This window comes from Typopeltis vanoorti, chromosome 23 (assembly GCF_054136105.1).
Source record: "Typopeltis vanoorti isolate ZY-2024b chromosome 23, IOZ_Tvanoo_1.0, whole genome shotgun sequence".
NCBI lineage: Eukaryota > Metazoa > Arthropoda > Arachnida > Uropygi > Thelyphonidae > Typopeltis > Typopeltis vanoorti.
Genome location: NC_143571.1, coordinates 26,485,868 through 26,537,878, shown reverse-complemented (window position 1 = coordinate 26,537,878; position 52,011 = coordinate 26,485,868). Strand labels below are relative to the sequence as shown.

Here is a 52,011-nt window from a genome sequence, read left to right as displayed (position 1 = left end):
TCCTTGCAGACATGTATAATGCTATGCATTAAGGGAAGGGCCACTACCCAGACCGGTTTTGACCTTTATTGAGGTCTCGTCAGTGAGAGCCAGAGGTGGTGATACCGAGGTGGAAGCAATGGAGAAGTCATCTTTACCTATACGAGTTGCCAAAAGGTGTATTACCTTATTATTAAATTACTCTGAATTTAGAGAAAGATGTTGGAAGTTTTTCCCACTTGGATAGACTATAATAAATTTAGTTTAATCCTTTATCCAAGTGTAAGCAAACAAAGTTTGTTCCTGAAGTATCTTCAGGACTGAGGCACCTCGTGGTAAAGGTAGACTATAATAAATTCAGTTTAATCCTTTATCCAAGTGTAAGCAAACAAAGTGGGAAAAAAACTTCCAACATCTTTCTCTAAATCCAGATAATTTAATAATAAGGTGAGACATCTTTTGGCAACTCGTAAAGATAAAAATGACTTCTCCATTGCTTTCACCTTGGTATCACCATCTCTAGGTCTGGCTCCCACTGATGAGACCTCAATAAAGGTGTCATCAGTGGGAGCTAATGCAGGTGTTCCCCAGGCTCTGTCACCTCATCCACCTTCCTCATTCATAAACAACCTTTAACACACTCCATTTCTCCTACTCATGTGACATATTAAACTTTGCCATGTTAAAACATCTTAATCAAGATCTCTTGCAGCTGGTGCCTAAACACTGATCTCCATACTATTCTTCATGACCAATGATGAAAACGATGTCCACGATGCTTCTGAAACACAATTCGTTTTTTTTTTCTTGCATAAACACCTTAGCTTCCCCCCCCCACACACCACCACCACCCCTACCACCTCTGATAACACTAAGCTCAGCAGTCAAGACCAGATCTTTCTCACTTATTTATTTATTTGGACTGACACTTATTTTTAACCTTCAGCAGCTAGCAGAAAATTACTTCTATAGAATCTCACCAGCTTACAATATCATGGCTTTTTTTTTTTTCGCAAAATATTACCTTTCAACTAATAATGCCACAAAATCCCAAATTTTCCGATTCTTGGAATACTGCTCTGACATCTGGGGGTAGTATACCTAGAACTTCTTGATGCTGTTCAGAAGAGGACAGTTTAGTTGACTTTCTCCAGCCACTGCCTTGCAGCCAGTCAGTTTTTACATTTTCTTTCTGTAATACTTCCATAAGTAGAAATGCAGTAAGTTATTGATACATTCAGCAGAACTGGCATCTGTCAATTCTCTTCCTCCTAAAAATGTAAGAAAATTATTAAAAACTGTCCAACACCTATTTTATCTACCAACTCACTAAACCTCCTACTTTTTTTTCCTGCTTCATCTATCTATCTCTGTTCTCTGGAAGGAATCTGTTGATTCTTAAAAAAAGAATCAATATAATATATTATGCCACTTGAAATCTCATCACTCCAAAGTGCATAACTTTACACTTCGTAACATTAAACTGACAGCCATTTTCGTTTGCCTAAATTTCCAGCCTATTCAAATCATTTTGTGTAAGTGCTGGATATTAGTAGCATCCCTGATTACTACCTATCTTTGCATCATCGGCAAGCACTGAACCCTGAAGTACACCACTGGTCACCTTAAATCTGGCAGATAAGGTCATTGTTCTTCTGGGTGTATTAAATAGAGCTGTTGACTAGATATTTGTTATACAAGGGTGGCCTGAAAAGTTCTTGGCCTTAACCACTATTGGCAAGATTTTCTTTTTCTAAGTTGGTACATCTGTCATAAGCGTCTATGTGAAATTGCAAGTCATTCTATCAAGTATTAGTTTTATACAGCTGTCTGAAGCAAAAGTGTTGTCTGTATCCCTTGAAATGGATAAAATTGAGTATTGTGCAGTTATAAAATTCTTTGTAGAAGAAGAAGGTTTAAAGCCAAAAGAAATTCATTTGAAGTTAATAAAAGTTTATGGCCACTCTTCTCCTTCGTTTTTGACAATTAGGAAATGGGCTGCCGAGTTTAAATGGCTGTACCAGCCTTGAAGATGATCCATGTGAAGGACGTCCAAAAAGTATAACAATACCAGAAATCTAATTTAATAAGCTGAAAGGCTATTTTACCGGTGAATATGTTAATAGAAAGGGGGATGGTAAATCCCTTTATGTTTTTATAGCCAGGTACGAAACTATGATCGAAATCCATAGTTTCATGCCAAAAAACTATCAGCGAGCCCAAGTGTAAATGATCACTTGGGTAGTACATCACCAAGACACTCCTTGCTTCACCTTTGCATGGAGTGTCCTGGTGATGTACTATCAGGACACTCCATTTAATATTATGAGAGAATATTAAAGTTCAGCTCCTAAGAGATGTATATATATTGTTTTACATTATGAGAAGAGGCCACTACCCAGACCGGTTTCAACTTTTTTTGAGGTCTCATCATTGAGTAGGTAGACCTGGAATATCAATGTTTTAAGTGAACACGAACTTACATACCTCTACTATCGAATTGCCGAATTACTCCTATATTTATTATTTTTTTTTTTTTCGGCATGAAACTATGGATTTCGATCTGAGTTTCGTACACGGCTATAAAAACATAAAGGGATTTACCATCCACCTTTCTACTAACATATTTGTCGGTAAAATAGCCTTTCGGCTTATTAAATTAGTAATTAGCAATAAATATAGGAGTACACCACTTTGGCAATTCGATAGTAGAGGTATGTAAGTTCGTGTTCACTTAAAACCTTGATATTCCAGGTCTATCTACTCACTGATGAGACCTCAAAAAAGGTTGAAACCGGTCTGGGTAGTGACCTCTTCTCATAATGTAAAACAATAAATATGATATATACACATCTCTTAGGAGCTGGGTTTTACATTATGAGAGAATATTAAAGTTAGTGATTAAAGCCAGCTCCTAAGAGATGTATATATATTATATATATATAATATATATACATCTCTTAGGAGCTGGGTTTTACATTATGAGAGAATATTAAAGTTAGTGACGGAGCTTGCTCCACCTTTGCATGGAGTTGCCCTGGTGTCGTACTACCCAAGTGATCATTTACACTTGGGCTCACCGATAGTTTTTTCAGCATGAAACTCTATGGATTTCGATCCGAGTTTCGTACCCAGCTATAAAAACATAAAGGGATTTACCATCCCCCTTTCTAATACCAGAAATCATTGATCAAGTGCACGATGTGGTATTGGATGATCGGCGAGTCAAAGTGCGTGAAATTGAATTGTTGGAACATCCATCCTATTCCCTAGATTTGGTTCCCTCTGACTTCTATCTTCCCAAAACTAAAACTCTTTCTCACTAGTCAGCGTTTATCTTCGAATCAAGAAGTAATTGCAGTTGTAGAGAGGTATTTTGCAGATCTCACTGAGAACCACTACAAGGATGGGGTAATGGTACTGGAGCATCGCTGGAATAAATATATTAATCTTAAGCTAAGATTATGTTGAAAAATAAAAATAATTTTGAAATTATAAATTTGTTTTTCATTGTTAGGCCGAGAACTTTTCAGACCACTATTATGTGCACTTTATGATAGAATTGTGTTAAATTTTGATTTAAACTGGACTTTTGATATAAAAGACCATCCAATAATAAATAACTCTTAGATTCATTTTATCCATGCATATATAATACTCATGAGCCAAAACATTATGAACCCACCATACACTTTTTGATATCTGTCTGTCAACCATCCACTGATCCAAGTCAAGAGTTTATTTCCATTTCTGCATTCCGCAGTTTATGCAACAGCCTTTCATGTGGTATCCTATCAAATGCCGTAGCAAAATCCAATATTATCATATGTTAAAATAAAAATAAAAAAGTAATTTTTCATTTCATGTTACTCTTTGCAGCTCTGCATCACCAGCAAATAACTATTTCCATTCAAAAACTATCAAAATTATTAATAAAAGAATAAACTGAAAGGTTTTTGCATTTAAATAGTGACAAAACATAGTCTTCTGCATGTGGCATCTCTCCAGTCCATCTTGAGAGGAACATTGCTGTGCAATTCTGTTGTCCAATGTCAACACCAAATGAGATATTTGTAGATGATCTTGTATATAAGGAAAATGTATTTTATGATGCCCGAGAAAAAAATTAGTGGTGCAATATTTCAAACAATACATGGACTGATGTCAACAATGCAGAAACTAGTCAGACAAGAACTGATCACTTTGGACACTACTGCCATTCAAAGTAAGAAGCATACATTTATAACAACCATTTGCCATCACTATTGCATGATAACAGCAGAGTACGATGCCATCTCAGCATTATCATATACATAGTCAGCTGTCTAAAATGTACAAAGAGAACACATTGAATTACCGTATTTGCTGGCGTATAAGATGCATCCCCCCTTTTTTTTGTACACGTTTTTTAGGGAAAAAACTTTATCACTGAATATTATAATGAATTTACAGTATTTCAAATATAAAGTAATAAGTAAGTCTACTTTCAACAAATACCTAATCTAACTAGGAAAGAGTACCCGCCTTTTAATCTTCTTCGTCAAAACCCAGAAATGTATCGTAGGTTATGTTCGCTGTGAGTTGCATTTTTTTTAGATTCTCTTCCTGATTCTGCCAAGTTCTTATCATTTTCTCAGTTGGGGGTGGCCCAAAATGCCTCTCTGCAGCTCTGTTTCCATGTTCTTTAGCATATGCAATCACACATAGCTTGTATGCAATATTGTAGCAATGCCGACGTTTTTCAGCCATAATTTGCCAAGAAATTTAGAGAAAATTTAACGGCATTTATCACCGTTCACAACAACAATTGGAAAGTTTAAACAAACAATATCCCGGAAAATGTTGTGTATCCGAATAGAAACTCTAAAATGAACAGAAGATGGACAAATGTTCCTTCTGATGTACATAAAGTTCCCGACTTGCAGGTATTTTGAGAAAGATAAATAATTGCCGGAGCAATACTAACTCAAAATCTATGCTCCGCAATGGACTGTTTCAAATGAATAATTCCTGAAACAATTATAAATGTGATGGTGTGTGAAAGTAATAGAAAAGCCAGAGATCGTTATTATTATTATTATTATTATTACGGGCGACTCCAGGGAGTCCTTAGACTCATCGAGGGAGGCCCTAAACATCATGTCCACACAACTATACGACATTCTCACAGTATCTATCATATCTTGCCTTGAACTCACTCACCGTCATAGCACCCACAACAGACTCTGGCAGCTTATTCCACTCATTTACCACTTGAAAAGTAAAGACCCCAGCTCTAACACCCCTGCTAACCACACTCTTGCCCAGCTTCCATAGGTGTCCCCTAGTTCTCTCACCACCAGTCCTGATCTCAAAAATATCCTCGGAATTAATCGTATAGAAACCCTTTAGCAATCGCAATCATATCTGCCCTTTTCCGCCTATCAACTAATTTCGGCAACCCACAAATCTTCAGCCTGTTCTCATATGGTTCATTCCATAGACCTGCTATCATCTTAGTCACTCGCCTCTGGATCCTCTCTACCTCCTCCCCATCAAGAAGGAACCTAGGTGACCAAATCTGGGCACAGTAGTCAAGATGAGGTCTTATCAAGGCTCGGTACAGAGGTACAATAACTTGCTTGTCTCTGCTCGTCAAGGTATTTTTCAACAACCAAGTGAGTTGATGAGCTGATTTAGCTACTTTTGCAATGTGCCCCCTAAACTTCATCTCCCTATCCACCAACACTCCCAAGTCCCTGGCCTCATCAATCTCCTGGAGTACACTTCCACTAATGTGGTATACTGCTGCTAATCTTTTCACCCCAAAATGCATAACCTTACATTTTGTCGCATTAAATTGACATCCATTCTCCTTAGCCCAGAACTCCAATCTATCCAAGTCGTCCTGCAAGATTTTGACATCTTCTGCATTCACTATTGCCCTACCCAACTTTGCATCATCAGCGAAGAAATGAACTGTTCCTCTTAGATCCTTCCCTATATCGTTAATGAACAAATTAAACAGCAGTGGTCCAAGAGCAGAACCCTGTGGCACACCACTAGTCACAGGCTGTCTTTTGGACTCTACTCCTGAATAAACTACTCTTTGATATCTCTCCATCAACCACCCACCTATCCATCTCACCAACCCTATATCGATTCCCATATGTTGTAATTTACGGATTAGAATTCCATGTGGTATCCTGTCAAATGCCTTTTCCAGGTCCAGCAGTATCACTGTAAACCCATTACCCTTATCCAGTTCAGCCGTCACCGTGTTGTTTGATCAAGTTACTGAGGCATGATCTACCCTTCACAAAGCCATGCTGTCCCCCGTACAGTATCTCATTTTCATCAATCCATTCGTGTATTTTTCCCTTGACTACTTTCTCCAAGACCTTGACAACGACATCTGATATGCATCGGTTGGTAATTTGCAACGATAGTCTTGGATCCTCCTTTATGCAATGGAACTATTTTCCCCCTCCTTCCACACCTTTGGGACTAAACCAGACCCGAGACTCAGATTAAATAACATGGTCAAGGGCATTGATAATTCTTTAGCCACTTCACACAAGACCCGTGCCGGTATACTATCCAATCCCACAGATGTATTCACATTAAGGTTCTGTAATAGACTATTCACCTCCATTTCATTCGTCACAATTCCCATATAAACTAATGGTTTCTTCATTTCTTCAATGTCACCACCTGGATGATATACTTTTGCAAAGTGCTCGCTCAGTAACTCCACTATATCGACCTCCTTACCATCGTCATTCCTTAAAATCATTCTGCTGTGTACAGTTTTTTTCTTGCTTGCAGCATATTGAAAGAACTGTTTGGGATTCTCTTTAGCTTGCATAGCTAGTTTCCTTTCATAATCCGCTTTTGCTTTTTTTACCACACTCGTTACCCTTCTGGCCTGCACTTTATATCGTTCGTGTGCCTGTAGATCACCTCTTTCTTTAAATTCCATCCACAGTTGTTTCTTTTTTTGCAGCTCAAGCTTAATTGTGTTATTCATCCATTTAACCCCTACTTGTTTTACTATTCGGACCCTAGGTATACAATCAGCCATAACCTCCTGTAAATGCTCCTTGACCACTTCCCATGCTCTATCGACATCCAGCCCTTGCAGTTGTACATGCCATGGCACTGATCCAAGCAATCTCCTAAGCTTGTCATACTTGCCAGCATGGTAATTCCACATATACCCTGTCTTAATCGAAAATTCCACACCTTTAGCCACCTCCCAGGTTGACCGTATGATCACTCTCACCAATAGGTGGCAACATGGTCATATTCATTACAGTCAAATTCTCAGATGCTATTACCAGGTCAAGCTCTCACACCCCTAGTATTTTCAATTACATGCTGTCTCATATAGTTATCCCTTAATAATTGAATAAAATCCATTTCCTTCCTCACATGTGTCCTCTCCTCCTTCCAATCAATGTTACCATAGTTGAAATCACCCATAATAATTACCCTCCTTCCACTCATTTCATCAATTTGTTTATGCATACTATCTCCACCATCTATTCCATCACCTGGTCTATAGCAGCACCCAACTGTATGTTTTATTCTGCCAGTCTCAATCTCACAGCAAATAGCCTCAAATGAGCTCTTTTCACTATCCTGCAATACAACTTCAATTCTCCTTGGTTGCAGTTCATCAGCTATCATCAATAACACCCCTCCCCCCATTTTATTCTCTCTGTCCCTCCTAAACACACTATAACCTACACATTCTATCCCACTAACTATATCATCTTCCGTCAGCCATGTTTCACTAATGCCAATAACCTGTGGCCAGGAAGAGCCAATCAAGGCCAAAAATTCTTCCTTCTTGTTCCTAATACTCCTGGCATTAGTATACATGAAATGCAGCGATCCCTTTGTCCCACCCCTATCTTGATGCGTTATTCTAACTATCTCATTCCGATTTTTTGTCCTTAGTACTGGCTCGGGTACATTATATACATTCTTACACTCAACTGTCTCACTGATGTCTGCATATCCACCCCTCCCCCACCTCCTTGGTAGTTCTAGTTTCCCTGGTTCTGCACATCCATTTTCCCTTTATTCAGCAACACTTTTTCCAGTCTCCACACACCAAATCCATTCAAATGCAGGCCATCCATACTGAGGATGCATACTATGCATCCAGAAATCCACAGCAATACAAACAACCTCATATTTGGTATGATACTGATGCTGATGAAATGTATACTATGATTGGCATATATTAGAATTGATATTCTAATATATGCTGGAAGTTTTATGCCAAAGTTTTTTCTTTACATTTTGCCCTGAAAATGCATGGGGTGTAATTACACCCCTGTACACGGTTAACATTAAAATATTTGTACACAGAGAGAAGGTTAAGGTTTCTTTCTAGTTTCCAAAAAACCAGCAGCTCAAAACAACTGTCAAGCCAGTGTAATTTTAAACACTAAGTCTGTTATATTATTCTGTAGACTGGTCCCTCCTCTTCTTTCTTTGCTTCTTTCTCCTCTCCTTGCTCTTTCCTCCTGATGCTATTAGAGTATTCAAGGGCTAGGGGTGAGTCTTTCCCATCTTGCTAAGTCATTTCGTCTTATGCAGCCACCGAAGGAGGCAAGCTAGCCTCAATAGGTGCTGGTCCCAAGCCCGGATAAATGGCAAGGGTTGATGTCAGGAAGGGCATTCGGTCGTAAAACTTCAGTGCCAGCTCAAACTATGATATGAGTCAAAGAGAAAATGATATAAGGGCTAGGGCATACCCCTTAAGCGATGCACAGCCTCATCGCCCTGCAGCTGCAAGAAGTGGACGAGGGCTACTGCATCAAGGGCGGGCGCAGTTAAAGAAGCGAGCCCAGCAGGTGGAGGATATGTTGCGAGTGGGAACACTGAATGTTGGAAGCATGACTGGAAGGGGAAGAGAGGTGGCAGACATGAAGAGGAAGCTGGACATTTTATGTGTGCAGGAGACAAGGTGGAAGGGGGAAAAGGCAAAGGAACTGGGAGATGGATATAAATTGTTCTACTCTGGCGCGAATAACAAGGGAAGAAATGGTGTAGGAATTGTGGTGTGTGGCAGAATGAAGGGCGAAGTACTGGAAGTGGGTAGAAGGAACGACAGGATCATGCAAATGAAAATGGGTCTTGGAGAAGAGCAGGTGGTCGTATTATGTGTATATGCCCCACAAGTTGGTTGTACAGCAGAGGAGAAAGATGAGTTCTGGAATGTGTTAGATGAAGAAATGAGGGAACTGGAAGAAAATGAGATGGTGATTGTCGGAGGAGACTTGAACGGACACATAGGGAGAGAGAATAGAGACTGTGAAAGGGTGCATGGTGGCCACGGAGTGGGAATGATGAACCAAGAAGGGGAGAGGGCTGTGGACTTCACAGTAGCATTTGATCTGGCAATTGTGAATTCGTTTTTCTACAAGAGGGAAGAACATTTGATAACATTTAGGAGTGGTAACAACAGTTCACAAATTGACTACATTTTGACTAGAAGAAAACATAAGGTTATGGCAAATTGTAAGGTAATTCCAACAAATCAAGTGGCACAGGAACACCGACTGCTGTGCGCAGACTTTAAAATAAGATCAATGATAAGAACCTCTGGAAGCCATGGGATGAAGACAATTAAGTGGTTTCACATAAAAGAAGAGCATGTGAGGAATCGTCTTAGGGAGAGGGTGTTAGAGAGGATTTCGGATGAACCAGAAAGTGTACAAGATTGGTGGAAACATAATTCAAAAGTAATCCTGACCTGTGCAATCGCGGTGCTTGGTGAGACATCTGGAAAGATTAGAGAGCAGAAGGAGGGTTGGTGGTGGAATAATAATGTTCAAGAAGCAGTGATATCTAAGAGTAAGGCAAAGCAGAAGTGGGATGAGCCAAGAGTGGAAGAAGACAGAGGTGTATAGAGAGAGAAAGCAAGAAGCCAAGAGAGTTGTGGCGAAGGCCATGGCATATCAGGATCTGTATGAGCAATGGAAGGACAGAGAAAAATTTACCAACTAGTGAATGTAGAAATAAAGCAGCAAAGTACATCTTACATGTGAGGCAGATCAAAGATGCTGAAGGAAGAGTATTATGGAGGGATGTGGACATAAGAAACAGATGGAAAATATACTTTGAGGGACTTTTGAATGAGGAAAATGCAAGGACTCACAGAGAAGATGGGCAGCCTTCTGAGGGGATGGTGCAGAACATCAGTAGAGTGGAAGTGATGGAGGCCATGAAGAGGATGAGGAATGGAAAATCGGTGGGTCCCGACAGAATTCCAGTGGAGGCATGGAAGGCACTGGGGGAAGAGGGAATTGACCTGCTGTGGGACCTGTTCATGAAAGTTTGTCAACAGGAAAATATACCCAAGGAATGGAGGGAGAGTACTCTTGTCCCCATCTACAAGGGTAAAGGGGATGCACAAGACTGTAAAAATTACAGAGGAATAAAGTTGATGTCCCACACAATGAAAATCCTAGAAAGGGTTCTTGATGGTAGATTGAGGAAGGAGGTGGAGATTGCAAAGGAACAATTTGGCTTCATGCCTGGTAGGTCAACAATAGATGCTATCTTTGGGTTACGGCAGATGATGGAAAAGTATCGAGAGAAACAAAGGGAGCTACATCTGGCATTAGTTGATCTGGAGAAAGGCATACGATAGAGTGCCAAGGCAAAAAGTCTGGAGGTGTCCGAGGGAGAAGAAGGTTCCGGAGAAATATGTCAGGTTCGTGCGGGAAATGTACAGAAATGTGAAGACAAGTGTTCGGACTTGTCTGGGACAGACAGAAAGTTTTCAAATAACAGTTGGCTTGCATCAAGGGTCAGCATTAAGTCCGTTTCTGATTAATATTGTGATGGAGGTGGTAACAGAGGTGGTGAGAGAAGATGTGCCTTGGACAATGTTGTATGCAGATGACATCTTGCTGTGTGCGGATTCAAGAGAAGAAGCGGGAACTAAACTGGAAAAATGGAGAAAAGTACTGGAAGAGAGAGGTATGTATGAGACAGCAGAAGTAAGACCGAGTATATGTGTTGCGCAGTGGACAGGAGACAGATCTGGAAGGAAATGTCATCAGGAAGGTGAGAGACTTTAGATACTTAGGTTCAACAGTGGAAGAAGATGGAGGAGCTGAGAAGGAAGTGGGATGCAGGATACAAGTGGGTTGGAGGAACTGGAGGGAGATGGCTGGAGTGTTATGCGATAAGAGGGTGCCGATCAATCTGAAATGCAAAATCTATAGGACAGTAGTGAGGCCGGCTATGATATATGCTATAGAAACTGTGGCCCTAAGGAAAATTAACATTAGCAGGATGAAAGTAGCAGAGATGAGAATGCTTAGGTGGATGTGCAGTGTGACCAGAAAGGATCTTCTGAGAAATGACTATGTCAGGGGAACAGTGAAAGTTACGAACTTAGGAGCGAAAATACAGAAGGCAAGGTTGAGATGGTTTGGTCATGTGATGAGGAGGGAGGACGAATATGTGGGAAGAAGGGTCATGCAGATGGATGTGCAAGGAAGGCAGAAGCGTGGGCGGCCAAAGAAGAGATGGAGGGAGCTGGTAGAAGAGGACTTGAGGATGAAGAACATGAATGTGGTGACAGCCCAAGACAGGCCAAGTTAGCCAGTCTTGGGCGTGGACAGCGGGGTTTTTTCCGCCAGTTTATCTGGGGTTTTTCATCCCCCAAGCAGGCAAACCGGACCCGTGAACACACAGGCTACAGTCATAGAATTACAGCAAGGAAGGTCAGCTGCAACCCTCTCAAAGTGAGGAAGCCACAGGATCAGATCAGAAACCTACCCATAAAAGATCATAAATTCATATTTGATGTCTTCCATTTGTTCATGAAAAATTTATGTGAAAAAATTTGATTTGATTTTAATGATAAGAGTTGGCATTGATAAAATATATGAATACAGAAAGAAATGGATTGAACATACTGATGGAATAGACAATTCAAGACTACCCATAAGATACTTCGATACCACCCAGTTGGAGGACAGAGAAGTCAGAAACAACTAGGGAAAAGTGGAACACCACCAGAACTGGTAACTAAATGTAATAAATTTAGTTTAATCCATCATCCAAGTGTGAGCAAACAAAGTTTGCGCCTGAAAGTATCTTCAGGACTGAGGTAAGGTGGTACAACACCAGGGAAACTCCTTGCATAGGTGGAGCAAGCTAACATCACTCCTATCTCAGTATCTCCCCTTAATGCAAAATACATCTCCTTGTAGATATGTCTAATGTTATGCATTAAGGGAAGGGCCACTACCCAGACTAGTGAGGTCTCTTCAGTAGGAGCCAGGCCCAAGTGGAGATACCAACCAGAAGCATTAGCAAGGTCATCTCTACCTATAGGAGTTGCCAAAGGTGGTGTACCACCTTACCTCAGTCCTGAAGATACTTTCAGGTGCAAACTTTTTTTGCTCACACTTAGATAATGGATTAAACTAAATTTATTATAATCTAACCAAGTGAAAAATAAACTTTCAACATAGTAACTAAATGGTAAATATCCCTGAAAGCATAAAGACAATGGTTATCATTAGTAGATATGTTAGAAGTTTAACTTGAATAAAAAAAAATAACTGCTGCGAGTTAGATGGAAGCAGAAAGACAAATGTCCACACAAATATTGTGAACTGAAATACAAGTCTGTTCAAAAAGCATCTTTCCAACAACCTGTAATAAATGTGTGCTCTCCACTAAAGGATTATCACTCATTTAGTGGAGAGCACACATTTAGGTATGAAATTGTTAATGCCAGTATTTTGTATTGGTTCGCAGGGCATCTTCGCAAGTACAAAGTAATACACTGAATATATGCACAGGAGGGCATTTGTACTAGTAAGACAGCAAACACATACTGAATATAAAAAAGTCAGATCCTATGCTAATTAGTACCTTCTATCAATGTAGTGATAGATCTTGTTGAAGGTGTTAAGATCATGGTCTCCCAAATTTTTGGTAATACGAGGCACTCAAATTTATATGTAGAGAATGTTGTAGTGATACAGTGAGTTCTAAAAAGTCTCAGATTTATTATTATTATTATTACTTGACACCTCCAGGAGTCCCAGACTCATCGAGGGAGGGTACTTGCTCTACAACTCTCCGTCTCCACCACTCATCTAACTACACCAATGCCACCTACTGCCCACCACCGCTAGTCTTTTCATAGACAATCACAACCATCTATGCGCATGGCAGGATTCAAAGTTGCAGCCTTTTGGCTGGAGAGCAGATACACTAACCACTTGGCCAACCAGGCCATCATGGTCTGCCAACTAGGAACAGCTAAGAGACACAGATGCTGTGTCTCTTAGCATTTGAGTGAATACCACATGTAAAACTATTACACAAGTTGCAGTAAATGGGAATAGATGTGAAACTGGTGACATGGATAGCAGATACACCAGAGTAGCATATGGCAGAGCTGAATCTAGGAGAATGAAGGTGACTAGTGGAGTGTTTCAAGACTGTACTAAAAACATTACCATTTCATTTGCATATTGATGATATAGGAAATGATGTCGGAGGGAGTTTCAGCTGTAAAAGTTTGATTGATGTGGCTAAGGATTTGAGGTGATGGCGGGTAGAGTTGAATTCCAAAGGGCATATTGCAAAAGTTGGAAAAATAGCTCAAAGGATTACTTAGATGCTGAAAAATGCACTAACAAGCAAAGAGGGAGATTATTATACTTCTTTATAAGGCTATGATTCACCTGCATCTTGATACTGTGCACAAATTTGGTCAGCTGGCATTCTTGAAGGCAATTCAAAGATGAGTGAACAATCTGGTGACAGGTTTGTGGTATGCTCCACATGAGGACATGTTGAACGTGTGTGTGTGTATGTTACAAAGTTTAGTTGACAGGTGGAAAAGAGGAAGGACATGAGAGAAACTTATAAGATATTAAAAGGGTTCTATAAGCTTAACACAAAAGAAATTTTCAATACATGGCTAATGGAGAAAGAACTGGGGGGGGGGGAGTATCACCACCAGAAGAGTGTGTAAAATCATGGTTAATAAAGGAGTTCAGACTATATTTTTTGCTTGGAGAGTGGTGAATGAGTGGAATGGATTGCCTGAGATAGCTGTGAGTGTCTGACACTAAAATATTTAAGGAGAAGTATGATAAGTATTGTTTAAATAATGGTTACTGTGGGTCTCCTGCGATGTCTTCCGACTCCATGGAGATGCTCATATAATAATATAAAAATTGATTCTGACATCCATTTATTTGTGGTTTTATCAATTATCTGAGTGCTGTTCCCTGCTTCACATCTTAAGTCTAAAAATCAATAATTATAATATTACTTCACACTATTTCACTTAAACAGAATGGGAAAGGAAAGATTAGCAAAACAAGTGTTCTCTGTCAGGTTGGCAGGAAAAAGATCCAGAGGAAGACCAAGATATAGGTGGATTGATATAGTAAAAAGTACCTTGAGTAGATGATTTGAGAATACACACTACACATCACATACAACCTATGACTGAGCATCTGCAATGATCACCAATACATGATACCCGTGATCTCCTCTGGTCTTGCTCAGGCAAACGAAATAGTGCTTGGGCAGACCAAGCGCTACTTCGTTCACCTTGTGTTCACAGCAGCTATGATTCCCAAGAGCTATAGGATATTCCCACTTTATGCAACCACTAATTCATAAGTAGTATAAAAATAGAAGACATGACACAACATAAATAAAAAAATGAATTTTAATTAGGAAAAGATGTTTGGAAAATTTTCTAGTGTTTTTTTTTCTTTGGTGGGTGCTAGGACCCCCCCCCCCTGGGTGTACCACTGTGTTGGAGTCTTGACAAGTAATAGATTGATTTGGAGGAAAATTGTAGATAGGAAGTTAGTAATGATGCAAGTTTTTCATGTAGTACTATCATATCCTGTACACCCCTGGAGGGTACATATCAGGAATTTGATGACTATTTCACCTCAGAACTCCCCATCCTGACACCCAATTATTTAAAACATGGATCAAGTAACACTATATCAGCTAACACCTTTTATTCCATTTTAGTGAGTAGACGAGACTGTTTTAGCCCAATCTAACTTTTGGAAACTGAGTGGGCAGTTCAATTTCCATTAGTAGCTAATCAGAGATAGCTGGCCCAATACTATCACTAATTTTAAGTGAAGAGATGGCTAACAAGTGCCATCTCATGGTCCCTAAGAGAATATTTTTAATGTCTGAAATACCATGGGTTCTTTAGTCGATTTTCTTGAGTTTATATGGCAAAAAAACCCGCTTGCCTGTGCCAGAGATTGACTAACTGAAGAACCAGTCGAAGAAAGCATTACAAAAAGTTACTCTAGTGAACAACTAGAATCGAACTCAGATCATTCTTTGGGTGACCTAGCACTGAGAAGTGCAAATAGCATTTCCACTGAGCCTACATAGGCTCTAACTATATATTTAAATATTTAAAAACAGAATTAGGATGGATGCACAAGATTAAACAAAGGAAAGCGAGAATAAATGTAATTTTTTGTTATAAAAAATTCCATTCCTGAATTTTCATCATGATATTTACTGTATAAAGATAATGACACAAACTTTCAATATCTAAGCATTTTAAAACTTCTAGCCAGACAAAAATAATCAACTCAATTCTGAGAGATTTATGTTTTTATTTACAGAATTTCTACAAAGTCAAACTGAGGTATTCGTGCTACATCAAGTTTTAATATAGTGTTTCTATATCTAAAATTACACATCACGATCAATCTTCTTCATCTGGAGGAATTCCCAATTCTTCATTTGTCCATAAAGAGGGATCTGGACGTATATATTCTCCCTGTTAAAAAAACAAACAAAAGTTACACTTCCAATAGCACAATTTTTAATCATTTTTATACGCTGAATGGCAGTGGTATTCTTAGTAATAAATAACAACACTGCTGTTGTGCAGCAAGCAGATTTTTTTATATATATATATATGGGCTTTATTATAGCCAGTTCTGTAGCAGAGATGTTCCATTATTTCTTGAAATATATATATATATATATGAATTAAACAAAAATGAATTTATCATAAAATAATTATAAACTATAAGCTGGAGATTTCAGCAAAATCTTAATAGCATGTGCTAAATAGGTATTGATAATTATCTAGATCAGTGTTTCTCAAAGTGTGGTACGCGGACCTCCCCCCTGGGGGGTTCCGCGAAAGGTCTTCAGGGGGTCCGTGACAATTTTCGGCTATGCATCATTAACGCATGGAATAAAATTTAAGTTTGAGATCCTATTGCATCACTGAATAAGGTACAGAAACATCTGCAGGCTGTGTAATATGTTTCTCAACAAACAGTGCAATTAGAGACAACTGGATAAAAACGGCACTAACTAATGAATCTCACCCTCCCACATAAAATGCTGTATAGTAGACAATCAAAACCATATGGTGCACCGGCAACATATGGTTTTGTTTGAGTGAATGTGTTTCAGATATTATATAAGGAATTCGGTTGAAGAAATTAGCATTTCAACTGAACTGTCGGCTTGCCTTTGTCAATTAGTAGTGCGATCTTTTGTTAATACCGCACCAATCATACGAACGTCTTCATAGCTGCTTTATCTCTACTGGCCTACCATTGCTGTCTGTTTAGAGTTCTGCTTTCACTAGCCATTTGTTGAAGGACTGTTTGTTAAATACGGTAATTTTTTTTAGCTTTCAAAATCTTAAGTATGGATCACTGGTTAAAGAGTGGATTTTTAAAATATGCAAAAGAGAGGAACATAGTAGATACAAGTAGCTGTCAGCAACAAGAAAATGTTGATATTGTATCTGGATCAAGTGAAATTGATAAGTGTGTGTCGTCTGACATCTCTAAAGAACCAACTAGGAAGAAGATGAGAAAACTTTGGAAGTACGATATAAATTACTTGAAATGTGGATTTTCATGGACGGGAAATGAATAGAAACCTATTCCATTATGTGTAATTTGCGGTGAAACTTTAAAAAATGAAAGCATGAAACCATGTAATTTAAATGCCATTTTGAATCGAAACATAATGAATGCAAGGACAAACCTGTCGAATTTTTTCAAAATAAACTAAAAAATTTAAAAGAATCTCAAAAAGTAATGTCGATCATGTCAGGAGGTTAAAACATGAAGGCTTTTAGAAGCTTCATATCGTGTGTTGCTATTAATAGCAGAAACAATTGGTGAAACTTTGGTCACGCCTGCAGCAAAAATAATAGCGGAAATTAAGATCGGAGATAATGCAAAAAGATCTTTTGATCAGATTTGCCTTTCAAATAGTACCGTTCATCGAAGAATCACTGAAATGGCTGAAAATATAAAACAAACATTGTTATCCGATATACGTAAGAGTCGTTATTATGCGTTGCAGGTAGATGAATCCACCGACATTACAAATTTTGCAAATCTTCTAGTGTTCGTTAGGTATGAAAAAAATCAAAAAATTCATGACGACCTTTTATATTGCCAATCCTTGCCAGAACATACAACAGCAGAAGAAATATTCAACAGTATAAATACCTTTATGTATCAAAACAAGCTTGATTGGAAAAGTTGTGTTGGAATAAGCACGGACAGAGCGAAATCCATGGTTGGATCTAAAAAAGGGCTTGTTTCAAGGATTCAAGCTGTTGCACCAAATGCAAAGTCGACACACTGCTGCATACACAGGGAGGCTTTGGCTACACATATGATGTCTACAGACCTAAGAAAAGTTCTTGATGAAGCTGTAAAAATCATAAATTATATTAAAGGCATCCTCTAAATGCCAGACTTTTCTCTCAACTTTGCAAAGAAATGGGAAGCAACTATACACAACTTCTTTTCGTGGAAAAGTCTCATTTATTTATTTGAACTTCGGAATGAACAACTCATTTATTTGAACTTCGGAATGAACTACAAGTTTTTCTTGATGAAAAGTTTGAATTGAAAAAGTATTTACATAATTGGAAATGGCTCAGTCAATTAGCATGCCTGGCAGATATATTTACTGTATTAAATAGTCTTAATTTATCTTTACAAGGCAAGGAAATTTCTATATTTCATGTCCAAGATAAAGTGAACGCCACGTTGGCAAAAGCAGGCTGGTAATGGAGAATTTGACGCGTTTTCATCGCTTCATGAATTGCTCGCAAGTTCAAATGAACAAATTGATGATGATGTGAAAATTACTATCATGCAGCATTTAAAAAGCTTACAAATGAATCTAGAAAAGTATTTCCCTGAATTGGACATTAATATTGAGTGGATAACATACCCTTTCAATAAAAACAAATTTATGCCAAAGGGTCTATTGTCTATCGAAGAACAACTTTTAGAACTAGCTTCTGATGGTTTCCTAAAAAACAAATTTATGCCAAAGGGTCTATCGAAGAACAACTTTTAGAACTAGCTTCTGATGGTTTCCTAAAAAATAAATACAGCGAGAATACATTATCATCATTTTGGCTACAAATACAGAATGAATTTCCTGAATTAACAGATAAAGCTCTAAGGTTCATTTTTCTATTTCCAAGTTCATATCTGTGCGAAGGTGGATTTTCGGCCGCTGTATATATTAAGACGAAGAAGAGGAATTGCATTATAGATGTCAAACCGCATCTGAGATTGAAATTAACAACTATAGAGCCAAATTTTGCTGAAATTTTATCTCACTAAGCAATTTCACTCCTCTCATTGATGATAAATTATTTCAAGTAAGTAAAACTTTATAGTATCTTTATAAAGTTTGTTCTATTAAAAATACATCATATTTTTTGTTTACATAAACATATAAATTCAAATAAAATAGATATTTAACTTTTTAATATTTTAAATTAATTTATTTATTTTTTAATTAATTAATTAGGGGTACTTGGTAATAATGAAAATTTAAGAAGGGGTCCGCAGATATCTGAAGTTTGAGAAACACTGATCTAGATGTAAGAGTAAGACGGATAGGAAATGGACTGACAGGAAATAGTGTAGCAGGAGTCTTCTAGGAGCCAGTAAGTTAAGTACCCAAGGATTTAGTGTTAAGGCACTTATTATTGTTATATATTCATAAATGAATTGGGCACCCATTACTCCATTGACCTCAGTGGCTTATGGTGGTGGGGAGGAAGTGACTACTTCAAAGCTACATTCCTGATTTACATGGGCAGAGATGAAATTCTTATTAATGTTTAATGATACAGAATTACTGATGGCCTGAGCCTCTGAAGCTCAGTCAGTATAGACAAAGAGCTTTGGTCGGAAAGAACCAAGTTCAATTTCAATGTGAGGAACTTTTATCTGGTCTCTTTCAACTAAAGGTGAGTTAGCTGGTCTCATATGGAGGTAGAGGGTTTTTTCACCCAGAAACTCGGGTTTTTCGTCTCTCAGCACAGGCAAACTGGCCCTATGAACACACAAATCTACAGTCATAAAAATACATTACTTAATCCCTCATTAGGACTCAACCTATCCTAAGGGATGGGGTAGGAAAGGGGGAACCCCATACGAAATAAATAACGATGGCCGAATCAGTATTTAAATTAAGGAATGAGTTTGTTATTAACAAATTAGGACTAAGGTCCTGGAGTACTATAGTGCTAATTATTATGGCCTGTTAAAACAAAAAAATTACATGGTTCAAATATGTACCAACTTCCACATTCCTGAGATTTTAGGCCATCATTATTGTTGAGTTAGGTTGGCTGATCAGAATTTCAGTTTTTTTTTTTTTTTTTTTTTTTTTTTTTTTTTTTTAAATTCACATTCCCAGTAGGTTTTGCTGTGAAGAACAGGTATCTTTCCAGTCAGTTCTATGAGTATCCAGGGCATGATTAGAAAGGCCAAATTTACCACAGTGATTAAAACTTAATGTGTCAATGACACATTAAGTTCTAATCACTATGGTAAATTTTTAATTTGTTTTAATTTGTGTTCCTTCTTTCTGGATAGAGAGAGAGAGAGAGAGAGAGAGAGAGAGGAATTGTACATCCAGTTTTTCGTATATACGACAACTTACAGGTGCACTGCAGGTTGCCCACTGGAGTAAGGAATCCTTGGAGGAGTTGAATAAGTTCTTTAATTTTGTGGAAAGTTTAAAGTTGTATTAGGGTTGCATTTGTGTAGTATTCTATTTTTTCTAATAATCTTTTAACCTCCCAACCGACTAGGATGTCTATAGATGTCCAGCTAAATCTGGATACGATTCAGACCACCTGTTGAAAGAACATCGATAAGAAGTGCAATTTGGCCATCATGTCGTTTAGAAGGTGTGAAAATCCCTCACACTGAAGAGAACACTTAATCAGATTATCTCATGTTCATAGCTGTGTTTCAGTTGCCTATAACAAGAAACGCAGTTTCTTGTTCTATGCTGGGTAACTGGATCTTACTTATATTGGATAGACTAAAAATATAGAAATTATTTTTATTTTCTCTTTTTATTGTACAATACAATTTTAATGCCTGGACAAAATAAAGATCCTTGCATAGTTTCTTCACTTAAATATTGCCTTACCTTGGAGAACCAATTTTATTTAAAATTTTTTTGTGCTAATTTTTTCTAATCGCTTACTCAACAAAACATTTTCTTTGTTCTCAAAGAAATGAATTCACGATAATTATTTAAAAAAAAACCACTGCCAACATTTCAGATTATGTTATTTTTATTTTTGTTCAAAATCATATTTCAAAGAACACTTCACAAGTTTCCTGAAGGATGCGCTTGGGTGACTTTGCTTTATAGATAATAACATAAAATTCTTTAATCATATAACTAAATTTTTTTCTTTATATTGTAACCTACTGTTCTTTGCACTCTCACCTTCTTGGTTTCTCTGTATAATTGGTCATTACAAAATGACCAATTACATAGACCCTCCCCCCCCACTGCATCACTATCACACGCCGAAAACTGTTATGAGACATAGTTGCAGTTTTTATTTAATTCATTGTTTTTCTCTAGTAATTGTTCCACATAACTTTAATTTTTCGATACAGAAACTAGGTGGTGATTATTATAAATCAGAAAATATACATATTATTTCCTGGTTATTATAAATCAGGAAATTATGTGATATTGGGTAAATAGGGGAAATTAATATTTAAAATCACTGTCATTCTACAAATGCAATATCAGAATAACGTTTCGAATTTCTGCCTGTAAAATATTCAGATATTGCATGAGTCTCTTTAGTGTGCTGCATACTGGGCATGTTTTATTGCTGTTTCTTAGTGGGAGTCAATAATCTTCGTTAGCTTACAGCTTATTACTGGGCAGAAAGGAATATTAGCAAGTATACCCAAGACACAAGATTTATATATATAAGTTTTGTAATAAAAATTTCCGTTACAATGAAGTTCGACAGAATCAACAATATTGTTACCTTATTTCTTTTTCTTATGTGGGGAAAAAAAAACGGTAAAATGTCACTCTTATAATTATATCGGATGTGATAATGGCAAAAATAGTAAGAAAAAAATCATTTGCACTTTCTTTTCAAAACACAAAGAAAGAACATTGTAAATTCACCCAATGAAAAAGAAAATACTACATACTTTTCTTTTGTTATTTGATTTTTTTTCTTGTAGTACAAAGAAGAAATCACTGCATATAACATGGGAGAATGCTAGAGAGCAAAAATCTGTAAATTGATTATATTATAACTAATATAGAAATCATGTCAGAAAAAATTATTTATGTAAGAGTTCTAACATCAGTTGATATAATGACATTTTCTTCTAGTTTAGAATCTTTGCTACTATTTTATGCTAAGGTCTATAACCCCCCCCCCCCAAAAGAAGATTATATACACATATGCAGGGCGTGCCAAGAGTATTTGCCACCCGGGTGCAAACTTTTATCAGCCACCCCTTGAAAAAATAACTAAAAGAAATTGCATGTAGCATTTACTACAATAAATAAAATAACAATTTATGCTAACCAAAAGTTATATGTCTTATTTATTAAAAACACAGAATACATAGTTTCGTATAGTTATTATTAACATTTTTTCAAAAAACAAACAAAAAAAACAACAATTATTTCTTAATATAAACAAAGGTTAATTGCACATGCCCTTGATGTGATTATTTTGTAGCAAAATCATTTATTATATCCTCCATATCTAAATTAGTAGCAATTTGATGTTCTATGCTAATAAGACTTAAATTGTTGAGCCTATCCTTTGTCATTGTACTATGGAGATGATTTTTTATAATTTTCAGCTTTGAAAAGGATCTTTTGCCAGTTGCAACAGTCACATGTATTGTTAAATAAATTCTTAATATTGATAAATTGGGGAAAACACTAAGATCATTCAAAAATATATACTCAAGTAACCGAAAATGTGTTCTTATTCGGATTAAGATAGATTAAAATATTTTCTATTTCCTTGCATAATTCCAAGGAGTTTATATCAGAATCTTTACCATCTGTCAAGTTTATCTCCAAATCTTTACAATATTTTAATTTTTCTTTTTTCTCCATTGGTTTTAATAAATAAATGTCATTTAAAAATTCAAAAACATCATTATGTTCTTACAATAATGTAATCTTTCATCGAGTTTTGAAATAGCTATCAATTATAGCTAAATAAAAATTGACTGCAATTTTGTTCTTGCAATTCAATAACTTCATCTTCACTTTCATACGAGAATAATCTTTTTGTTTTCCGAGGTCTGACTATTGGCATACAAGGAAAAATTGGATCACAATCCACTGTATTTGCAATTTTGGTTGCTTCCCCCTAACATATTTTTGAATGCCTCATTTGTTCTACAATCCTTTAAATAATTTTTTAGGTCTATCAACATTTTCATTATTGTAGACATAATTACGTCCAGTTTTTGCATCAAATTACTTATGATATTAATTTTCGATAAGAGTTGATGCCACATAACAAGAGAACATATGAATTTGAAAGATTTAATTTTTCAAAACCAAATTTACATTGGTTATACATTCTTACTAAATAACTTAAGGAAATTACAATGTACAATAGAATATACATCAAAATAAATTTTAATACACTTCCAATATTTCGGCAACGTTACGTTGCCATTATCACAGGAACTTAAATACAAGACACGTGCATGCAAGCACAACACACAGTAAATGAGGAACGAAGCAGGAAGCTATTCTTTCTCCTAAAAGTCATGATGGTGCCCCCTCAGGACTTTTAGGAGAATACCAACATTGCCCCATTGATGCGGGCAATGTTGGTATTCTTGGCCAATTGGGCTGAAGGTCTTCTGATGTAGGTTTCCCAAATTTGGGGCAGTCTCATGCGCCCAAATTTGTTTAGGTTTGGATTGTTTCTTAGGGCTGAGGCTGATTCCATGAATAGCCTTTTGTATTTGAAATTGCTACGGTGTATTATCGTGCCTTTCTTCCACCGTATTCTATGGCAGGTATCCAGAGCATGGTCTGCAAGACCGAGTGGCTGTATTGGTGAAACCGAATGTAGTCCTTGTGTTCTGAAATTCTGATATTAGCTGTCCTGCCTGTTTGGCCAAAGTAGGACAGCTTACAGCTGCAAGGGACTTGGTATATACCAGGTAAGTCTAGGGGGGGGGGGAGGTTGGTCTTTAGTGGAGCAGATAAGGTTTTTTATAAGGTCTGTAACAAGAAGTTAAGTCATGTTTTTTAGGATTTTTGTAATTTTTTTGAAGGTGTCTTGGATATAGGGAATGCTCCAATTGCCAACTGTTATGTGGAAGCTTTTGAGCAACATGCTCTAGATTCCTTTGCTTTAAAACTTCAAGTTTCACTCAGGCATGTTGACAGTATTTTTGTTATCTGACTTCTGGCTCCAGGGCCACCAAATATCAGTCACCAAAATAACACAAATGCACACAATTCACTAATGAAATTGAAAGTCGGAACACAATTCATTTCTGGATATACTTGTTGCATCTTCTATCAGATAATCTATCCTTCATTGTTTCCATAACCCTAAACATATACACCCAACACAAAAATTAGGTATTAATATGCACTCAAAAACAGAGCTATAAATATTTGCTCCAACAAGCAAGCCTTTAATCATGGATTACAAATTATCAGCAAGTTGCAGGTGCAGTGAATATGAATATAGTACAGGGTAGGCCAATGACTACAGCAATTATCAATAAAAATAATATATAATTAATAATCATCAGTTAAAATTCTTAACAAGACTGCACCTCAAAATAAAATGGATTACAATAAAATTTTAGCTATTCCATACATTAAAGGATTATCATAAAAATAAACAGAATAATGCATATACAACCTTAATGCTACCTTTAAACCTCTTGCAAAATTAAAGAACTTATTCAGCTTCTCCTAAGGATCCCATTCCTTCACTGGTCTACCTTGCAACGTAACATATTCATTGCACCTGTAACTTGCCACCTATAAGCAAAACCAGATGACCAATTCCTCTCAAGGAAGGAACAAAGCACGTTAAATTTAATAACTATAAATCTGGTCTATGTGAACATGCCTGGATACTCAACACAAAACTGACTGGAAAGGCACCTGTTCCTTACATTACAGTGAAGTCTGCTATGAGTGCAAATTTATAGAAACCTGTGAAATTCTAACTAACCACACCCTAATCTCAACAATAACAATGATCTAAAAATCTCAAGAATATGAATTTGTCCTGACTGGCTATGATGTAGTACTCTAGGACCTTAGTCATAATTTGTTAATAACAAGCCTCAGCCCTTATTTTAAGTACTAATTAGGCTAATTAATTTTAAGTACACATCAGACTAGGGAGGATGGTTAACCAAATTAGTGTTACTCTGGCATACTGTTTAGATTGCAACGCAATTTGTTTCTCACTCTATATATATGTGTGTGTGTATATTCCAGCTGTTCCCAACTTATTTTAATCGCAGAACCCTTTTCACCTTGATAATAAATTTTTGGAACCCTGTCAATTTTTACTGATAAATATCACAACAAATTAATAATGGAAAAGCAAATATTATTAATTCAAACTGGTAATTCATGTGAAGAATTACACTTCTTTTCTTTTGATATTCTTTCAAAATTTGGTTTAATTGTGGACAGCTGAATTCTAATATCAGGAGTAGCATCCAGCTTACTTCTGTATTTTGTTTTTGTCGCAGTGTAGAGTGAAAATCCTCTTTCACACAAATACAGTAAAACTTGTTCAATGGAGAACATGAATAAGGCAGAAACTTGCTCAATGTGAACAAATTATATAGTCCCAGCCAGAAGAATAGGCATTACAGTGTTATTTATTTTGTATAATGTGGAATCTGCCCAACAAGGAAACGGAAAGCAATATTTGAAGAATTTATTAAAAATTACTTGTATAAAGCGGAAAGTGTTTTAAAAATACGCCTATATTTATTAGATTTTGGCACTTGTGTTGCTTTTACTGTTTCGTTTGAGAATTAATGTTGGTCAGTTTCTGGTAAGTCCAAACATTTTAGTAACCCGAATTTCAACAAACCGATCAGTTTTTTTACATCATGGCTAAATCGTATGTGGCATTGCTGCTAAATGAAAAAGTCAAAGTCATTGAAGCTAAAGAAAAGGATGAACTCTCAGTATGGGAAATAATGATGCAGTTTAAGTGTGGCAAAACGCAAGTACACAACACACTTAATCTGGTCCAATGGTCCAAAGTGAAGCTCTCACAGTAGCCAAATCTCTCGGGAATGATCAGTTTAAGGCATCTACAGGATCGTTGGATGTTTTAAGAAAAGGCACAATATCGTGTAAAACAAAATCTGTGGGGAATCTAAAGATGTGGATGAAATTGTAGTGAATTAGTGGAAACCAAACTACTAGAATTGATTTCACCATATGAACCTAAAAACATTTATGATGCAGAAGAAACAGGATTGTTTTTTTTTGGGCATTACCAACAAAATCACTCACGGTTAAGGGAGAAAAGTGTACCGGGGAAAAATGTCCAAAGAAAGACTTACAGTGTTATTGTGTGGGAATATGAAACTTTCTGTTACATTTTCTGTCTGTTTTTCACCATCGGTATTTATAAAGATAATAGCATGATGCAAAAGCCATGTGCCTAGGAAACTTTGCTGTTACATTTCGTGCCATATCATATCATATCTGCTATTACATTAACTATATTGGCACATGGACTGTAACAGCATGTTATAGCGGCTTTAAATTCAAAAGCCTCTCGTGATTGGAAAAGCACCAAAACCAAGATGTTTCAAGAACCTGAAAATTAGTAATTTACTAGGGATTTGGAGAAACAATAAAAAAAGCTTGGATGACTGCAGCTACAATGGAAGAGTAGTTAAACATGTTTAATGCAAAAATTAAGAAGGAAAATAGAAATGTCATCCTTTTTCTTGACAATGCTACCTGCCACCCAAAGGTAATACTTTCAAACGTGAAAATCGCCTGGTTCCCAGAAAATGCAACAAGTGTATTACAGCCCATGGATATGGGTGTTATTTACACATTCAAATCGCACTACAGAAGATTTCTGATGAATTCTTTGATTTCAAATGTAGAAGAAGCTGATAGCTCTCACACATTAGCAAGATCTGTATCAGTTCTAGATGCTGTGAATTGGATCAGGTTGGCAGTGAAGAAAATTAAAGCAGAAACAGTAAAAAAAATTTTTGCTAAAGCTGGGTTTGGGGAAAGTGATGTGGTAGATAATTTGGAGGAAGCGAGTGAAAACATTGCTACAATATCCAATCTCTGCTGAGGAAAAGAACTTTGTTCGGAGTGATGACATCTAGCCACACATTACTGCTACAGCTCTACTAGCAGTAAGAAATATACAAAATGAAGATGTGGACGATGAGGAGGAGGAAGAAGCATCCAGAGAACAGGATATTTCAATGAAAATTCGTACACACGAACAGGCCCTTCATTGCATCAGTGAAGTAATGCAGTTTGCAATTGATTCAAACTCTTCCAGCCTTCTTCAACTATTGTATACAGTTAAGGACTGCATTAAAAAAAAACATGATCACAAAAAAGTGGAAACAAGTTTCTTTGTTGAATCTCTGGAAGAAATCTCAATGTGTTGTATATTGGAAAAATGTAATGTGCAGTTTAATAGAGCATTAATACTTTAATAATGTGTTATTATTACTATTATTTTAATAACATAGGTCTACAAGTCTACTTACAAGAGCCAGCACTGCTGATTTTCACTCATAAACAGGTATGTACCATGTAATATGATTTTAATGGATTTTACATTTTTTTGCAATTTTGTATAATGTGGAAACTTGGCCAATGTGGAAAATATATATTCGGTCCCTTGCGATTCTGCTTTGAACAAGTTACTGTATTATTATTACACGACACCTCCAGGAAGTCCAAAGACTCATTGAGGGAGGGCACCTACTCTACAACTCTCTGTCTCCACTCTCCGTCATCATCTACACCACTGTTTCTCAAAGTGTGGTACGCGTATCCCCGGGGGTATGCAAAAGGTCTTCAGGGGGTACGTGGCAATTTTCGGCTATGCATCATCAACGCATGGAATCATTATTAAGAAAAAAAGAATTATTTTAAATATACATATTTCTCAATAAACTATATATTATGTATGAATTCTCCTACTGAAATTACGAGTTACTATCGCCATGATGTTCAAGTCCTGCCGATAGTAACTCATTCCCGGCGGTAAACAACATACCCTCCCCAACACATCACTATACTGAAGACGCAAAAAAAATAAGTAGTTTTATTGTATCACTAAATAAGGTACAGAGACACTTGCAGTCTGTGTAATATATTTCTCAACAAATAATGCAATTAGAGACAACTGGGATAAAAATGGCACTAACTAATTGAACCCCCTTCCAACAGAAACTGCTGTATAGACTCAACCAATGTTGCCGGTGCAACATATGGTTTTGCTTGACACCACCCCATCATGAACATGTTAAAACTAAGAAATATATAGTGAATGTGTTTCAGATATTATGGAATTCAGTTGAGGAGAATTAGCATTTCAACTCAACTGTTGGCTTACCTTTGTCTGGTTTGTGCGATCTTTTGTTAATACTGCACCAATCAGATGCACAGCTGCTCTATCTCTACTGGCCTATCATTGCTGTCTGTTTCATGCTCTGCTTTTACTTCTCATTAGTCATTCATGAAGGATTGTTCATTACATATCTCAAGTCTTGTAAATTACTCGGTTTTTGCTTGAAATAATGGAAAAGAAGATGAAGCTATTTGGGTAGATGACCTTGACGATGCACGCAAGGAAACTGTTCTCAATGCCAAAAGTAGTGATAGCGAATAGGAGCTTCTTGGTAAGTCACACCATTTTCAGTTTTTTTCTGAAAACTTTAGTTTCCGAAAATCCCTGCATATATCTCGCACCACGATTTTTTTAGGTTTAATTTTGGGAAAAAAGTGCGAGTTATATTCGAGTAAATACGGTAATTTTTTTAGCTTTCAAATTCTTAACTATGGATCATTGATTAAAGACTGGATTTATAAAATGCACAAAAGAGAGCAATATAGCAAATACAAGTAGCTGAAAGCAACAAGAAAATGTTGATATTGTATCTGGATCAAATGAAATTGATAAAGGTGTGTCGTCTGATATCGCTAGATTACTAACTAGGAAGAAGATAAAAAATCTTCATAAGTATGATATGAATTACTTGAAATGTGGATTTTCATGGACAGGAAATGAAGAGGAACCTATTCAAAATTTTGTTCTATTAAAAATAAATCATATTTTTTGTTTACATGAACATATAAATTTAAAAAAAAATAGACATTTACAATGAAATATACTTTATTTATTATTATTATTTTGATAAGAGGGGTACTTGGTAATAATGAAAATTTAAGAAGGGGGTATCTGAAGTTTGAGAAACACTGATTTACACCATTTCCATATACCACCTATCACCACCACCACTAGTATTTTCACAGACAATCACAAACATCCATGCCCACGGTGGGATTCGAACCTGCAGCCTTTTGGCTGGAGAGCAGATATGCTAATCATTCGGTCAACCAGGCCAATATGTAGTACTAAATGGCAACAAACAATGAATTGTCCTTTTGAATAAATCTGCATATTCTTCTTTTAAGCCATGCCAAAACCCATTTAATGAAACGTCATTAAATTTAACTTTTACTTGGCTGTTTGATGTCAGGTCAATGAGATTTTCATATTCTGAAGTAGATAGTTCCTCTAGTTTTTCTTTAACATTGAAAGGATTGAAAACCCAATAGTTTTTGTCATCTTTTAGCAGATGAAAGTATTCATTTAATCCTACATTCATTGATTTTAGATGACAAATTTCTTTTCGAATTTTCTCATCAGTTTTAGAGTTCAATTCCTGTAAAAAAGTCATTTAAAGTTGGAAATGTATCCAGAGTGATTAGCCATTATGCACTTTGGCACAATGATATATCCAACAGCATATTATATTAGCAGGATTATACTACAAGAAACTGATGAGGGGATCTTGGCATAATGGTGAAGTGAATCTTGCCATTTAAGGATAAGGAAGTTATTTTGCCTTTTTATAAGGCCCCTAATAAGACCTCATTGGTACCTGGATTTTCAGAGGATAAAGAAGCTGTGCAAAGAAGAGTTACAAAGATGATATCAGGATTATGTAATTTGGTATGATGGATGATTATAAGGACAGAGTGCAAGTTTGTGCTATAGACTGGTTAACAGAAGAAAGAGAGATGATATGATAGCGGTCTATAAACTTCTGAATGGTTGTTATAGGATGTTGTATGGCAGGGAGAAAACACAAGGGCATCCATGGAAGTTAACTTTGTTTGCAGTTAAGAAAGGGGTAAGGGCTATATTTTTTTCTCTCACAGAGCAGTGCAGTGAGTGAGTGAAATGGTTTGCCTGTTGAAGTAGTGAGTGGATCTAATGTGAATGAATTTAAGGGAAGCTATGACAGTTGGTTTGGGTGATGTATAGCCTCCTTCAATGGTTCCCTGACTCACTGGGGGTCTCTGATAATAATGTTAATGAATGCAGATGGATATATGTGATAGATGAAGAAGTGATTATTCAACTAACAAGTATCCACATGTTCATGCCGAATTGCATGACTTTACATTTATTGACATTGAACTGACATTCATTTTCCCATGCCCACAATTCCAGCCTATTCAAATCATTCTGCAAGCACTGGATATCAGTAGCATCTCTAATTACATATCTTTGTATCACTAGCAAACAACTGAACATCTCCTGTTAGATCCTTCTGAATGTCACTAATGTATAGAATGAACAAGGTCCAAGGATCGATACCTGGGGTTCACCACTGATTCACACCCAACACATGCCACTTTTTTGATACATTCTTATTACATGACACCTCCAAGGAATCTGTGTGCTCATCACAGGAGGGCACTCTACTCCACACATTTGACTGTCTCTCATACTACATAACTCTCCCACTACACACAACTACCATCAACAACATCTACAGCCCATCATCACCACCAACAGCATTTTTTGTCTGTAAATTGCATGTTTTCTGAAGATGAATTTGTCTGTATACAGGATGAAAAACCCTGCTACTTCCATATGAGATCTGCTAGCTCACACATTCTTCTTCTCACTTCAAATTATTATTCGCCATTATGTTGACATCTATGCCAACCATTCACTTATCCAAGACAAGAGTTTATATTCCAACCTATTCTCCAGTTTATGGAACAGCCTTTCATGTGATATCCTATCAAATGTCTTAGCTCAAAATCCAAAAGTATCAGAGTATATCCATCATTCTCTTTATCCAACTCAGCCGTAACATTATAATGAAATATGAGAAATTGCTAAAACATGATCTCGATTTATAACTTCTCTTGAATTCATTCACACTATCTGCATCCATATAACCTCCATAGGCAAGCCATTTCTATACACTGCAACATGAGAGAAAAATCTAGCTATCACCTTTCTTGACAGATTTCATTCTCAACTGCCAAGAATGCCTGCTCATCCTCTCTCTCTCTACATTCCATAAAATAAAAAATTCCATCTAGGTTCCTTAGACCTATAAACCTACATATCTATTATATGTAGGTTTATAGGTCTACATATAATAGTCTATTATATTACTCCTCTTTCTATCTGCCAGCATCTGATCTCACACACACACACACACACACACACACACACACACACACACACACACACACACACACACACACACACACACACACACACACACACACACAATGTCATGGTGGCTTATTCTTCTTAGATTTCTCCACAATGCAGGAATACTCCAGGATTCTTTTCTTTCACCCACCCTTTTCCTCTTGTATATAAACAACCTGCTCTCACAGATTTCTCATCCTATCTATATCCATTCCTCATTTTCATTCGACAAACTTGTTAGTGCTCAAGTATTAGAATCCTCAAGATCTACCACAACCAGTGACCTGAACTCAGATCTCCTAGATATATCCCAGTGGGACAAGGGATATATATATATATATATATATCTACCGTCCATAAAATGAAAAATTTCATCTAGCTTCCTGTATGACTCTTTCAGAAGTTTATAGGTCTATTATATTACTCCTCTTTCTATCTGCCAGCATCTGGTCACACATTATGTCATGGTGGATGGCTTACTCTTCTTAGATTTCCCCACAAATGCAGGAATACCCCAGAGTTCTTTTCTTTTGCTCACTCTTTTCCTTTTGTATATAAACAACCTGCTTTCACAGAATTCCAATCCTATTTATAGCTTGCTAATGACAGTACACGCCATTCCTCCTTTTCATTTGACAAACTTGTTAGTGCTCAAGTATTAGAATCCTCAAGATCTACCACAACAAGTGACCTAAAAGAAAGAGCTTGCAACTCTCTCCCTTTATGTTGAGTAATGCTGAGATATCCAAACACGATCAGATTTCTCTTCTTGGACTGACTTGCACCTCCGATCTTTCCTGGCAAAGCCACATTTCAACTATAGCTTCTGCAGCTGCCAAAAAATATGATGTACTTTTTCACACAAGACACCACTTCACCTCTTCACAGCTGCTAACTCTATCTTCTTCTTTCACTATGCCTTATCCCATGTTAAACGGGGTCGGCGCATCGATCTTTAACCTTCCTCTTCCAAGTTCTCCGGTCCAGGGCATCCTTCGGACTCCATCCTTTCTCCCTAAGATCCTCTGTCACCCTATCCCTCCACCTGAGCTTGGGCCTGCCTCTTTTCCTCCTTCCCTCCAACTCCATATACTCCACTCGTTTACCAACATACTCCTCACCCTTCCTCTCTACATGTCCAAACCACCTCAGCCTACTTTCTTGTATCTTCTTGCCAATTGGTCCCACCTTAACCGTCCCTCTGATGTGGTCAGAGGGACGGTTAAGTCCTTATCCTTAGTTCCTTATCCTGTCCTCCTTTGTCACACCACTCATCCATCTCAACATCCGCATCTCCGCTACCTCCATCTTCCTCTCCTGTTCTATGCGGAGACGTGGCCTATCTTGGTTATAGGCCACGTCTCTGCACTATGGAGCATTGCCAGCCTCACCACCATCTTATACAGCTTTCCTTTCCTCTTACAACTCACTCTCTTGTCACACAGGACCCTGCTCATCTTCCTCCAATTCATCCAACCGCATGTTATTCGGTGCTGTATTTCCTCATCCAAGTTGCCATTCCTCTCGACAACCAACCCAAGGTACTTGAATTTCTTCCCTGAAATTAGCCTTTCACCCTGGAGTCGTATGGCCATATTCTCGTCACTCCCCGTTGACATATATTCAGTCTTCACCCGGTTAATTCTCATGCCTCTCTCCTCCAATGCCTTTCTCCACTCTTCCAGGGTATTTTCGAGCTTCTCTTGGGATGATTCGCATAGAACAATGTTGTCGGCAAACAGCATGCTCCATGGTGCCTCCTTCTTGACATCCTCCACTAGTACATCCATGACCAGGTCAAAGAGGTAGGAACTCAGAGCCTTGGTGTAGCCCTATGACAATGGGGAACCCTTCTGTCATGCTGGCACTAGACCTAACCTGAGTTTCTGTTCCCTCATACATCTCCTTCACCAACCTCACGTACTTCTCCGACACTCCCTTCTTCCTCATACACCTCCATACCTCTTGCCTGGCCACTCTGTCGTATGCCTTTTCCAGGTCTATAAACACCATGTGCAGATCCACTTGCATCTCTCTATATTTCTCCATCAATCGGTGCAAATATTGCATCCGTTGTCCCTCTTCCTGGCATAAATCCAAACTGCTCCTCACCAATTTTCGTTTCCTGTTGTATCCTTCCTTCAATTACTCTTTCCCATATCTTCAATGTGTGTGACATCAGCTTGATCCCTCTATAGTTGCCACAGTCTCGAACATCTCCTCTTCCTTGTAGATTGGGATGAGAATACTTTTCCTCCATTCCTCTGGTATCTTTTCCTGTTGGGCTATTTTTCTCATCAGATCCCATAACATATCCACGCCCTCACTGCCCAAATCCACACTTCCCCAGGTATCTGGTCTGCCCCCACAGCCTTTCCATTCTTCATTTTTCTTAGCACCCAATCCACTTCCTCTCTACTTATGTCTTGCACCAGTCTCTTATTTGCCTCTCCATCCTCACACCTCTCTCTCGGATTCTCCTCATTTAGTAGTTTACAGAAATATTCTTTCCATCTTTCTCTGATTTTGTCCTCGTCTTGTAATACTACTCCTGAGGCATCCTTTATCTGCTTGACTGATGTTATGTCTTTCAAGGCCTTATATATATATATATATATATATATATATATATCTTTGTATAGAGCTACTAACTCTATACAAAGCCCAAATCCGCCCAGCGAAAATATTCTCTAAGATTGCTCGATTCCACCCAGAAGAGGGCAATCTGGCTAATTAATGATCTCTCTCTCACAAACCCACTTCAATCCCTCTCTCATAGACACTCAGTTTCTGCCTTTTGCCTCTTCTACAGATACTTTCATGGATAGTGCTCTGCTGAATTGGCCACTATAATTCTTCCACGTTCCTCAAAAATCATTAAAACAAGAGCCACTGCTAGCCAACACCCTTTTACAGTCCATCTTATAATTCACTGAACCAACTTCACTGTCTGCTCTTTTATTCCATCTACTTTTATCCTTTGGAAGTCTCCCTCACTCTGCCTTCCCCAAAGATTATAACCCTCAGCTATTCAAGAAAAATGTGAACAGACACCTCCTTTCTTCTATTCCTCTTGCCCAAACATGGTACTAGTGTGATATAGGTCTTGTGGCCTTTTGTGTATGGACCAGATATTAAAAAAAAAAAAATAAATTGCAATCCACAAATTCTCAATCTCTCCAATAACAGTACCAATATCACCTTTAACCACTAATCCATATTTTGATCCATAAGCAAAATCTACTTTGCACTCTGTCCACTATATCTACATCACCTTGGAAATCAGGAAACCAAATAAGTTCATATCAAAACCTTGTGAAGAGGCAAAACTACTTTCTTATCCATACATATCATTGTTCGTATCAGCACTGCAATTATCCTATGTCCTTTGAACTTTCATACTACTAAACTGAACTATTAAACTACTAAAACTTCAAGATTCCTAACCTGGGTCAACTTCTTCTAGCATTATCCCACCAATGCAATACCAAATTGCACAAATTTACATTTACTAACGTTGATCTGACAACAATTTTTGCATACCCACAATTCCAGCCAATTCAGATCATTCTGCAATATATGCCAGTTATATTTCTGATTATTCTGTGTAATCTCAAATTTAAATGACACATTTTGGAAATTGTGAGGACAACACAACAAATTCTGGAAATGATGCAAGAAGTAAAGAGATTCAGGTTTCATTGTACAATGTGTATTGACTGACTAGGCTCTTTAATTTAAGTCTCAGCTCTAGTAGAGTTCCAAGGGGGTAGAAAGAGGACAAAATAATTCTCTTGCATAAGGGAGATCCATAAGCAGGTTACTCACTCAAACATGACCTACCCTTAGTAAACTCATGCCATTCATTGTAAAGTAGATTCTATGTAACCCATTTCAGTTTGTGATCTCTTACCAACTTTTCCAAAATCTTCATAAACACTCCAGAGATGCTGAGTTAACCACAACGGTATCTGCAACATCCTTGTGCAATGGAATTATCATACATTTTTGCCATTCATATGGAATCTTCCCTGTTCTGATGTTCTGAGACTCAAATTATATAGGTCAAAGGAACAGCCAGTTCAGCAAATATGAAGGTGTAAACGTTTTACAGTGGTGGTACTACATAATTCACATAGCCTGGTCAGATCAAATTCTGGATGAGTGGAGTAGTTCTCATGGTACCAATCTATAAAAAGGGAAATAAAACTGAATATGAGAATTGCAGAGTAATTTCCCTATCGAATGTTCCAGGTAAGATTTATGCAAGCATACTTGAAAAGAGACTTGGAAAAACTGTGGAAGGAAAACTTGGAGAAGAAGCTATATTTAGGCCATAAATTTGTCATGATAAGTCACTTGAGGAAATCATAAAAATATAACAAGGATCTGTATAAGTTTTTTAGATCTGAAAAAAGGCATATGACAAATTAGTGATAGAAGCTGTTCAAAATGCTACAATAATACAATAGTGTAAATAGGCTATTATATTGAGCAATACATAACATATATATCTGAGTAGATATCAGCAGTTAAAACTGAAGGAGGTACAGGAAGATGTTTGTTCGTTGTGAAACAAAGAGCACACAGTATCTTTATTCATTATGAAATATAATTATTTCATTCATTATGAAAGGAACATGGCATTAAATCCAATCAAAACTGGAAATATTCAACTGAGCTCTTTATGCAAATATTATACTCTTAAATAGATCCATTACAATTCTGCATATAACTGCCATAATAAATTTGGTATGAAATAAGCAATAAAAACACAAAGACTATGAAAATAAGCAGGAAAATCTGAACCAGGAATCAATAAAAGTAAACTAATTTTAGCTGTAAGCACAATTTTTAGTGAAGATGGCAAAATTAAAAATGAGAACAGACAGAATTAGCAAACCTGATGGTAGGGAATCAATAAATTTATATGAAATAGGAAAGAAATTAGGTAAGATACTAAAATATCTATATACACCCTCTGTCCAAAAAGAAACCGAACTTTTGAATTAGGTAAGATACTAAAATAAAATGCAGGCCAATTATAATTATTCAAATCATTTATTTCGATCAATATACTCAGCTTCAATAAAGCATTTGGCACGGTCAATTAATTTATTAAGTGAGTTTTTATATCAGTTTTTGGGAAACTGTTGAGGGTTGTGGTTACTGCCACTTGAAAGTTTTCAATGATGTCGTATCACTTTCCTTTCATCGGCAAATGAAGTTGGGAGAAGAGAAGAAGTCACAGGGTGCTAAATCAGGCGAACACGGCAAGTGATCTAACACACAAACTTGGTTTTTGCTCAAAAACTGTCTCATAATGTTCAAAAAATGAGATGCTGCATTATCGTGCAAAAGTGACCAGCTGCCTGCATCACGATATTCAAGCCGCACACGACGAATTCTCGCTATTAATCGCTTCAAAACTTCAAGATAAAACTCACCATTAACCGTTTGGCTAGGTGGAACTAATTTTTTGTGGATAATGCCTTGGAGTCGGAGAAACAAATCAGCATTGTCTTTACTTTTGACTTCTCCAAGAGACTTTTTTTCGATGCCCCTCTTCTGGTGGTCTCCACTTAGCACTCTGTTTCAGACTCATACTCAAAACACTACGTTTCATCACCAGTAACAATCGTTTCAAAGAAGTTTGAGTCGTTACGATTGGTTTTAATGAGATCCTTGCAGTGTTCAATTCGATACATTTTTTGGTCATTGGTTAACTTGTGGGGAACAAATCGCAAATTCAATTTACGAAGGCCCAAACTCTCAGTCAAAATGTTGTGCACAGTTGATTTTGGAATCCCCAATTCATCTTCAATCAATCTCACAGACAATTTTGGGTTTTCTTTGATGAAATCACGCACTTTTTTATGTTAACTTCGCTCAGTCCAGTTTTTGGATGCCCCGGCTTTTTGTTGTCTTCAAACATCTCACGACCACTTTGAAATCACTCGTAAACTTGAGTACAGGATAAGCATTCATCACTGTATGCTTTTTGAAGCATATGATGCATTTCGGTAAAACTTTTACCAAGTTTAACACAAAAGTCAATCGCAGCTCTCTGAAATCATTTTCTGACGTTCATCAAAACACACTGTCACTCTTGACACTATAACTCAGCTTCTAATGAAACAAATGTCATAAACAGTTAACACAACACTAATGAAGGTTGGCACATTCGACAACAAAAATATACAACAGGTGGCGCCACTAGTTTCTTCTATTTTCGAAAAGTTCGGGTCTTTTTTGGACAGAGGATGTACAAGATGGTGCTCAAACCCATTTTAAGTTATGAATCTGAAAGTTGAGTTACAAATAAAACTTTTGATTAAAGTTGGAAGTACAGATATATTTATTTAAGAACTTGATATTGTTAGCATTCTGGAATGTGTGAGCAGAGTTAATCTCAGGTGGCATGTTCACTTAAACAGAATGGGAGAGGAATGATTAGCAAAACAGTACTGATGCCAGGAAAAAATACCCAGTGTAAGACCAAGATCTAAGTAGATTGATGTAGTTAGAAGTGCATTATATGATCAAAGTCTAAGATCTAACAATATCGAAGTTCTGATAGATAACAGACTAATCTGGAGGAAAAATGTCAACAGAAAGTTAATGACAATGTAAGCTTTGTATGTTTTGCTATCATAATCATCATCATACGTATCAAGGATTTAGGCCTAGCATGGCCTGTTCCAGACTTAGAAGTCATCGGTGAATCGTTTAAGAGGACGTCCTGGTTTTCTTTTTCCTAATGGCTTGTACTTTAAGGCTTGTTTTGGTAATCTTTCTGTTTTCATGCTTTGAACGTGTTTCATCCATTTATGTTTATATTTTTTAATTTTTTCTATTACTGGTTCTTGGTTTAATTCTTTCATAATATCTTCATTTCTTTTGTGATCAAATAGGGTATACTTTGCAGTTTTTCTCATAAACTTCATTTCTGCTGTTATTAATCTTTGTTTGTCTTTTTGTTTTATTGTCCAGATTTCACTTCCATACATTAAGACTGGTAAGGCTAATGTATTGTATACTTTTAGCCTGGTTTGTGTTTGAACTAGGTTTGGTTTAAATATAGAGTTAATTACACCTGTTATTTTTAAATATTTTGCAATTTTTACGTTTATATCTTTTTCATTTTCATATGTGATCATACATCCTAGGTAGTTAAATGAATTCACCTGTTCTAAGATCTTGTTATCTATTACTATTTTAGTTCTTGCTGGATCTTGTCCTTTAAAGGCCATAGTTTTTGATTTTTCCATTGATATTATCATACCATAATCTTTGGATATCTCGTTTAGATTTAAACAGCTTTCTGTAAGTTATCTTCAGAATTTGTAATTATTATTTGGTCGTCTACAAAGAGGAGAGTGTTTAAGTTAACTCTAGGTGAAAGTTTAATTCCTTGATGTAAATTTTTACTCCATTTTATTATTATTTCGTTTAAGTAGATATTAAAAAGAGTTGCTGAGAGGGGACATCCCTGTCGGACCCCTTGGTTTATCTCTCTTGTATATGATAGCTCGTGATTTAATCTTATTTGTATTTGATTATTTTCATATATACTTGTGATAGCTTTTAGGATATTATTTGGTATTTGTCTTTCTTTTAATATGTTAAATAATATGTTTCTTTTGACTTTGTCAAATGCTTTTTCAAAGTCAATAAATGCAATATGTGTGTCTAAATTATATTCTCTTCTTTTCTCTATTATTAATTTTCGGCAAAAGGCTGGGTCTATACATGATCGTCCTTTTCTAAATCCATTCTGTACCTCTAGAATAAAGTTTTCTGAATATTTCATTAGTTTGTTATTTAAGATTCTGCTATATATTTTGTAACAGGAATTTAGTATACTGATACCTCTATAGTTTTTAGGGTCATCTCTATTACCTTTCTTAAAGATAGGAATCACAATTGCTTTTTTCCATTCTATTGGGGGGATACCAGTTGAGTAAATTTTATTTAAAAATGATAAGTCTTTCTTTGAATCTTGTTCCTGCGTATTTATATAGTTCTGAACCTAGCTTATCTTCTCCAGGTGATTTTCCGTTTCTTGTTTCTTTCAGGCTGATTTCTAATTCCTCTTCAGTTATTTCCTTTTCATTTTCATTAATTGTTTGCCAGTTGTCTTTTTTAAAATATTTGTCTGTCCACAGTTCTGTGTAGTAATTTAGAAATTCTTCTAATTTCAATTCAGTGTTTAATTTTATGTTTTCTTTGGTATCTGCATTTAGGTGTTTCAAAATCTTATATACATTGGGTCTTATTTTATATAAATCATGTTCTAAATTAGAAACAAATTTATTCCATGATTCTCTATGTCTTTTTCTGACTTCTCTTTTAGCTATGGCTCTTATTCTTTTATATTCTATTTCATCTTCTAATCTTTTGCTGCTTAACCATTTGTGATAGGCTTCTTTTTTCTTTTTAATTATTTCTTTGATTGTATCATCCCAGATCTTCAGTTTTTTCTTTTATTGAATTTTTTGGTCTTTCCTAAGCTTTCATTTGCTGCTGCATTTAGTATCGTTTTTATATTAAGCCATTCTATTTCTATTTCTTCATTTTGTTTTATTTTATCTAGATATTGGTTAATTCTTTGCTCATATAGCCATTGTACATTTGTGTCATTCAATAGTCTAGTTTTATAAACAAATGTTTCAATTTTTCTTTCTGTTCTTGTTACTTGTAGCCATTTAGGTGGTAATCTTAATTTTATTTTAACAAGGAAGTGGTCACTGCTTATTTCATATCCTCTGTGAACTCTAACATCTAGTGAAAATTTTGATGTCTTTTCATTTAATATGAAGTAGTCTAATATTGATTTCTATCCTCTTGCTGCCCAAGTATATTTATGTATGTCTTTATGTTTATAGAAGGAATTCATTATTTTTAGGTTATTATAAACTACAAAGTCAATCAATTTTTTACCATTTCTGTTTAGAGTGTGTTCTCCGTGTATTCCTATATTATTATTAATTTTCGTGTTTCCAATTCTTCTATCATAATATCCTGCATATATACCCAGAGGGTACATATCAGGAATATGGTGACATTAACTATCACAGAGAATACTGTTGTTATCAACCAGTTCTGAGAGAACAACAAAATAAAAACATAAGAGCTTTGCATTTTAATTAAGTCTCTACTGAACAAAACTACTTACAGCAATATGATCCCACTGGTACCAAAAATGAGTTAAAACCCACCATGACATGAAGGCACCCATTATTTCTGCTATAATAACAAAACGCTTCTCAGGTGGTGCTGGCAGCGTACGATAAGTCCATCTGTAAAAAGATTAATTATTTCTACAAAAACAGTACAGTACACAAAGGCAAACTTAATTAATTATTAAACTTATTAAATCTGAAAGATGGGCTGCTGCAAAATTTTTTGAACTTCTGCTTGATTCAGTATTTACATTAGCAAGCACAAATTTTCAAAAGTACAAAGTTCCAAATCCAGAGTGTTTGATGATATGCAGCTTCATCCACTTAATTGATTTTTCTGGCCTTTGCATAATATTTAAATAAGCAAAAATAAAGGAATATAGTGAAAATTATCTCACATGAATGCATTACTGAACTTAGTATATAATAAAATAGAGGAAAAACAGAAGAAAGCTTTATTTACTAACTGAAAGAGGCTCTTTGAAGGAGAAAAGAGAAAAAGCATTATAAGAATTAATCATATTGATTTTCTCTGTTATCTTTTTGTTTTATGATTATTCCAACAATATAAGTATTTTTTTTTTTTTCTGGCTTAGGCATAATAAACTTATATTGTGAAACTTTTAAAAAAGACTGTACCATTTTTTTTTTTTTTTTGCCAGTTGACTATTATTTGTCAAAAGACACTTGCACCCTTCCTCATGCCTTTATTACAGTCATCCTTTAATTTCTAAATTAATGATTTTATCCACTTTACAAGACAGGTTTTTGGCATATACTAGCAGTTCAAGTTAATTTTGTTTTGGGTGAAAATGTTCAATATCATGATTAATTAATTCTTTTTGAATATCTTTAAAGGTATCAATGATATATCATCGAAGCATTTTTCAAAATTTTAAACTTTGGTAAATCAAATAAAATCACTAGTACCAATAATCAAAAGAATGCCAATTTAAGTGGCGATTCCATCATGCATTAAAAGTTATAACTTCCTTGCTATGCTGAATGCATACAGCATCCACCATGAGGAATTCTTAAACCAAAAAAATACATATTGAAGCGTGTTATAAAATTGATTCTTATAACACACTTCAATATGTAGTTTTTTGGTTTAAGATTTCTGCAAATGAGGAACAGTTTGGCAGCAAAAAGTGCAATATCATGCAATGTTTCAACTTCAGGATGGAGCAAAACATTTATCCAGTAAAACTTTACATTGCAGTCTTCTGCAAGATCAGAGTATGCAATTGGGCATGTAATTCAGTAATGTGAGGAGTGGCTATACATATCTGGAGATGTCTTGAGTTATATTGACAAGTTGTGGTAGTTTGTATACGTTTGTTGCTTTCAGCAAAAAAAATGAGTAAACATAATTTAGAACAGCATTAACATCAAATTTTGTGCAGAGATAGGCAAAACTCAAGTGAAGGCCTATACATGTTAGTAAGAGTTGTTTATTATTATTATTATTTCAGGCGACTCCAGGAGTCCTTGGACTCATCGAGAGAGGCCCTAAACATCATGTCCACACAACTATGCGATTACATTCTCACAGTATCTATCATACCTTGCCTTGAACTCGTTCACCGTCATAAAACCCACAACAGACTCTGGCAGCTTATTCCACTCATTTACCACTCTAAAAGTAAAGAACCCAGCTCTAACACCCCTGCTAACCACACTCTTGCCCAGCTTCCATAGGTGTCCCCTAGTTCTCCCACCACCAGTTTATGGTGACAATGCTGTGAAAAAGTCTTGTGTATTTCAGTGGTATAAGAAGTTTAAAGAATAAATCAATACATAGGTTGTGCAGAAGAAATGATGTAGGTTTCGCAGAAAGAATGATGTACGATTTGTTGATCTGTGGTCTGGAAATAAGCATTTATACAATACTGATGGACTGCATCTAAATAGTTTTGGTGTTAGGTGTCTGGAGAAAGCTTTCTTCACCAAGCATGCTGAAGTGCAAATTCAGAAAACTTAAGCAATTAGGGTAGAAATGAGTTTGTGTGAAGGCACCCATAAGGTGAGTGAGTATGAGAATGACCAAGTGTGGAATCTAGTCTCTCAAGCAAAAATATAGAGCAGGGTAGTCGATTCAAGAAGTAAAGCTGGGTTTACTAATGCCAGAAGTATTAGGAACAAGAGGGAGGAGTTTTGGGCATTGGTTAGTGCAACCTTGCCAAAAGTGATAAGTATTAGTGAGATTTAGCTAATGGAAGATGATGTAGTTACAGGGATTGAATGTGATGGGTTTAGTATTTTCAGGGAAGAGAGGATGGGGGGAGAGTACTGCTGAAAAGAAATAGGAGACAGGTGGGTAGTAGCTATTCATCTGAAACAAACTGGTGTGAGATTAAGGCCAGTAAGACAAAATATATAGTCGATTGTTGCTATAGACCAGGAGGTTCCACAGATGATCTGGAAGCCATGTATTACCAAATTAGTACAATGAGGACAGGTTGGGTGATTATTATGGAGGACTTCAACTATGGAGGTACAGACTAAAAGAAAGAAAGATCACATAACAGGAAGGAAATAGAATTTATACACCTGCTAAAAGATAATTACTTAAGGCAGCATGTGATGAAGGAGACTAGAGGTGTGAGATTATTGGATCTGGCCACTGGATCAGAAGAGCTATCCATAACCAAGTTGATCACCATGCCTCTGAATGGTGAAAGTGACCATGCAGTCTTGACTTGGTCATATTGTAAAACATGAGGGATATTCTGTCAAGAAGGGGTATAGGTGGAACTAAAAAGCAGGTGATTATGGCAAGCTTAGTAGGAAATTTAAATCTGTGCCATGGAATAAAACACTGCAAGGGAAGAATGTTAGTAGTGCATGGGAGATAGATAAGGGGCATCTAGAGGAAGCACTATTAAACTATATATCTAACGTAGGGTGAGATGATCAGGTATAATCAATATTCTGTCAAGAATGCTGTATATGGAACTAAAAAGAATAAGCTATAGAAGAAATGCTGTTGAGGGTATATAAGAAGAAAGATGGCCAACAAACTCATGAACATTACAAGCTCAGTAACAGCTCAGGCAAGAAAGGTGACCAGCATGGTAAGGAAAGTATATTCAGATTATGAGAAAAATCTAGCTGAGCAGGCCAGAGGAAATCCCAAAGAGTTCTTTTGTGATGTGGTAAGTAAGAAAAAGAATGACTATGAAAGATTAATCTTAATGAGTGCCGATGGTGAAGAGGTGACAGAGGCAGATAAAATAGTTGAGTTACCGAGTGACCACTTTGCAAATGTATATCATCCAAGTGAGGTTACTGCCATCAGAGACTGATGTAGGAAGAGAGTTGGGCAGGTGTATTGGAGGTTCTTAGGATATTGCGGAATCTCAATGTAAATACAACTTGGAATCAGATGTGATATCAGCTCGGGTTCTATAAGAATGTGCAAGAACTGGCAATGCCTCTAACTAGGCTCTTTAAGTATGAGCTCTGGTAGAGTTCCAAGGGAGTGAAAAGTGGTAAGAATACTGGAAAAACTGGTCAAAAAGAGAATTCAAGAATAAATAGATAAGAATGTGATACTATAGGAGGGACAACATAGCTTTGGTAAATGGTCAGTGATGCCTTAGTAATTTACTAACTTTCTATAATAGAATAACAGCTGAATTAGATAAAGGAAATGGCTAAGGCATTTGACAGAATACCACATGGAACTCTATTATGCAAATTAGAATTTGTGTAATAGTGCAATAAGAACAAATGAGGATGGATATGACACTGGTTATGTGGATAAGCGGGTGGCTGCTGGACAGATATCAGAAAGTGGTATATTGAGAGACAGAATCAAGGCAAAAATAGGTGACTAGTGGTGTTCTGTAAGGTTCAATGCTGGGCACTGAACAAATTTATGTATAAAATAAACAGTGAACTGTTTAATTTATACATAAATGATATAGGAAATAACCCAAAAGCATATATATTTAGTTGTTTGCTATTTATGCAAAATTAGGTAGAGTAATAGTTAATCAAGACAATGTGGTGAGCTTGCAGGATTATTTAAATAGGCTGTCAGTATGGGCAAAAGATAAGGTGTCAGCTTAATGTGAAGCAACGTAAAGTTATGCATTTTGGGACAAATAAATTACAAGCTGTGTACCACATTGATGGAACTGTACTCCAGGAAACAGATGATGATAGAGATTTAGGGGTGGCATTAGACAGAGATTAAAGTTTAGAGAATATATTGCTAAGGTTGCTAAAGTAGCTCATAAGATTACTTGGCTATTGAAGAACACACTAACATGTAGAGATAAGTTGTTATTCTACTTTATATGGCCTTGATGCATCTACATCTGGATTTTTGCTCAGGTGAAATCTCCTTGGTTTCTCGGGGATGAGAAAGCAGTGAAGAACAGAGGCGAGTGATCTGTGGATGTGTGGATGTGTTCCCTATAAGGATAGATTGAGGATGTGTGGATTGCAGAAGTTGGTTGACAGGAGAAAAAGAGGGGATATGATAGAAACAATTAAGTTACTTAAAGGGTTTTATAGGATTGATACAGGGAATTTATTTGAGAACTTGGCTAGAGGGGCCAGAACAAGAGGTCATCCCTGCTAGTTGAATACAGTAATCCCTCGATTAGTGCGCCATTTTTTTTCGATACCCAAATTCGATTAGTGCGCCTCTAAAATTGGATTAGTGCACTTATATACATCTTAAAAATAAATGTTACAGATTTTAAAAATTTTCTATCTATACATTTTTATGGCTAACTATTTTAAAAAATCACTCACCAGAATGAAATAATTTAGTTACCGATTTAAAACATTTTATAAAAGTTATTTTTAATGGCATACTACACTACTTCCATGTATACTATGTTCCAAATTTTTACTGCCAAAATTTATGTCGTCTACTATAGTATGCTCGACACTTCTGTGCATGTCACAAAAAGGAGAATCCATTCCGATAATAAGGTAATCAATCCATCTTCTGGGATGAGTTGTTTATTATTACATGTCGGAAAATTAACTTCTTTTATGATCACTGTAGTTTTTAAAGTGGTAACTATTTTGCTTGTATAACAGTTGGGAAATTTTATATATAAAGCACGTGATTTCACGAGTTGGCGATCAATTCGTATGTCTTTCATTTCTTTCTCCCCTTCAGTGATAACTTTCCACGAGTTAATTAAATCTCATTCTGAAGAATTGAGTGATTCTGACCTGCTAAATTTAGATGCACAGTGGAAAGATCCCAAAGAATATGAAGAAAATTTAACCACTGATAAGCAGCCAAAAGAGATTTCACAGAAACAATTTGAAAATATTTTTTGTACAATCGAAGTTTTTAAGAAGCAATGCTTAGAGGTCAACCCTGATGAAGAGAGAAGCAGCAAAATTTGCAGAAGAGTAGAAGAGGCAATAGGGCTATACCGTCGGTTGTATGAAAAAAAGAAACAAAATGCTCACCAAACTACGTTAGCTCAATTCTTTGTTAAGAAGTAGAATAAAATTTATATTCTGAATATGTTTTATTGTCTTTCAGCTTCATGGTTTTCCTTTAACTAGGCCCTGAGACATACCTTAATTCTTTTATAAAAAAATTAAGGTTCAAGAAAGAAATTTGTGGAACGAATTATACTTTTTCCCATAGGTTATTGTATTCGATTAGTGCGTTTTCGATTAATGCGCCTGTTTTAAAGAATGCATTAGGCACACTCAAGGGATTGCTGTAAAGGTGTGGTTAATAGGGGCATGAAAATAGATTTTTTTGCTTGGAGAGTTGTAAATGAGTGGAATGGGTTGACAGTCAGCTGTGAGTGCTTTGACTATTAATGGGCTCAAGAAGAGGTATGATAGATTGTGTAGATGGTTTGGATCTACAATGTTAGTCTTCAGACTCCATGGTTTCCTTGCAATAATAATAGAGAGACAGGAAGATGGCAAAAGAACTGGGCAACCAAAATGCTCATCCAACACATCTAAAAGAGTGCAATTATTCTGTTTTTTTTTTTTTGGTTATTACTGGTAAAGAAACCTGATACTTTCAGTACAACCCTGAAACAAAATACTAAAGCATGCAACAGAAAACATTGTCACAAAACCAAATGAGTTGTGAATTTCACAATCGCAGATCAAAATGCTTTTTTGTTCTTTTTTTAATCATAAGGGACATAGTTCAGTTTGAATTCATTGAATAAGGACAAACAGCTTACCCATATTGTTATTTAGAAGTGTTGGCAAGGTTACATGAAGCTATTCATAAGATGAGATGTGATCTTTGGTCAAACAACTGATTGGCCATCATAATAATGTCCCTGCACAAAATGAAATAGCTTTCCATGAGTTTCTGGCTAACAATCAATCATTTAACTTGTAAACAAGTGGAATGGTCTCTGGATCTGGATTAACAACCCCCTAGTGCTAAACAAGCAATAGGAGGGCCTCATGAGAAAAAAAATGACCATCCTGTGTATTCACCACACTTAGCCCTTATGGCTGTTGCAAACCTGAAAAATCCCTTGAAAGAACACAGATTTTGTTATGTTCAATGTCATGTAGTGATAGTAATGAAAAAAAAATAAAACATTCCAGAAATGTTTTGAACGGCAGCAGCATCATATAACGAAGTACGCTGCACAAGAGGGGATTACTTTGATAGTGACAGTAGCCACTACTAGTGTATGGATAAACAAATAGTTTTTGTGTGTGCATTCTGGGAAATTATCACACTTGATAAAATGATTCAAGATAACTACTTTAGTTATCCAAGTACTTTATTTCCTTAAAAATGAAGCTGGACACACTTCAGTGACTTTTTATTTTTATTTTTATGGGAATACCATCCACTTACAAAAGGTAAACCTATCAGACTTCCACTCATGAAAGGTGGGTCTGGTAACCAAATATAGCACTTTTTTCAAGCCATTTTAGGTCTCCAATAAACATGAAAGACAGTGAATCAAATAATCTGAATTTGTGATTTTTATATTTGAATAACTAAGCACAGCTGGCATGTTTTTTTTTTTTTTTTTTTTTTTTTTCCATGAGTTTGTCCTATTGCTTGTTTATCACTATCTGTGGGGTTGGTTTCGAGATCCAAAGACCAAATGTGATACTTTTTTTTTAATCCACTTAAAGTCAGTAATAAACGGTGATGGGTCTTGCATTACATAATAAAAGTAGTTTACCTAATCAAGTAATTGTGATTTCCAGTTACATTTAAACAATAAGCACAATTAGCCTTTTTTTTTTTTTTTTTTCAACTCACGAAAGGTTAGAAATCTATCATGCATTTTAAGTAATGTGAGTAGGCTAAGATTAGATAATCAATGATTTCTTTTTAGCCTAGAGAACTAACATAGTATTTTTTTTTTTTTTTCAAGCTGCTTCAAATCCAATAAACAGGGTGATTTGATTAACAGTGGGTACTGATCATACCAAGATCATATCTTCTGTTTGCTTTACACATAATGAATTATATATTTAGTTTAATCTTTTATCCAAGTGTAAGCAAACAAAGTTTGCACCTGACTGTGTTCAACCTTTGTATTTCTCCCGGATCTGGCTCCCAATGAAGAGACCTCAATAAAGGTCAAAACCGGTCTGGGTGGTGGCCCCCTCCCATTATGTATTGCATCATACATGTCTGAAAGAAGGTGTGCTTTGCATTATGGGATACATATTAAGGCAAGTGATATGAAGTCATTAGCCTCTATATATAAGTAGCTCAGACGTGAATGTTTAATGTGCAAAACTTTGTTTTGCTTACTTGAGAAAAGGATTAAAACCAAGTATATAAAATGTCCTGGTATCTTTAACGTATATTACACCCAAGGTAAAAAACTTTCTCTCTCTCTCTCTCTCTCTATATATATATATACATCTATCTATATTCGAACCTGCAGCCAAGAGGCTGCAGTTTCGAATCCCGCGTAGGCAATGTTTGTGATTCTCTTCCACCTTCATACATACATTCATTCACCCAAGTATAGATACACTCTCCCAACATGGATTGCATCACCATGGGAGTAGCAGATCTAAATTCGGTGATGCTAAAACTCGCCTTCTTGTCGGGGGATTTCAGAACAGGGTGTATCATTTTAAAGTAGTCCATTCAGGAGATTCATTACTTTAAAATGGTTTAGTTATATACATTACCTTAAAACACCAGGCTACACTCATTATTAAAATAACCATTAAATTAATAGTTGTTAAAACCGACTATTAATTTAGTTTTGATACTTTATAAGACATCAGAATTTTTAGTTTTAAAATACATACACATGTCCGAATCTTTTATTAATTGCAAGTGTCGGTCGGACACTTCGACTCACTACATTTTTGATCGTGGTTGCAATCATGAATTCAACGTATTATGATCTAAAAAACTTTAAACAAATCAAATGTAATGTAATGAATCGCAAAACTACTTCTCTCTCTCTCTCCAATAACTTTACTTTTTAGCCGCTACTGCAATATATCTTTTAGCCAAATCTAATGAAAAGTAGCCAGGAAACCGCCTCACTTCTACACAGTACACATATTCACAAAATCGGTATCCAAAGTTTGTCACAAGTTTTCAAAATTCAGGCGTGTCTCATCCACTTAAACAGAATTATTTAAGGACGTTTCTTCAGGATATCCAGAAAACACAACTGTTGTTTTCTCTAAAAAGAAAAGTCTAGTTCCTCTGGGTTTATAAGTAGCAAACTTGGAAAAATTCACCTTAGAAGAATATGGTACACGGTAATATATTCATCTAAGTACCTACTCTGTTATCAGTGAAAAATAATGTTTACTTAGAAAATCTCGGTTTATACATAGACAACCACTTTAAATGGGCTAAACATATACAATACCTTCACAACAATCTGCACATAACTGCAAAACTCTACCATGCAAAAGATATAATGCCAACCAAAGTTAAAAACAAAACAAAACACCCATATATCACGGAATTTGTGAAATAATACCAAGGGCAGGGTATAAGTGTCTATGCAAACATAACAAACAGTCACTTATCAAATTCACCAAAAATCGTTTCAATGGTGCTTTGGAGACCCAATACACCAGGAAATTACAGAACTCTAATGGAAAAACACAAAATCCTGACTATAAAGAATCTAATACAAAAAAAAAAAATCAGCTAACGCCTTTTTTATTCCCGTATACGGGAGTAGGCGAGGCCATTTAGCCCTATCTAACTTTTGGAGACTGAGTTGGCAGTTCAATCTCCACTGGTACCCAATCAGAGACAGATGGCCCAAAGCTATCACTAATTAAGCGGTACGCAGTGAAGAGAGACGGCTCAAATGTGCCGCCATCTCGTGGTCCCTAACCATAACACTATATTTAATGTCTGAAATAATGTGTGTTCTACGGTCGATTTTCTTGAGTTTACAGGACGAAAAACCCGAGTTTCCGGGAGGAAAAACCTGCTTGCCCGTGCCAAAGATCGACTAACTCGGGAACCGGTCGAAAAAAGGCTTAGAAAAATTTCCTCTAGTCGCCGACTAGACTCGAAAATGAAGTCTTCCTTCGTGCGGCCAAGTGCGGTGGTGTGCAAACGCCACATCCACTGAGCTACACAGGCTCCCAAGAATCTAATACGCTATGTACTATTACTAAGACTATTTCAACAACGCTTACTGTAATAAAAGTGAACCGTATCGCATAACAAGACAAAATACAACTCTCTACCTAACTAGACATTACAACAATTTGTATGGAACCGCCGCGAGGGAGAATAAACCCACATTACTCAACTTGACATATAACGTAAAAACATCTGAACAGTTACAGAACATTAAAAACCGAGCTATGAGAATTGTATCAGAACATTTAGAACTGCTGCAGTTGCCATACGTTTCACATAAAACATAGTAACCACAGGAACAAACGCTAACAACTCCAACAAAACTAAAAAACTTTTTTTTAAAGTTTTTTAGTTTTAAAAGTTAAATTAACTTTTTTTAGTTAATTTAACAATTAACTAAAAAAAGTTTAGTTAATTGTTAATCCCACTGGCTTCAGAAAAACAAACTCCAGCTTAAAAGTCAGTGGATTACTTTACCTTATCTCCCGTTAACTGCGAATATTACCACATTACATGAATTATCCTGTTGTATCAATTGCATATTATAAAAATTACAATGATATTATAATTTCATAGGGTCTGATAATGATACTATTGCTTAAATTTTACATTATATGTATGTAATTTATTTGAAATATAAGAACGTTTATTATTATTATTATTATTATTATTATTATTATTATTATTATTATTATTATTATTATTATTGCAGAAGTGACTAGAGGAAATTTTTCTAAGCCTTTTTTCGACCGGTTCCCGAGTTAGTCGATCTCTGGCACGGGCAAGCAGGTTTTTCCTCCCGGAAACTCGGGTTTTTCGTCCTGTAAACTCAAGAAAATCGACCGTAGAACACACATTATTTCAGACATTAAATATATTGTGTTAGGGTTAGGGACCACGAGATGGCGGCACATTTGAACCGTCTCTCTTCACTGCGTACCGCTTAATTAGTGATAGCCTTGGGCCATCTGTCTCTGATTGGGTACCAGTGGAGATTGAACTGCCCACTCAGTCTCCAAAAGTTAGATAGGGCTAAATGGCCTCGCCTACTCCCGTATACGGGAATTAAAAGGCGTTAGCTGATTTTTTTATTTTTATTTTTTTATTGCAGAAGCTTCGAGGAAGAAATTAGAAATGCCACCCACCCAAACAAACAAGTATTCAAAAAGAATGTACACAGTAACTTACATACTGAATTTTTGTACAGAAGTAAAATATCTGTATTAAATACCGAATCTATAAAAAATGTGAAAACAAAAATACACAAAAGATAAAGTGTAGCAAAATGTTGCATATTTATATACAACAGTAATACAACTCGCAGTTTAATTCTATTATTATTATTATTACGATTGAACTGTGAGTTGTATTACTGCATTGTATGGTGAACTGTATGCACATTCACCGTACTTACAGATGCCAATCCATCTGTAAGTACGGTGGATACATATTCAATTAGTTTAAGAAATGTACTGTATAATTATATAAATTAAGTGGATATTAAATCCAACATCATTTCAAAGCCGAATACAGAAACTATAAAGGTTTCGTGCGAAAATCGACCAGAGAGTTAGCAGGAATACACGGTCCCATCCTACGAGTTGCCCTAGCCGAACCTTATAGGAAGTGACCAAAGCTCAAAGAGCCCATTTATTCGCCTCCTATTAGTTCATTTTGATAGGTTTCAAACTCATTGGTTTTCGTCAGAGACACTGTTTAAATAAAGGTCTCGCTAAACATTAGGAACCCCCCCCGAACCACTTCCTACGAGTTACCGAAAAGATCGTCCAACTCAGCGTTGGTTCCACTCAGTGACAGGCTCACCCCACCACTGAGCAGAACCGCTCATATTCCAGATAAAAGCATCCAACGACAAAGCCCCAAACGGGACACGCCGGAAAACACCCTCTCCAGAGACTCAAAATGCTCTCTCAGGCAGAAACCTAAGAGATCAAAAACTATCAGTACGAAGAAACCGAAGCGTCGGATAGGTGTATTTACCGTAAGCGAACTCTCGGACAGTGGGTAAAGTATTTACTAAAATAAAGAGCCCAAAGGCTTCATTTCGGCGATACAAAATTATATAAATTAAGTGGATATTAAATCCAACATCATTTCAAAGCCGAATATAAAAACTATAAAAGTTTCGTGCAAAAACTATGTTTCAT

General features: G+C 36.3%; 1 protein-coding gene across 1 annotated transcript; it reads right to left on the bottom strand.

Annotated features, from left to right (window-relative positions):
* Nucleotides 1-15,606: 15,606 nt before the first annotated feature.
* Nucleotides 15,607-48,690, bottom strand: LOC150093705 (NADH dehydrogenase [ubiquinone] 1 beta subcomplex subunit 2, mitochondrial-like). The gene is made up of 3 exons (XM_090413192.1): nucleotides 48,529-48,690; nucleotides 40,260-40,383; nucleotides 15,607-15,793 (listed from the first exon to the last, which is right to left on the bottom strand). Exons 1-3 carry the CDS (start codon nucleotides 48,606-48,608, stop codon nucleotides 15,719-15,721), a joined length of 279 nt encoding a protein of 92 aa, XP_090269318.1. The 5' UTR covers nucleotides 48,609-48,690; the 3' UTR covers nucleotides 15,607-15,718.
* Between the last annotated feature and the right edge of the window lie 3,321 nt (nucleotides 48,691-52,011).

Bases quoted from the DNA above. Each gene is read 5' to 3' on its own strand.
- LOC150093705 (XM_090413192.1), bottom strand. From the start codon at position 48,608: ATGATTGCAACCACGATCAAAAATGTAGTGAGTCGAAGTGTCCGACCG. The intron at 40,384-48,528 runs GTATGTATTTTA...ATCTTTTTACAG, and splicing joins AATAAAAGATTCGGACATGT to ATGGACTTATCGTACGCTGC. The intron at 15,794-40,259 runs GTAAGTAGTTTT...TTTTTTTAACAG, and splicing joins ACCAGTGGGATCATATTGCT to GGAGAATATATACGTCCAGA.